General features: G+C 49.9%; 6 protein-coding genes across 18 annotated transcripts in view; 5 read left to right on the forward strand and 1 right to left on the reverse strand.

Annotated features, from left to right (window-relative positions):
- ATOSB (atos homolog B) overlaps positions 1–6,782 on the forward strand; it is an 11,618-nt gene extending 4,836 nt beyond the window's left edge. For 2 of the 4 annotated variants that reach the window (XM_007111582.4, XM_007111583.4), the window contains exons 2-9: positions 2,600–2,743; positions 2,995–3,964; positions 4,124–4,182; positions 4,374–4,479; positions 4,605–4,763; positions 5,099–5,167; positions 5,251–5,426; positions 5,544–6,780. In XM_007111582.4, coding sequence (XP_007111644.1) covers positions 3,071–3,964; positions 4,124–4,182; positions 4,374–4,479; positions 4,605–4,763; positions 5,099–5,167; positions 5,251–5,426; positions 5,544–5,697 — 1,617 coding nt within the window. In that variant the 5' untranslated portion in view covers positions 2,600–2,743; positions 2,995–3,070 and the 3' untranslated portion in view covers positions 5,698–6,780. Of the gene's footprint in view, positions 1–2,584; positions 2,744–2,994; positions 3,965–4,123; positions 4,183–4,373; positions 4,480–4,604; positions 4,764–5,098; positions 5,168–5,250; positions 5,427–5,543 lie in introns of those variants that run through there. The other 2 variants (XR_003681218.2, XM_055087112.1) reach the window with 2 other exon arrangements.
- A 713-nt stretch (positions 6,783–7,495) lies between these two features.
- On the forward strand, positions 7,496–11,069 carry STOML2 (stomatin like 2). Its single transcript, XM_007111584.3, has 10 exons — positions 7,496–7,889; positions 8,129–8,266; positions 8,737–8,836; positions 8,954–9,012; positions 9,104–9,205; positions 9,351–9,485; positions 9,645–9,789; positions 9,909–9,988; positions 10,235–10,363; positions 10,790–11,069. Exons 1-10 carry the CDS (start codon positions 7,845–7,847, stop codon positions 10,925–10,927), a joined length of 1,071 nt encoding a protein of 356 aa, XP_007111646.1. The 5' UTR covers positions 7,496–7,844; the 3' UTR covers positions 10,928–11,069.
- A 3,706-nt stretch (positions 11,070–14,775) lies between these two features.
- On the forward strand, positions 14,776–23,261 carry PIGO (phosphatidylinositol glycan anchor biosynthesis class O). Of its 8 annotated transcripts, none has more exons than XM_007111585.4 (11): positions 14,776–14,853; positions 15,600–16,140; positions 16,745–16,888; positions 17,078–17,201; positions 17,847–18,018; positions 18,218–18,397; positions 18,646–20,170; positions 20,742–20,945; positions 21,163–21,377; positions 21,989–22,059; positions 22,213–23,261. In XM_007111585.4, the coding sequence occupies exons 2-11, from the start codon at positions 15,630–15,632 to the stop codon at positions 22,472–22,474; spliced, it is 3,408 nt and encodes a 1,135-aa protein (XP_007111647.1). In that variant the 5' UTR covers positions 14,776–14,853; positions 15,600–15,629; the 3' UTR covers positions 22,475–23,261. The 8 variants fall into 8 exon arrangements, with proteins under 8 accessions (XP_007111647.1, XP_007111648.1, XP_007111651.1 ...); XM_007111586.4 differs by having other exon boundaries at positions 14,783–14,853; positions 15,629–16,140; XM_007111589.4 differs by lacking the exon at positions 14,776–14,853 and having other exon boundaries at positions 14,994–16,140; positions 16,745–16,861.
- Positions 23,262–23,387: 126 nt separating this feature from the next.
- FANCG (FA complementation group G) lies at positions 23,388–30,113 on the forward strand. Of its 3 annotated transcripts, XM_028493845.2 has the most exons (15): positions 23,397–24,224; positions 24,353–24,473; positions 24,669–24,759; positions 25,455–25,586; positions 25,818–26,020; positions 26,527–26,662; positions 26,840–26,970; positions 27,071–27,217; positions 27,352–27,503; positions 27,873–27,939; positions 28,194–28,483; positions 28,635–28,681; positions 28,858–29,013; positions 29,475–29,598; positions 29,728–30,113. In XM_028493845.2, exons 2-15 carry the CDS (start codon positions 24,378–24,380, stop codon positions 29,834–29,836), a joined length of 1,881 nt encoding a protein of 626 aa, XP_028349646.1. In that variant the 5' UTR covers positions 23,397–24,224; positions 24,353–24,377; the 3' UTR covers positions 29,837–30,113. The 3 variants fall into 3 exon arrangements, 1 of the variants encoding a protein (XP_028349646.1); XR_448021.3 differs by having other exon boundaries at positions 23,389–24,473; positions 29,507–29,598; XR_008618210.1 differs by lacking the exon at positions 29,728–30,113 and having other exon boundaries at positions 23,388–24,473; positions 28,911–29,013; positions 29,475–29,596.
- Positions 30,114–31,299: 1,186 nt separating this feature from the next.
- On the forward strand, positions 31,300–45,117 carry VCP (valosin containing protein). Its single transcript, XM_007111594.4, has 17 exons — positions 31,300–31,610; positions 34,851–34,962; positions 35,148–35,320; positions 36,420–36,562; positions 37,131–37,261; positions 37,982–38,113; positions 39,066–39,168; positions 39,821–39,954; positions 40,033–40,168; positions 40,527–40,639; positions 41,048–41,212; positions 41,302–41,424; positions 41,685–41,897; positions 42,095–42,403; positions 42,684–42,839; positions 44,151–44,305; positions 44,455–45,117. The coding sequence occupies exons 1-17, from the start codon at positions 31,594–31,596 to the stop codon at positions 44,558–44,560; spliced, it is 2,421 nt and encodes an 806-aa protein (XP_007111656.1). The 5' UTR covers positions 31,300–31,593; the 3' UTR covers positions 44,561–45,117.
- A 3,319-nt stretch (positions 45,118–48,436) lies between these two features.
- SPATA31G1 (SPATA31 subfamily G member 1) lies at positions 48,437–61,691 on the reverse strand. Its single transcript, XM_028493851.2, has 2 exons — positions 54,043–61,691; positions 48,437–53,369 (listed from the first exon to the last, which is right to left on the reverse strand). The coding sequence occupies exons 1-2, from the start codon at positions 54,271–54,273 to the stop codon at positions 50,067–50,069; spliced, it is 3,534 nt and encodes a 1,177-aa protein (XP_028349652.1). The 5' UTR covers positions 54,274–61,691; the 3' UTR covers positions 48,437–50,066.
- Between the last annotated feature and the right edge of the window lie 5,071 nt (positions 61,692–66,762).

A 66,762-nucleotide genomic window follows, 5' to 3' on the forward strand; every position in this document is an offset into this window, starting at 1 on the left:
TTCCTCTCCACGGAGGGTGGAGGGCTCTAGGCCAGAGAGAGGCAAGGAGTTGGTGAGAGGGCAGAGGTTAACCGTCCTACCCACAGTAGTGGTCCATGGGAACAGCCCCCGTAGCTAGTGTAGACGTGTTTAGGGACAAAATGTAGAGCAGCTGGCAGCAGTTCCTTCTGAACGGCGTGAAGGTGAAAAGCACATGGAGAGGAATTTTTCCTGCCACCTTCCTTGATCAGGGTAGAAATGGATATCTTTAATACTGAAGGGGAGAGTGAGCCTGGCAGCTCAACACCCACCTACCCCACCTCCCAGGCCTAGCAGGTGTCTGAGGGTACAGACCCCGTGGTGTTCTGGGACTTGTTGTTTTTGCTGGCCTTGCTCCCTTGGCATGTTGGGAGCTGTAGTCCTTGCCAGCCACAGCCTGGCACAGCTGTTTGACGCCAGCTGCTGCCCACCCCCTGCAGAGAGTGAGATTTGGCCTACCTTGCCCCTCCCCCACCAAGTCCTGCCCCATGAGTCAGCTTGAAGCCATGGTCTAGAGCCAGACTGGCTGGGTGGCAGGAAAGTGAGTCTTAGAGATTTTCATTGACAGAGCAGGAACTGAGAGGGCTCTGGGGTAATGAGCAGATGCCAGCCATGCTGGGGTCAAGTAGGGCATCTTGTCATCACCTGGCTTCCCCAGGGCAAGGGCTCAAGAGGTCAACTGGGATGATGGGATGACTTAGGGGTGGGAGTGCTAAGGAAAAGGCCCTTCCTGAATCTGTATAGCATGGGTAGAGGAAAGGAGGGAAGAGATGAGTACAGGTCGTACCCTCTGACAATGCTGCCATTGGCGTTCTGCCCTTTCCAGACGCCCCACCCACCACAGGGAACCAGAATTTTCTTAGGGCTTCCAGTTCTAATGAGAACTTGGCGAAATAGGATAGTGTAGGATAGTGCAGTGATGGGAACTTGGTGTAGGAGAGTTTTTCAGTCCCTGGATTGAAAGCTCCCCTTTCTCCCTGCGTCCCACCCCCATCTTTGTTGTTGCTGATTCTCCCTATACAATTAATCTCCCTGCTTCTCTCATATTCTGGGAGTTTTTCTTTGCACTGTCAGGACTGCTGCCCAGATCTCTGGGACTTGCATTTTACTTTTTTGAGCCGTGCTATGTGCTTACCCCTGTGCTTGGAGTTGGGCAGAGGAGTGAAGTACAAACCTATCCTCAAGAACCCTATGGTTGGGCTTCCCTGGTGGCGCAGTGGTTGAGAGTCCACCTGTCGATGCAGGGGATACGGGTTCGTGCCCTGGTCCGAGAAGATCCCACATGCCGCGGAGCGGCTAGGCACGTGAGCCATGGCCGCTGAGCCTGTGTGTCCGGAGCCTGTGCTCCGCAACAGCAGAGGCCACAACAGTGAGAGGCCCGCGTACCGCAAAAAAAAAAAAAAAAAAAAAAAAAAAAAGAACCCTATGGTCAGTCTACGAGATGTCTTACCCACAGGAGCAAACAAAACTGTCACTGGGTTACAGGAGATAGTGGTACTGCTATAGGTGAGGTCTCAGAAGAGACAGACATTTATGGTCCAGGGTGGCCGGAGTAGGCTTTATGGAGAGGATGGCATTTGGCCTAGCCAAGGAAGGTTAAGACTCCAATAGGCATAAGGGAACATTCCTTGAATGAGAAAGGGTTTTGTGGATAGCAGGCAGCACAGGCTACTGACCAAAGGATAAGCTTGATCCTGGGGGCAATGTTTTCTCCCATGAAGGAAGATGGCCTTCAACTGGACATCCCCTTACCCAATATGGACTCCTGAGGGTGGACTAGTCAGTGAAGACCATCTTGTACCCTGACAGAAAAGCAGTGGTTTTGGTTTTTGGGTGTTGGATGTGTTGGGGAGGAGTGGCGAGGTACTCCAGCTCTCTGACTGTCACTGTCTTATCACTAGTTTGCAGGGCCTAGGTAGGGGGAGGGGTAGGCCCTGGAAAGTGCCTTCTAGCAGTGCTTCCTCCCCCACCCCGCCCCCTCTAGACTTGTTTTTGGTTAGATTTGTTGCTTCCTGTTAAAGGGACAGACTGCTGGGGGCAATTGGGAGTTTAATGCTGAAGGGCCCACTTTGAGCTGACCTGAGGTTTGTACTTCTAAGGAGGCTGATGGGGATGTAAGTTTCTGTAAGACCTCTGCCGTTAGGGTTATGGGGTGGCACTTGTCCCTTTAGAGATAGGCATGTGGGAAGGAGTTGTGCAACTCAGTGGCCTTGACTAGGAGAGTTGAATTCTTGCTTTGGCCACCTCTCAGTTGGCATGGTCTCTTGGATCTTGGGGTATCTCATCCCCCCTCATTCAGGGCAGGAGTCCCCCAGCTGGTGGCCCTGATAAGTAGTTATCCTGCCTCAATTTACTTGTCACATCCTTATTACAATGAGCTAAGACCTGCCTCTCTGTGACTCCTTGTATAGCCCAGTTCTGCCCTCTGGGCCCTGGATTCCAAGACTGCCCCTTCTGTTTCTGAAGGGCTCCTCATACTGGAGGAGGACGTCCTGGGGTATACTCTATTAGCTGACAGTTGGAGAGCAGCCTTACTGCTGGCTCCAGAGATCCTGGCTTATGTCTGTCTTTCTCTCCGCAGGGTCCAGCTGAGCCTAGGAGCTGCACGGAATGGTGGCAGTCACCTCGCCAGTGCAGCAGGCATGGACGAGACTGCAAGCTAGGAGAGCAAGGCATCAGTCAGGAAGAGGGAACACACAGCTAGGCTTAAGGCCTCTTCATCGGGGTGAGTGCCAGGGAGAGGGAGGGGGAGCAGGTACAGTTAGAAACCTGAGCTAAATGTGTCACCTTCTCGGAAGTTCTGAGAGTGGCCTTTATATTCCATTAGTCCATCTGAAGGTATTAGATTGGGATACCTTCGCCCCCAGGAACCTCACAAGCTCACCTCTTCAGTCCAGGGGAGGATCTGAAATTCACCTAGGAGGGAGGTGACTCACTGATTGCCCTGACCATCTTTTCTTCTCTTCTCTTCCACAGATGTCCCCAGGCCCCCCAGCCCAGGCCCAGCATAAAGGCTCTGGGGGGGGTCCCCCCTGACCCAAGGGGGGGCTTCATGCGCCACGTGCAGGCGGAGCCGTCTCCATCCTCAGAGCCAGAGGCTGGCCCTTCACAGCCTGCAGTCAGGCAAGGGGCCCTCCAGGGTGGCCTGCTCATGGGCTACAGCCCGGCAGGGGGGGCAACATCCCCCGGGGTCTACCAGGTATCCATCTTTTCCCCTCCAGCTGGTGCCTCCGAGCCTCATAGGGCCCTGAAACGGCCAGCCCCACCCACTGAGGGTCCCCGGGAGCTGAAGAGAGGCCCTGGGCTGGGGGCCAGAGAGGGACTACCCCCTGAAGAACCACCTACTCTGGGGCTATTGGGCCCAGAGGGACTGGGGCTGGGGCTGGGCGTGGCCAGCCAACATTTCTGCCATCATGGCCTCTGTGTTGTGGAACAGAGAGGTAGCTCCACCTCATCTTGGACTTCAGGGGCCCAGAGTCCCCCCTGGCCCCCATCAAATGCTTCCTGCAGTACTTTGCACACCAGAGACTGGGCTTCCCCACATCCTGGGGGACAGGGGTCCCTGGGGGAGTCCCCAGGGCCAGCCCCTCCGGGCCAGCTGCACACACTTGACACTGATTTGCACAGTCTTGCACAAATAGGGGGTAAGAGCCTAGTGGCTGGGGTGGGCAATGGGGGCAGCCCCTGGCCTAGGGAGTCCCCTGGCACTGCCAATGGGCACAGCCCCGAGCACACACCCCCTGGCCCTGGACCTCCAGGCCCCTGCCCCACCAAGCGAAGGCTGCTTCCAGCTGGAGAAGCCCCGGATGTCAGCTCTGAGGATGAGGGGCCAGCCCCTCGGAGGCGCCGGGGAACCCTGGGCCACCCTCCTGCTGCCAACAGTTCTGATGCCAAAGCCACACCCTTCTGGAGCCACCTGCTGCCTGGGCCCAAGGAGCCTGTGCTGGTAAGCCAGGAGAGGAAGTGGTCTGCTCTTAAATGGACATCTGTGTGGGGAAAGGTGATGGGCTTGGGAGGATGTTCCTATGAGAGCTTGTGATGAGCCCCTGCTCCAAACATACCTGGCCTCCACCCAATCTCTGTCCCTAATCTTTCCTCTCCATAGGACCCAACAGACTGCAGTCCCATGGGGCGGAGGCTGAAAGGTGCCTGTCGCCTGAAGCTGTAAGTGACCAGCTTCTCCCTCTGCCCCTACCTGAAAATGGGGCAGATGTCTGTAATTCTTTTTCCAACCCCAGGGTGGGGGACCTCAGGGAAGGAGCCCTAGGTAGTAGCAAATGGTGGGGCCCAAGGACAGTAGCAAGCGTAGCAGAATACCTCAAGCCAACCCACCTGTGTGTCCCCTCCCCTACCAGGAGCTCCCTTCGAAGCCTCCGGAAGGGGCCAGGCCTGCTGAGCCCCCCCAGTGCCTCCCCTGTTCCTACCCCCGCCGTCAGCCGTACCCTGTTGGGCAACTTTGAGGTAGTTCCCTTTGGGTTCCTTGATTGGTGGATCTTGCGGGAAGGGATGGTGGTGTGTGTGGCTTGGATGGGTAAGGAAAACAGCTAGCATCTGTCTCACAATATGTTTTCCCACCCCATCCCCAGGAATCATTGCTGCGAGGACGCTTCGCACCATCTGGCCACATTGAGGGCTTCACAGCAGAGATTGGAGCTAGTGGATCCTACTGCCCTCAGCATGTCACGCTGCCTGTCACTGTCACCTTCTTTGATGTTTCTGAGCAAAATGCCCCGGCTCCCTTCCTGGTACGACCTGACCTCAACCCAAAGTTAGCTCATGAGGGGCATGAGGGGTTGGGGGCAGGGGGTATTCTTTTTTTTTTTTTTTTTTTTTTTTAACTGACAAAGAAAAAGACTTTATTGGGAAGGGCACCCTGGGCGGAGACCAGCAGAGTAAGGGAACCCAGGAGAACTGCTCTGGAAGTAGTCTTTAGATGTTCTCGCCTAAGAGTCAGAGCCAGGTGGGGCGAACTCTAGTGTAGGGCAGGGGCCAGGTCCCAGAATGAGAGATTGTGGAGATGGCTGAGTGTTCAGGGATCTCCCAGACCCTACCTTGGCTAATGGCTCCGTGGCCTTCCCAGGGCGTCGTGGACCTGAACCCCCTGGGGAGGAAGGGTTACAGCGTGCCCAAGGTGGGCACCATCCAAGTGGTAAGTTTTCCCTGAGGGGGAGTGGGAGTGGGGACAGGAAAACATCCCCTAGACCCTACCAACCTTGCCCTTCCTGTCCCCAGACCTTATTTAACCCCAACCAGACTGTGGTGAAGATGTTCCTCGTGACCTTTGACTTCTCGGACATGCCTGCTGCCCACATGACCTTCCTGCGTCATCGCCTCTTTTTGGTGCCTGTGGGTGAGGAGGGAAACGCTAGCCCCACCCGCCGCCTCCTCTGCTACTTGTTGCACCTCAGGTGAGGACAGGGCCCTGGGTATCCTTTCCACAACCCAGGCATGTCCTCCCTGAATAGCATCTCTCCTTGCTTGTCTACAGTCTGGGGTCTTACTTTGATCATCTTGTCCTCCCCCAGGTTCCGGAGCTCCCGCTCAGGCCGCTTAAGCCTGCATGGAGACATCCGCCTGCTTTTTTCCCGCCGGAGCCTGGAACTGGACACAGGGCTCCCCTACGAACTGCAGGCTGTGACTGAGGCCCCTCACAATCCACGTTATTCACCTTTGCCCTGATTGTCAGTGCCCTGAACGAACCCAAGTGGGCCAAGGACCTGCCCATCCTGCTCCATCCTGGACAGAGCAAACACGTGGAGAGGTGCGAGAGACCCTTCAGGCTTGAATTAAAGCCCTCACCACGCTCATGCCCAAATTGATTATTTGGGTGTTTAAAGCTTCTGATCTTACCACACTCTGCCCTACTCTGGGTACTCCACGTGCCTGCCCCCTCCCTTGGATTTCCCAGGCCAGCTGTGGTAGTGGGGAGGAACTGGAGCTACCCTGAGGTTGTCCTAAGTTCCCAGGCAAGTCATGCCAGCGTTGCCTCCCTGTCCTGGGCAGGGACCACTTATTATTTTATTTATTTTAATTTATAATTTATTCAAATTGGATTGCCTTGGTAACGTCCCAAACCTGATAATTGGCATTGCCCCTCCTCCTTTCCCACTCTCAGATATTGCTCCAACCTCAGGAGTTGAAGAGGCTGATATGGGGGCTGTAGGAGAACTGCTCTCCCTCAGCTGAGAGCAGAGAAGTATCCCGGAAAGACTGAGTCACCAGCCAAAGACTCAGCTTCCCCTGTCCTTCCTTATTCCTTTCACTTCCCCGACCCTCTCACCTCTCTCTGAAGGCCAACTTGTGTGTGTGTGTCTGTGTGTGTGAGTGTCTGTGTGTGTGTCTGTGTACGTGTATGTGTGTGAGAGAGAGAGCATGCGTGCAGGTACATACACACACAGGGGTCAACCACCCCTCATCTAGGACTTCAGACTCTGGTTGTCCCTCTCCTTCTGCCTGTGTCTCCTTGCTTTGGGGTCCTGACTGAGGAAGGTGTTCAGGGGACAGAGTCAGGGCCAAGGACTGGGGTGCCTCCTCTCACCTGGCCAGACTCTGACCCACCTACCTCAGTTGGAGTGAGGGGCACCCCTCAAACTCAGTCATGTAGTTATCAACTACCCCATTCCCCACTCTAGACTCTGACCCAGACTTAGCCCTGATACCTGGGGCTGGGCTGAGGGGAACAAGCATTTGCTAAAACTTGAAAAAAAACAAAAACAAAAAACAGGAAAAAATTGTACCTGGTACTTTTTTTAAAAAAAAGAAAGAAAGAAAGAATAAATTCTTGTTTGAAACTTGAACTAAGCCTTACTTTTTCTGTTCGGGAGAGCATGGGAATGGGGATGGAGAGCCTAACTAGAGCTGGGACTCTGCCCTTTCCCGGAAAAAGGCCTGAGGCAGGGAAGTCTTACGGGAGGCCCCCATGATTCTTAGGGTCTGGTCTTGCCCCTTTCACATAATGGGGTGGTGCGGTGGGGAAGGTTCTGCTGTAAAAGCTTAACTCTGAATGCGGATCTGGATTCTTACACTGGTTCTGTTGATGATTTTAGCTCCTCTGAGCTTCAGTGCTCTGATGTGTAAAATGAGGGTGACTGTGCAAGTCTCCTAATGGATGTGACAGAGCATCGGAGATGTGTGCAGGATGACATGCTCCAGAGAAGGCTGAATGTTGGGGCTGTGTGCTGGACTCTGTATGCGAGGGAACCTGGCCTGATAGACCCTGACGGGGTAGAGGAAGAAAAAGCTATGATGCCTTGGAAAAAGAGGGGAGGGGGAAACCTCAGTCCAATCACCCACCGGGCAATGTTAGGCCCAGTCACCATGGTAACGGGAATGGGGGCAGTCCCCAGTGGGAGGGCTGGGTACAGCACAGCAGGACTACCAGACAATGTCACTATGGCAACCACGGCAATGAGTCAGCTCCAATCGCTAGTCGCTATGGTGAAAGATGGGAGCGATTATACGCTCAGAAGGGTAAACTGAGTCTCCAGTGGGGATAAAGAATTCTGTGGGAAGCTTTTCTGGGACACCTGCACGCGAAAAGTAGCCCCCATTTGGCCACCGTGTTCGGGATCTTGGGCTTGAGCAGCGAGAACAAGAACAAGCTCCAGCCTTGAGCCTTCTGTAGAAAGTCTGCGTCTCCCAGCGAGCAACTTGATGCACGCTTCTGCCGAGTAACGCTGATTGGCTGAGTGTGGAAGGGGGAAGGGAAGGCCCGAACTACATCCGGGGGAGTGGAAATACGGGAGGAAAGGCTCAGGTCTGGGCATCTAGAGCGACCGCTCCGCTCCGCGTCTCGTTGGTTCCGGAGGCTGCTGTGGCAGTGGGAAATGCTGGCGCGCGCGGTGCGGGGGTCTGGGGCCCTTTTGCTGAGAGTGAGTGCAAGTCATCCTTTTCTAAGGGTCGGGCTAGAGATCACCTGGGTTTTCAACTGGGAAGGGGCCAGATTCTAAGTGTGGGGAGAGTACTAGGATCGGAGGTTATGGTACTCGCCTGAGTTCCTTTCCGAGAACCCTTTAGGGTCGCGGTTTAGGGACATGCCTCCGGGACAGGCACCGAGAGGGGCGGGGTGCCCGGCCGACTGGGTCTCTGCTAATCCTCGTCTTCCCTTTAGGGCTCCGGGCAGGCTTCTGGCCGTGCTGCGCGCCGCGCCTCCTCTGGATTGCCCCGAAACACGGTGGTGCTGTTTGTGCCGCAGCAGGAGGCTTGGGTGGTGGAGCGAATGGGCCGATTCCACCGCATCCTGGAGCCTGTGAGAACCTCTTCTGCCCACCCCGGGCCAGCCTGAATCCCAATTCCCTCACGACATGGGGGAATGGGGTGAGACCTCGTTGGGGCCTGCCTTCACCTTTGGCTTCTGACACCCCAGGCCAAACCTGGCAGGGCCCAGACTGCTGACGGTCATACCCATCTTACCACCTTTTCCCATTGCGCTAGCATCCCACAGGCCCCACGTTAGGAATCTCTTCTATTAATCCTCTCAGCTCCACCTGTCTGCATGGAAAAGGCTACCCTGCTGGCTCCTATCTCCTTGACTGTCCCTTCCAATCAGAGATCCAGCCTTATATTCCTATCCGTACATACTTACGTACCAGTGACACCCCAAGCCTTCTGTTTTTCTGGGCAGAATCTATGTTGATTCCCTACCCACTCCAGGCCTAGCTTCGATCTCAACCCTACAGCCCCCCCATCCTTCTGAAGACCTGTGACTCCTCTTCCCAGGGCTTGAATATCCTCATCCCTGTGTTAGACCGGATCCGATATGTGCAGAGTCTCAAGGAAATTGTCATCAACGTGCCTGAGCAGTCTGCCGTGACTCTTGGTGAGGGGTGCGGGGTGACATGGGTGCTCTGAGGCCATTAGGATGTGGTGGCAGGAGAAAGAGCTGATTGGGACCTGGAGGCCTGACCTCCTTTCTCTCCTGCTCCTGCACCTACAGACAATGTAACTCTGCAAATCGATGGAGTCCTTTACCTGCGCATCATGGACCCTTACAAGGTATCTGCCCTCTGCTTTATTCAGCTCCTGAGTTGCTGTCCTCACTAAAATTCTGCACGCAAGCTACTGACACTATCCATGCCCCTTTCAGGCAAGCTATGGCGTGGAGGACCCTGAGTATGCTGTCACCCAGCTAGCTCAGACAACCATGAGATCAGAGCTCGGCAAACTATCTCTGGACAAAGTCTTCCGGGTAAGGGAATCTGAGCCAGAGTTAGGGTTTGAAGACACATACCTGGCACTCTCAGTCCTTTCTGGGGATCAGTTCCGGGACCTTCTCGGTTTAGCCCCCTGAAGGTTGGGTTGAGGCCATGGAGCTTACACCGCTTTTCCACCAGGAGCGGGAGTCCCTGAATGCTAACATCGTGGATGCTATCAACCAGGCTGCCGACTGCTGGGGCATCCGCTGCCTCCGTTATGAGATCAAGGATATCCATGTGCCACCCCGGGTGAAAGAGTCCATGCAGATGCAGGTGGGGGCCAGAGAGGGATGGGGAAGAGTACTTCAGGATGCTCCAGTTGCATAGGGACCTGGACTCCCTTCCCTGTTGTGATGGGTACAATTGCAGGTCTGTGTAAGAGTTTACTTTTACTGTGGTTTCTTGTTGATGGGGCTTGCTGGGGGCTTCTAGGTGGAGGCAGAGCGGCGGAAACGGGCCACAGTTCTAGAGTCTGAGGGGACTCGAGAGTCGGCCATCAACGTGGCAGAGGGGAAGAAGCAGGCACAGATCCTGGCCTCTGAGGCAGAAAAGGCTGAACAAATAAATCAGGCAGCAGGTCAGCAGAGGGTAGAGGCTGAGTGATGAACAGGGTATGGATCTTTGAGGCTTGGTACTGGGACAGGAGCTTTGGGGTACCCTGACCTCATAGGTCAAGCTCTGTCTCTTTTCTTCCAGGAGAGGCCAGTGCAGTTCTGGCCAAGGCCAAGGCTAAAGCTGAAGCTATTCGCATCCTGGCTGCAGCTCTGACACAACATGTGAGAGACCCCCTAGGTGGGATTGGGGATCAGGAATTGGCAGTAGAAGAGGTTCTCTTATCTACCCTTGGGAGAAATTCCTGCCTTTTTGGTTCCATTGAGCCATATTACATGATCTCTTGTATTGTGATCTGCATATCCTCTTTCTAGGAACCTGATTTCTCTCCACCTCCTTTCCTCCCCCCCACCCCCCCACCCCCCATCCAAGTCTGCGATCTCTGATTTTTATCTTTCCTGTGGCCACAGAATGGAGATGCAGCAGCCTCACTGACTGTGGCTGAGCAGTATGTCAGCGCATTCTCTAAACTGGCCAAGGACTCCAACACTATCCTGCTGCCCTCCAACCCTGGCGACGTCACCAGTATGGTGGCTCAGGTTAGAGCACCCTGAGGACCCAGCATAGAGCACCAATGCCAGAGACTGAGACACTACCGCCACCACCATCACTTTCCCCATCGAGTCCTCTAGAGTGCCCTGAGACCTACACCTTTCTTCATCCCCTGAACGAGACACCCCCACTCATCCCTAGCAATAGGGAACCTCTTGAGACATCTTTTTTTTTTTTCCTTTTTTTTTTTAATTTGCAGATGCCTATGTTAGTATTTTGAGGGTGACTCTGCTCTGGTAGTTTGTAACATTCCTAGAACCGACTCCAAAGCTTTTAAGACTGAGGCTTGAGAGAGAGAAAGGAAAAACAAGCTTACTGGCCCTGGCTCTACCTTCTTCCTTTGAGCCGTTGGTGGGTTGGGCTATGCCTTCTGCCATGTGTCATCTTGGCTCTCTCTGTGTCCCTCTCCTCAGGCCATGGGTGTATATGGGGCCCTCACCAAAGCCCCGGTGCCAGGAGCCCAGGACTCAGTCTCCAGCAGGAGCAGCAGAGATGTCCAGAGCACAGATGCAAGTCTTGATGAGGAACTTGATCGAGTCAAGCTGAGTTAATGGAGCTGGGCTTGGTCAGGGAGGCTGGGGACAGGGAAGCAGCACTCCCAGATTCTGGCTCTAGCCTCCCTGCCAAGATTTTTGTTATTATTTTTTATTTGAACTTTAATCATGTAATAAACTCACCAATGGCAAACCAAAACTGTCCTCTTTGATTGGGGAATGAAGTTGGGAGAGTCCCCGATGTTCTCCTTGGATGACCACTGCCACCTCCAGTCCTGTCAGGTCTTGGAAACTGATTCCTCCATGAGCAAGATTAAATGTCGTGTAAAGTGAAATCATCCTGCCTGTCTTCATGAGAAGCTGTGGGATACAGTGGAAGGATTAAACCACATGTCTACTGAACTGCCAGCTGGGGAGTGTAGTCCCCCCTCTTGCTAAGTGTAGGGCTGTGAATTTGAGCAGGTGTTGGGGTTTTTTTTAATGGGAAAGAGGACTGTCCTGGTAGAGTAATGCTCAAAGGGCCCTCAGGGACTGAGGACACTCATTCGTTCATTCAGAAACATTCAATGCTCAGCCATAAGAAGGAACGAAATTGGGTCATTTGTAGAGATGTGGATGGACCTAGAGACTGTCATACAGTAAGTCAGAAAGAAAAACAAATACAGTATATTAACGCATATATGTGGAACTTAGAAAAATGGTACAGATGAACCAGTTTGCAGGGCAGAAATAGAGACAGATGTAGAGAACAAACGTATGGACACCAAGGGGGGAAAGTGGCGGGGGGCAGGCAGTGGTGTGATGCATTGGAAGATTGGGATTGACATGTATACACCAATATGTATAAAATGGATAACTAATTATAACCTGCTGTGTAAAAAAATTAATTAATTAAATTTAAAAAAACATTCAATGATGTCTACCATGTGCCAAGCTCAGTGTTACAGAAGAACCCAAATCCTATGGTCCTTGTTTTCACAGGAAACAGCTACAAAGTGATAAGTGCTGAGGTGGAGGAAAGTTCTGGCTGAGGGATCCTTGGGGGAGGAGCATGTCACTTTGTGGGCAGCAAGGTTACCAACTCGGACATTGGGCTCAGGCTGGAAAAATCAATGCTTTCATCAGGCTATGGTTGGGGACTGGAATATGCAAAGGCCCATGGCTCCAGATAAGTTGGAGTATTCAACGTTGTTCTCTGTGGCTGATGGGTGGGGTGTTAGGGGGTGTGACTATGTGGCAGGGGCCAAATCTCAGGGAGATAGGTCCTGAAAGAGTTTGGACTTTATCTGGGGAGCAGGGGGCATGAAGAGTTTTTCCCCTTCCCATGAAGAATTTTAAGAAGATTAAGGTAATCACATCAGAGTTTCAGATGGAGCTGTCCTGCCGCCATGTGGTCAGGGGATTTGAAGGAGAGATGGGAGGCTGGAAGGACAGTAAGAAGGCTACTTCAGTGGTCCTGGAGAGGGTGGTGAGGCCTGAACATAGGTAAGGGGCTTTGGGGATGAAGGTGGAGGGATATTTCAACATATTTCTGAATTAGAATTTATTCATTTATCCATTTAATAATTTTATTGAATCCCAACTATATGCCAGGCACCGAGGATATAGTAATAAAGAAAACAAAATTCCCTACTCTCAATCAGCTTACATTCTACTTGGAAGGGACAAATCATTAATAAGATGTATAGTATTTCAGATGCTGATGAGTTGTACTACAGAGGGAAGTAAAGAAAGGAAGGGAGATGGAGAACTTGAGAGGAGGGTCTGTAACATTAAGTAGAGGGTTACAGGAAGCCTCACTGATGGTACATTTAAGCTTAGATATGGAGGTGAGGAGGGGAAGGCCCATTTGGGCATCTGGGAGTAAAGCTGACAGGAGTTGGAAATGCAAAGGTCCTGAGGCAGAGCGTGACTGCCTTGTAATGTGAAGAGCAAAGCAACTAGAGTGGATGGAACTGAGTTAAGGAAACAAGTGACAGCTAGATGAATCAAAGAAGGAAGTGGGGAGTCAGTGTGTAGATTTGTAGGTCCATGTAGAACCACTACAAGAATTTAGGCTTTACTCTGAGATGAGAAACCATTGGAGAGGTTTTTTGTTTTGTTTTAAATGGTAGCTTTTCTGAGATATAATTCACATACAATGTGATTCACCTGCTTAAAGTGTAAATTCAATAATTTGTAGCATATTCACAGAATTGGGCAACCATCACAATTTAGAACATTTTCATCACTGTTCCCCATCCCCACCCCGTCACAAAACCCCTGTACCCATTAGTAGTCACTCTTCTCTCCCCTCAACCCTAGACAACCACTAATTTACTTTCTGTATCTGTAGATTTACATATTCATGTAAATGGAATAATACATGCTATTTTGTGATTGGCTTCTTTCACTTATCATGTTTTTTTTGTTTTTTTGTTTTTAATATTTATTTATTTGGCTGTACCAGGTCTTAGTTGTGGCACCCGGGCTCTTCGTTGCCGCATACGGGCTCTTCGTTGCCGCGTGCGGGATCTTCATTGCAGCATGCAGGATCTTTAGTTGCAGCATGTGGGATCTAGTTCCCTGACCAGGGTTCGAACCTGGGCCCCCTGCATCGGGAGCATGGAATCTTAGCCACTGAACCACTATGGAAGTCCCCTAGTGAGCATGTTTTTAAGTTTCATTCATGTAGTTGCATGTAACCACTTGTAGTACGTCATCCCTTTTTTTATTGGCCAAACAATATTCTATTGTATAGATATAGCATATTTTGTTCATCCATTTATCAGTGAAGGCCACTTGGGTTGTTTCCACCTTTTGGCTATTATGATAATGCTACTATGAACCTTCATGTGCAAGTTTTTGTGTGGCCACAGGTTTTTCTCTTGGGTATATACCTAGGAGTGGAATTGCTGGGTCATATGGTAACTCTACATTTAACCTTTGGAAGAATTGCCAGACTTCTTTTCAAAAGCTGCTGCACCATTTTTCAGTTCCAACAGCAGTTTATGAGGGTTCACATTTCTTCACACCCACATCAATACTTGTTATTTATCTTTTTTATTATAGCCATCCTCCTGTGTTTAAAATGGTATCTCCAGCATTTTCGCTGATGACTAATAATGTTGAGCATCTTCTCATGTGTTAATTGCTCATTCATATATTTTCTTCGGGACTTCCCTGGTGGCACAGTGGTTAAGAATCTGCCTGCCAATGCAGGGGGCACGGGTTCGAACCCTGGTCCGGGAAGATCCCACATGGATCTTCCCGCGAAGATCCTTCAACTACTGAAGCCTGCGTGCTTAGAGCCCGTGCTCCGCAACAAGAGAAGCCACTGCAAAGAGAAGCCTGCACACCGCAACGAAAAGTGGCCCCCGCTCGCCGCAGCTAAAGAAAGCCCGCGCACAGCAACAAAGACCAACGCAGCCAAAAATTAAAAAAAAAAAAATAAGGCCTTCTTTGGAGAAATGTCTATTCAGATCCTTTGCCCATTAAAAAAAATTTTTTTTAATTAAAATATTGTTGATTTACAATGTTGTGCCTCTTTGACCATTTTTGAATTGGATTGTCTTATTACTGAGTTGTAAGATTCATCCTTGGAAAGGATGAATAATAAAATCTATCAATTGGAGTCAGTTTGGCAAAAAGGGGGAAATAAATACTATCCCTATTTTACAGATGAGGCAATGCCCAATAATGACAGTGAGTGGCAGGGTTAGGATTCAAGCTAAGTTTGGTTCCAGAGGCTTAGATCTTAGTCTTAACCAAGAATGGACAGTGGCTCCCTGAACTCTTCTAGTTTAGTGCCTTGCCCCCAATTCCAAATTACTATACTCTCCCATCAAACTCCGTCTCTGGCCAGCCTTGCGTTCCTTGCCGAACTTCCTCGGAGATGCCAGCAGATGGCGATCGGGACCACCGAGGGTCGCTCTAGCCGGCGCACGCACCTCTGCGGTGCCAGGCCGCAGGCGCCGACGCTGCACTTCCGGGCGCCATTCAAGGTGAGCCAGGGTCTCCCCAATTCCCTTTGCGCTCTCTTTTGCCCGAAGTTAGGGGCCCTTCCACCCCACTCAGAGCTCGCAGTCTAGCGGGCCCCGTACCCAGGTCAGGGTGCCCAGCCGGAGGCCGGGTAGCCACCTGAGGAGGCAGAGCCATCCGGACGTCTGGGTCCCAGCGAGGCCCAGCTGCCTCAAGACCTTGCACCTCTGCCCTGCTGCGCCGGGGAGGTCGCGCTTCTGGTCTCCTGGCGATCCTGGCTGTCCGGAAGCGGAGTAGGACTCCTTCCCTTCGTCCCCTGGGTCCCCGCCAGGCGGCGCCATCAGCCTGGCCGGGATTCCCCTGCGGTTGCGAGCCCTGGCCACTCCAGGGGAGTTGAAATTGGCGAGGAGAGAGGAGAAACGGGCTGTCAGAAAGCAGTCTACCGCTTGGAATAAGTTTCCCTCGTGGGCTGTGTTTACCATCATTAGGATCTCCTGGCGTACAAATTCCTATGCTCCACCCCCGAAGATCCTGATTCAGGGGCTCTGGGGTGGCGCCTGGAAATCACCATTTTAAAACAGCTGCTCCAGGTTGATGCCCATAGTCTGCGCACCTCACCTTCAGAAACTCTGGTATAACTGGTGGAGAGGAACATTGCATTGGGTTGGCTATGGGACTGTTTATCCTCAGGAAGGCTTCCAAGAGGAAGTGGTTCTAGCTGGGCTTTGTATTGAGAGACTAGACTATCTGCTGGTTCTTTGCCTCACAGTTATGAATTCCCTCCCCCGCCACCACCAGGATGCGGAAGATCTCAGTGCTGCTCTTCCTGGCCTGGGTGGGCTTCCTCTTCTACGCCGGCATTGCTCTCTTCACCAGTGGCTTCCTGCTCACCCGTTTGGAGCTCACCAACCATAGCAGCTGCCAAGAGCCCCCAGGCCCTGGGTCCCTGCCATGGGGGAGCCGAGGGGAGCCTGGGGCCTGCTGGATGGCTTCCCGATTCTCCCGGCTTGTGTTGGTGCTGATAGACGCCCTGCGATTTGACTTTGCCCAGCCCCAGCTCTCACATGTTTCTGGGGAGCCTCCCATCTCCCTGCCCTTCCTGGGCAAACTGGGTTTCTTGCAGAGGATCCTGGAAATTCAGCCCCACCATGCCAGGCTCTACCAGTCCAAGGTTGACCCCCCGACCACCACCATGCAGCGCCTCAAGGCCCTCACCACCGGCTCACTGCCTACCTTTATTGATGCTGGCAGTAATTTTGCCAGCTACGCCATAGCAGAAGACAATCTCATTAAGCAGCTTACCAGTACAGGTTAGTCGGGCCTCTTTGGTGGCCAGGAGTACCTTGGCGAATTTCTTTAGACGTCAGAGAGCCAGAACTTTGGGTGCCCAGCTGCGTGCTTGGCTAGGAGTACAGGAAGGAGAAAGAGACCCTGGCTCTGTATGCAAGGAGCTCAGGTCCGGGCTTTGTCCTTCTGGCGTTTCTAATCTGCATGGGGTATTGGTTTTACTTTGGGTGAGCTCTCAGTAAAGGGGCCGGGGAGAGACGAAAAGAAGATGTGGGTCTGGTATTTTCAAAAGCGTGGAGAAGAGAGCAGAGGGTCCAGGCCCTGTCCACTCACTGACTGGGAAAAAGCAATATGTACCCAGGAAAAATAGAGCAGCAGAGGCAGCCAGGGGCTGAGGGCTAGCAGAGCTTTTTATAGGAATAAGTAGTAAAAGGTCTGGGTGGAGTATGGTTACCAGGGAAAGCTTCCTGGCAGAAAATTTTAGGCCTTGAAGGATAAAGAGTTGTTGGATGGAACTGCTGTGCCTTAGAGTGCATGGTTGGGATTTCTGATAGATCTTTAAAAGGCCTCTCCTCTTCCCCCTCTCCTGACTCCTGCTCAGGCTGTGACCCACTCATGTCCCTGCAGGAAGGCGTGTGGTCTTCATGGGAGATGAAACCTGGAACGATCTTTTTCCTGGAGCTTTCTCCCAAGCTTTCTTTTTCCCGTCCTTCGATGTTAGAGATCTACACACAGTGGACAATGGTATCCTGGAACACCTCTACCCAATCAGTGAGCACGGGGCCAGAGGCAGGCCTGACTAAGACTGGGAGCTGGGGAGGGCTATGTCAGTCCACAAATTCTGAACCTCCCATGGATGCAGTGACCTGGGCTTGTGCCCCTGGACATAGGAGCATCAGAGCCTGGCTGGGGTTGAGGAGTGGGCCTTAGTCCCCTGTGCTCAGGTTCTCTCCTTCACAGTGGACAGTGGTGAATGGGATGTGCTGATTACTCACTTCCTGGGTGTGGATCACTGTGGCCACAAGCATGGCCCTCATCATCCTGAAATGGCCAAGAAACTTAGCCAAATGGACCAAGTGATCCAGTGAGTGTGGGATATTGGCTGGGGGAGTGGGTTTATGTCTGAGAATCTCATAATATATGGTCCCAAGAGAAAAAAATCTTTATTTGGAGCTCATACTTGCCTGAATTCTGTCTTCTCTAGGCCTTTTTCTGAAGCTAGGGTTTGTTCTGAGTAACTTAGCATGTGATTTGGGGCAGTAGGGTTATGACCGAAGAGGTGTTTTTTTTGCCAGGGGTCTAGGCCCTACTAGTGGAAGTTATGGCTGGGGGTGAATGGGCCCCTGAGAAAAATCTTTTTTAAATTAATTAATTTATTTATTTTTGGCTGCGTTGGGTCTTCGTTGCTGCGCGTGGGCTTTCTCTAGTTGAGAGCAGGGGCTACTCTTTGTTGTGGTGTGCGGGCTTCTCATGGCGGTGGCTTCTCTTGTTGCAGAGCATGGGTTCTAGGCACGCGGGCTCAGTAGTTGTGGCTTGCGGGCTCTAGAGCGCAGGTTCAGCAGCCATGGCTCACGGGCTGAGTTGCTCCGCGGCATGTGGGATCTTCCTGGACCGGGGCTCGAACCCGACTTCCCTGCATTGGCAGGCGGGTTCTTAACCACTGCACCACCAGGGAAGTCCCTGAGAACAATCTTTATCCTTACCTCCTGACACATTTCTTGGCCCCCAGGGGACTCGTGGAGCGTCTGGAGAATGACACACTGCTGGTAGTGACAGGGGACCATGGGATGACCACGAGTGGGAACCATGGAGGGGACAGTGAGCTGGAGACCTCAGCTGCACTTTTTCTGTATAGTCCCACAGCCCTCTTCCCCAGCGCCCCACCAGAGGTGAGGCCTGAGGTGTGCTTTGTGTGGTTTCCCACTATTCAATCCACATCATAATCGTAGCATCCCTGTGGATCCCTCCATTTTAAGCCCCCAAATTCATAACCCTGGGCATCCCCCATTCTTATTTCCTACCTAGGCCCCTATGTCTTCCATCCTAAACGCTGACCTCAGCTCTTCGTTGAACCCATTGACCCCTGTCCTTGTTCTCTAGGAGCCAGAGGTAATTCCTCAAATCAGCCTTGTGCCTACGCTGGCCCTGCTGTTGGGCCTGCCCATCCCATTTGGGAACATCGGGGAGGTGATAGCTGAGGTGTTCTCAGAGGTCGAAGACTCCCAGCCTCACTCTGCTACTCTGGCCCAAGCCTCAGCTCTCCATCTCAATGCCCAGCAGGTAGGTAATGGGCTGGGCTTCCAGCTGACAGAGTTAGGTTGAGCATGGGAGAAGCATAATGACCCACTCTGTTGTCCTTTGTTCAGTCTTAATATCACATTCCATAGCCAAGTACTCCCTCTCTCCCTGTCCTGGACAGAGTTTGGGTCCCTGATTTCTAGGTACCCCATATGGTAATACCTGTTCTTGCCTGTGTCCCAGTTCACGTCTCTGAGCTTTTCCCCTTGGTCTCTGATCTTTTCTGCCAGGTGTCCCGATTTCTTCACACCTACTCAACTGCTGCTCAGGACCTCCAAGTTAAGGAGCTTCATCGACTGCAGAACCTCTTCTCCAAGGCTTCTGCTGACTACCAGCGGCTTCTGCAGAGCCCCCAGGGGGCTGAGGCAGCACTACAGACTGTGATTACTGAGCTGCAGCAGTTCCTGCGGGGAGTTCGGGCCATGTGCATTGAGTCTTGGGCTCGTTTTTCTCTGGTCCGCATGGCAGGGGGTGCTGCTCTCTTGGCTGCTACCTGCTTTCTTTGCCTATTGGTATCCCAGTGGGCAACATCCCCAGGCTTCTATTTCCGCCCTCTCCTAATACCCATGGCCTGGGGTTTGACTGGGGCCGTAGTGTGTGCTGGACTCCTGGCAACTACTGGGCTGAAGCTGGATTCAGTGGTTCTAGGGGCCATGGCTGCAGTGGGCTCACTTCTGCCTTTTCTCTGGAGAGCCTGGGCTGGCTGGGGAGCTAAGAGGCCCCTGGCAGCCCTGCTTCCCATGCCTGGGCCTGTCCTGTTACTCCTGCTCATTCGCTTTGCTGGTTTCTTCTCTGATAGCTTCGTTATAGCCGAGGCCAGGGCCGCCCCCTTCCTTTTGATCTCACTTATCTTGCTCCTGGTTGCCCAGCTTCACTGGGAGGGCAAGCTGCTGCCACCTAAGCTACTCACAATACCTCGCCTTGGCTTTCTGACCCCAGCAGGCCCCCCACGTCACAATGGCACGCATGCCCTGGGGCTTGGAGTTGGGTTGCTTTTATGTATAAGGCTAGCTGGGCTTTTTCATCGTTGCCCTGAAGAGACGCCTGCTTGCAGCTCCTCTCCCTGGCTGAGTCCCCTGGCATCCATGGTGGGTGGTCGAGCCAAGAATGTGTGGTATGGAGCTTGTGTGGGGGCGCTGGCAGCCCTGTTAGCTGCTGTGCGCCTGTGGCTTCGCCGCTATGGTAATCTCAAGAGCCCTGAGCCCCCTGTGCTCTTTGTGCGCTGGGGGCTGCCGCTGATGGGACTAGGCACTGCCGCCTACTGGGCCTTGGCATCAGGGGCGGATGAAGCACCCCCACGTCTCCGGGCCCTGGTTGCCGGGGCATCAGTTATGTTACCTAGGGCTGTGGCCGGGTTGGCTGCTTCAGGGCTCATGCTGCTGCTCTGGAGGCCTGTGACGGTGCTGGTGAAAGCTGCAGCGGGTGCTCCACGGACCAGGACTGTCCTCACTCCCTTCTCAGGCCCCCCCACTTCTCAGGCTGACCTGGATTATGTGGTTCCTCAAATCTACCGACACATGCAGGAGGAGTTCCGGGGCCGGCTAGAGAGGACCAAACCTCAGGGCCCCCTGACGGTGGCCGCCTATCAGTTGGGGAGTGTCTACTCAGCTGCTATGGTCACGGCCCTCACCCTCTTGGCCTTTCCACTTCTGCTGTTGCATGCAGAGCGCATTAGCCTTGTGTTCCTGCTTCTGTTTCTGCAGAGCTTCCTTCTCCTGCATCTGCTTGCTGCTGGGATACCCATCACCACCCCTGGTAAATACATATCTCAGCCCTGATGCATCCACGGACAGTAGTGATGTGAATTCAGCCCCTCTTATTTTCAGGGAGGTGTTGCTCCTCAGGTTCTTCACCTTGATACAGGGTCTCACGCCCCAGCAGTTGAGAGGGTCTTCCTGATGTCCTGCCTCTTATCTGCTGTAGCCAAGCTAATTGATCCCTCCCATTGGCTTTCAGGGCCAGCAGGGTTCGTGGAGGAGGGAGACAAACAGTACTCCAAGACTCAATTCTTATGGAAATGATGCATCCTCGTGAGCGCATTTCCTGATTCTCCAGTGATGAGAGTGGTGAATTACGAGTATATTCACCACTCATAGTGAGCTGTGTGTATATGAGAGAAAGAGGTTGACCACAGATTAGAGCAGTGGGGCTTTGTGCCACGGAAGGAATTAGAATAACAGAGTGTTGACTATTAGAAGCTTGGAGTGATGGGCATGCTCGTGTGTAAGAGACAGCACTGAGGTAGTAGGTGTATATGATCTTGGGGCAGTGGGCTGTGGGTTAGGGAGTGGGACGTGACTGTAAAGAGGCATATCTCTTCCCCCAGGTCCTTTTACTGTGCCTTGGCAGGCAGTCTCTGCTTGGGCCTTCATGGCAACACAGACCTTCTATTCCACGGGTCACCAGCCCGTCTTTCCAGCTATCCATTGGCATGCTGCCTTCGTGGGAGTCCCAGAGGGTCATGACTTTACCTGGCTGTCTGCTTTGCTGGTGGGAACCAACACCTTTGCCTCCCATATCCTCTTTGCAGGTACCTCCTCATTCCTCCCTTGCTTCCATTGTTTACTCTGGCTTCGTGGAAGGAAAGGAAACCCCAGGATTTGAGTGGGGAAATGTGATTTTGTTAGATCTTTGGCACCCCTTGGTCTTTGCTAATTGGAGGCTGAGCCAACTAGGGTAGTTGGGGGCTAGGGTGGCCTGGTCCCTGGGTCCTCCATTGATTCTAGCCCTGCCTTCCTCTGAGGCAGTAGGTTGCCCATTGCTCCTGCTCTGGCCCTTTCTCTGTGAGAGTCAAGGGACCCGGAAGAGGCGGCAGCCCCCAGGGAATGAAGCTGAGGCCAGAGTCAGGCCTGAGGAGGAGGAGGAGCCACTGATGGAGATGCGGCTCCGGGATGCGCCTCACCACTTTAATGCAGCGCTGCTGCAGCTGGGCCTCAAGTACCTCTTTGTCCTTGGTATTCAGGTGGGTGCAGGGGAGAGATCATGGAGTTAGTGATCTTTTCTCATGCATGTACTTCACATTCTTTCACACTTTGCCAAAACCCTAGGAGAGAGCCTTGACTGAGGTATAGATAAGTGAAGTGATTGCCCAAAGGCCAGTGGCCTCAAATGGCAGTATTAAGACTTGAACCTGGGTCTCCTTCATCCTAGTCTTGGATTGTTTCCTCTCTACAAGCTAGATCTGGACCTGATGGTTGCATCTGGGGATTACTCCATTAGTGGACAGACTGGAAAAGCTGAGGTGATGGCCAGGATTCTTTCCCAATCTGTGATCATTGATCTTCCTTTCCTTCAGAGGCAGAAGGTGTGACTCTGACATTCCCTTCACCCTGGGAGGCAGAGCCAGAGTGTCAGCGGCACAGATGAATAGTGCTTGCCCAAGGTCACACTGCAAGTCGTGGTTGGGTCAGGAAAAGAATTAGGTCTCCTAACTCCTAGCCCAGGGTTTTTTTCCACTGACACACACTACTTTCCTTCCCCTTCCATTCTTCACAGGGACCTGCAGCAATTCTCTATTTGACCTGCTTCCTCCTCCCCTTCCTTAATAACTTGACCCCTCCTCTCTTCCCTTAGATTTTGGCCTGTGCCTTGGCAGCCTCCGTCCTCCGCAGGCATCTCATGGTCTGGAAGGTGTTTGCCCCCAAGTGAGTGGATTTGCTTGAGAAGTATTGGTGTGGGGGAGGGTAAAGCTTGGAGCAAACAGTGAACATCCAGAGTGGACAAGGTTTTGCCTCAGCAGGGAAAAGGCTCTAGACCTCCTATCTGTGTCCTTTGAGATTCTCCACCTTTCTTTGCAGGTTCATTTTTGAGGCCATGGGCTTCATTGTGAGCAGCGTGGGACTTTGCCTGGGCATAGCTTTGGTGATGCGAGTGGATGGTGCTGTGAGCTCCTGGTTCAGGCAGTTAGTTCTGGCCCAGCAGAAAGCTGGAGAACAGTCTAGCCTGGTCTATACGGGTGCTGGATCATCTGCAAGAGAGGCTCAGTCACACCTCTTACCACCATGCAGCCAGGATCTACTGGCATCTGGGACTTCATTATTTTATAATTCAAAATCATAGTGGAGCCTAATCCGTAACTCCTGCTTTGGATACATCTGAGGGACTGAGGGGCTGCCTCCGAAGTGGAATAAAATAATGATGTAAATATGTGTGTCTGAGGTGTGGGGAGCCCCCACTGTCCTGTAGGGGATATGAGGAGGGTCAGTCTCCCTTCATCCAGGCACAGATGGGATCAGCCGTCTTATGGAGACCTGGTCACATCTGAGAACCTCTGGGAGGTGGTTGGAGTTGTCTGAATTCACTTCTCCCAACTCTTCCCAAATCACTACTGTTATTCCACCTGCCATTTTCCTTTGCCATGGAACATATTTTATTAATTTCTTTTGCTTTGGCTGGTAACAGAGATGGCTGAAAAGACAGGCCCAGGCATCATGGAGCACACAGACTTTCACTGTCTAAAGCCCCAATAGTGCTGTATCTCCTCCTCCTCAACTGTGTCTTTTCACTTCAGAACACCCTTTGCCTTTCACGTCTGTGGTGGCTTCCCTGGTTTCCCAACCTATGCTGCCTTTTATCAGACCTACTCACCCATCTAACACACCTTGTCCCATTGATTATTCCTGACTTGAAGCCAAAATTGTATGAATCTAATGCTCCTCACACGTCTCCTGTGCCCTCCATCCACCTCACTACTCCTGTGTCACGTTGAAGTGCTGGCATGAAATCCTCATGGAAACATCCATCAAAGAAGTGGGGAAGAGGTTCTGAGAAGGGTCAGGACTGGGGTTTGAGGTTTGAGGGTGCCCAGGACAGGAAGAGATGAGACCACTGAAAGATGACGTATATGATTTGCAAATAATTTCTCCCACTTTGTGACTTTTGAGTTTTCTTTTATTTCTTTTTTTATTGAGGTATAATTGACATCTTTGAATTTTCTTTTTTTCCCAGTTTATTGAGATATAATTGACATACATTACTGGATAAGTTTAAGGTGTCCAGCATAACAGTTTGACATATCTTTGAATTTTCTTGATGGTGTCTTTGTAGCACAAGAGTTTTTAATTTTAATGAAGTCCAATTTATCCATTTTGAGTTGACTTTATAGATGGCAAGCGTCGCAGCTTGTTTCTTCTTTGCGTACGGATCTCCAATTCTCCTACCTCCGTATGTTGAAAGGACTGGGCAGGTATATTTGCGCAGGGCAGGCTGCACAGGCACAGGGCTGCGCTGCCAGCTAGTCGGACTGCATGTGGTTGAGCAGACTGTGGTGAGCGTGTTGGTGCTCCATGGTGAGCAGAGATAGGATGGGCCGATTACCGAGGGCCTCGGTCTCAGGTCAGTTCTTTTCAAAAAGACACTTTTCAAAAAGACAATTCTGGGGCTGGACCTTTCGTGGCGGCTCCTGGCGGTACTACAACTCCCAGCGAGCATCGCGCGGGCCAGCCCTCCGCGGCGGGGTAAATCTCCGGCCGACCTGGATGTGTGGCGGCGAGGGAAGGGCTGAGCCGCGGGTTCCGGGTTTTTGAGGTCGACTTAAGGCTTTGGCCTCTGCGAGGGCTGAGCAACGGAACGGCGAGCCGTATGACCTACCCACTCAGGCACGCCCCCGGCCTCTGGCCCGCCTCTGCCTTCCTCTCCGGTCTGGCCCCGACTCGTTTCTTCTTCCAGTTTCCCGCGGGGAGTAACCCTTGAAGACGACCAACCGCAGCCGAGCATTTTGCCGGCCGGGCCAATCAGAGGAGCGGGTGGAAGAGGCGGAGGTAGAAGCCCCGCCAGGCCGCCAGCGGGGTGTACGTTTCTCCCGGAAAGGGTAGGCCTCCCCGGCTGGAACCCCGAGGGGAGCAAAGGAGCCTTAGCGGGGTGCGGAAGTGCACGGGCCTCTCCGCTCTCAGTGGGGCGTCGGAGGGGCCAGGCTTACCCTTCAGCGGCCCCCTTCAGGTGTCTGGGCCCAGTCTCGGCCGCCATGGCTCACAGGACCCCTCCGGGCTCTTCAGCCTCACATGCCAGCTGCCTGGACCTGTGGAGGGAAAAGAATGACCAACTAGTTCAACAGACCAAGGTAACGCGGTTGCTGGGACCCTCGCTTTGCAACCCCAAAATACCAGGAAAGGGGTTTGCAGTGGATTTACCCTGGCCGATGGGGAGGGGCTGAGCGTGACCTCCCCTAAAGAGCCAGAAAGGGCTGGAGAATGACATCCCTTGCCACAGCTGCAAGGGGAGAGGGAAGGACTGTACCCCACCCCATATTTGTTAGGTTGCTCAGGACTCGGGTCTGTCTCCGAGGCGACAGCAGTTGGCTCAAGATGCACTGGAAGGGCTCCGGGGACTCCTCCATAGTCTGCAGGGTAAGTAACGCCCTCCCCAGGATGGTCACTCCCCTCCTCCACAGCCAGAGACCAGTTCCCCTTCTGCATTTCTGGGATCGAGGAGATTACTCAGGGGGTAAGGGGTTCTGTTTAAGGCACAGACAGGACTGGAATGGAATCGTCTTTATACAGGTGAATCTCTCTCCTTACTCTCTCACACACACGCAGACACAGTCGCATTTGAAGAAGTGGTCTCCAGGATGGTCTATTTGGAAAACCTTCTGCCCTTTCCAAATTCTCTGTCCAAAGGGTGGATTCTTTTTCTTTTTTCTTTTTTTTGGCTGCGTTGGGTCTTTGTTGCTACGTGTGGGCCCTCTCCAGTTGCAGCGAGTGGGGGCCACTCTTGGTTGTGATGCGCGGGCCCCTCATTGAGGTGGCTTCTCTTGTTGCGGAGCACGGGCTCTAGGTGCGCGGGCTTCAGTAGTTGTGGCTCGCGGGCTCTAGAGCGCAGGCTCAGTAGTTGTGGCGCACGGGCTTAGATGCTCCGCAGCATGTGGGATCCTCCGGGACCAGGGCTCGAACCCGTGTCCCCTACATTGGCAGGCGGATTCTTAACCACTGCGCCACCAGGGAAGTCTCCAAAGGGTGGGTTCTTTATTGAGGCCATTTTGGTTGGGGTGGGGTGATCTCTTTCACCTGAGAGTGGCCTGTGAGACCAGCATTTCTTGCTCCAGGGCTCCCTGCGGCTGTTTCTGTTCTCCCCTTGGAACTGACTGTCATCTGCAATTTCATTACCCTGAGGGCAAGCCTGGCCCAGGGTTTCACTGAGGACCTGGCACAGGATATCCAGCAGGGCCTAGAGAGAGGTGAGGGCCAGAGATTGCCTTCCATGCCCCTGCCAGCCTCAGGCTGGGCTAAAGTTCTTGCAAGGGGGATAGGAGGAGCAACATAATCTGTCACCTCCACGGAGATGCCCTTCTCTGATCCTCCATGTGCTCCTCGGACCAGGAGCACCTTTGTGACCTTTGGGCTCCTGCAGAGAAGAAAAGCCAGAGATGAGGTCCCACCTCAGCTGTATGTGTGTGTGTACTCTACAGTGCTGGAGACCCAGGAGCAGCTGAAGGCCAGGCTGGAACATGGGCTCAGGGGGCTGTGGGACTCCGTCCTCCGTGTTTCCTCCCTTCTGCCGGAGCTGCTCCCTGCTCTTCACCACCTTGCTGGCCTGCAGGCTGCCCTTTGGCTGAGCACTGACCGTCTTGGGGACCTGACCTTGCTGCTGCAGAACCTGAATGTTAGCCAGGTAATTCAGGTAGTGATCTGGACCTAAGGGTCTCTTTTCTCCTCCCACCCTTCCTAGCTGCAGTATCATCATTATGTGTTGGAAAGGCTGCTGGGTTGGTGTTCAGCAGACCCAGGTTCTCTCAGGGACTCTTAGGTGACCTTGCTCTGGTTTGTTCCTCATTGGAGGGATTCTCTTGGGAGCTTGATTATCTTGAGTAGAATTAGAGCTCTCAGGACCTTGTTGAAGTCACCTCCCAGTCTCAGTCTTTTCATCAGTAACCCAAACATGGTCATTGCCCTGTGTCCTCGTGGGCTTGTCCTGAGTGAGGAGACTCATTAAAATAGATAATCTCTGCCCCAGGTTTTTCGTCCTCCCTTTATCCTTGCTGCACAGCTATTGATTTCTTAGAATTGAGGGAACAAGAATCAGGAGGATCCTTAAGTTCAAAGTCCAGCCAGGGTGGACTGAGATAGGTGAAGGGGTAGTTACAGGCTTGGAACCTCTGATCATCCTTCTTTCCCCAGAGCAGGGCCTCTGAGGATCTGCTGCTGCTCCTGAAAACTTGGAAGCCCCCAGCTGAGGAGTCAGATGCTCCATTGACCCTGCAGGATGCCCAGGACTTGAGGGGTGTCCTTCTGACAGCATTTGCTTATCGCCAAGGCCAGCTAGCAATCTGACTTGTCCCTTCCTCCCCACTCCCTGTCTTAAGGGGTCCTCTGGGCTCATGTCTTCTCTATCCTCTACCCTTCAGCTCAGTAGATCTTATCTGTGCTCTTCTTCCCCATCATGCCCCCTGCCCTATTGGCCTCTCTAAGCTCACACCCTGGTTGCCCACAGGCCTCCAGGAGCTGATCACAGGGAACCTGCCCAGGGCACTGAGCAGCCTGCATGAAGCGGCCTCAGGTCTGTGCCCACGGCCTGTGTTGGTCCAGGTGTACACAGCCCTGGGGACCTGTCTTCGTAAGATGGTAAAGACAGTCCTAGGGTGGGTTGGGGAAACCAGGGGTGTTAGGAGCAGCTTTCTGCTTTGTGAGGGTAGCTGAGGCTTGTGTCCTCTCACCCCTCTAGGGCAGTCCACAGAGAGCTCTGCTGTACTTGGTTGCAGCCCTGAAAGGGGAATCAACCTGGGGTCCCCCGCTTCTGGAGGCCTCCAGGCTGTATCGGCAACTGGAGAACACGGCAGCAGAGATTGAGTGTCTGGAGCTGCTGGTTGAGGTAAGGAACTGTGTCGGGCAAAGATACGGGGACTGCTGAGATGCTTGTGTTGGGGTAACTAGTCAAGGTATAAGTAGAAGGAAGTATGGTTCCCAGAGATTATAGATATAAGTTCTTCTTTTTGTTCTCTCTAGGCCTTGAGTGTCGCTCATATCCCTGAAGCCCCACAGCTTCTCATTGAGGTAGAGTTACTACTCCCACGACCTGACCCAGCCTCACCCCTTCACTGTGGCACACAGAGCCAGGCCAAGTACCTGCTAGCAAGCCGATGCCTACAGACGGGAAGGTGAGGTTCACCTTGCTCACCTGAGCTCCTCTTCCCACTTCTGACACCTCCCCTGTGCTGTGACTCTGCTTTTGTTCTTACGAGTTGGGGGGATGGACAAGTCAGGGGCAGGACATGGGTCTCCACTCTCAGCTTCCTGCCTTGCTCCTGGACCTGAACTGAGGATTCTTTACCCAGACACTAACCTCCTGTATCTTGAAAACTCTAAAGTCTTCTCCCAAATCCAGTCTGTAAGTAGTAGAGATCCATACTGAGCCAGTGTTGGAGTCCCCAAACCTCGCCCTCCCCACACCCCAGTGTCCTTAGCTAAAAGCCCTTGGAGTGCCCTGCTGTGGTCTAAGGTGAGGCTCATGGGTTATGACTCTTCAGGGCAGAGAATGCTGCAGAACATTACCTGGACCTGCTGGCCCTGTTGCTGGATGGCTCGGAGCCAAAGGTGGGTATGTCGTGGTTCTCTGCAATGGGGTGGGAGGGTTGGAGTCTCCTTTGGAGTAGAGCAGGAGTGCTTTTTTCTGACTTTTCCTCTGCTGTTCTTTCCAATCTGGGGCACCAGACTGGGAAGGTTCCCAGAGCAAGGGGGATCCGGGCAGCAAGCAATGGGTGGTCTCTGCATGATACCAGAGCCTGGTGAAGAGGTTGGGGGTGGTGGCTCATGTCTCTTCAAGACACTGCATTCTCCTCCCACCCCAGTTCTCCCCACCCCCATGCCCCCCAGGGCCCTGTGTGCCTGAGGTGTTCTTGGAGGCAGCAGCAGCGCTGATTCAGGCAGGCCGAGCCCAGGATGCTTTGACCGTGTGTGAGGAGCTTCTTAGCCGCATGTCATCCCTGCTTCCCAAGAGGCCCCGGCTGTGGGGACATGCCAGAAGAGGAACCAAAGAGTTACCACACTGCTCACCCTGGGTCTCTGCCACCTATCTGCTTCAGGGCCAAGCTTGGGTGCAACTGGGGGCCCAAAAGGAGGCAATTAGTGAATTTAGCCGGTGAGCCCAGGAAGCCAACCAGGACCCTCCGGGAAATGTGGAGGGATAATTTTCTAATTGGGACCTGAGTTGGTGAGCTCCATTCTTATCTACTCACCCTAGAGTTTCTGAGGTTGACTCTTCTTTACCCCTGCTCTGTGTCCCACTTCAGGTGCCTTGAGCTGCTCTTCCAGGCCACACCCAAGGATAAAGAACAAGGTGATCTAGACTCTCAGTTTTCCTCTGTGGTGGTGGTGGCTTCCTTTCCATGTGTCCTAGCCCACCAGGAGATTTAAGAGAAAGGGACTCCAAACACAAGAGATAGAGAGGGGACTTGAGGTGTTGGTGACAGTGTGGCTGGGAATACATGTCTTGACTTTGGGAGTGGTCCCCAGGGCCTGCTTCCAGCTGTGAGCAGGGGTGTACATCTGATGTGGCACTACAACAGCTTCGGGCAGCCGCCCTGATTAGTCGTGGACTGGAATGGGTGGCCAGTGGCCAGGATACCAAAGCCCTACAGGACTTCCTTCTCAGTGTGCAGGTGTGCCCAGGTATGTACATGTGCAAGACATCAGCTATGCACAGATGCGTAAGGACAGAGAGGGCCGTGGGGGAGGTACTTGGGGATTAGTGTAAGAGTGATGTTCCTTGATAGGAGGGGTGAATGGGGTTGTGCCTGTGTATATATATAGGGATATATCCAGGTGTGTAGACATATGCAAGACATATACAAGTGTGTATGAAGGCCTCTCAGGAGTTCTCTAGGCTTCCCAGTGTCTTCAGACACAGAGACCATAACTGTGCTGAGAATGTGTTGGGCAGGAGCAGGGTCAGCTGAGCCCTTTGTCCTGGGCAGGCAGTACCCAGGGATAGGCATGGTTGGCAGTGATGTACCCCTGGTACCATGTAGGCAAGACACTTCCCTGCTCTAGGCCTTAGTTTTCCCTTTTATAAAATGATGCTTAAGTCTGTGTCAAGTTCTAAGGCTCTCTACTCTGGGGTGGGGCTACAGGTAATCAAGACGCTTCCTTTCACCTGCTTCAGACTCTGAGGAGGCTGGATCGGAGGGATGAGGCCACTGCTCTCTGGCGGGGGCTGGAGGCCCAAACTGGGTTGCCACAGGAGAATGCTGCATGGTGAGGTTGAGAGGCAGCTGGCGTCCTGGAGTCCTGGGGCCTATTGGGAGTGGTGGTGAATGAAAGGGAGGGAATGGCTGTGTAGTCTTCTGCCTGTCCTTCCTTAGACATCACCCTTTTTGCTTTCAGGTCTCTCCCCCTGTACCTGGAAACCTGTTTGGGCTGGATCCATCCCCCTGACCGTGAAACCCTTCTTGAGGAATTTCGGACGTCTCTGTTGGAGACTTGTGACCTGTAGCTGCCACGTTTCAAAGAACCTGAGCTGGGGCCTCAGTGGGCCATCTGTGGGGAGGGCTTTCTGCTATACCGTCCTTGGGGAACATGGCTGGAGCTGACCATTCCAATATAAGTCTGGCATTGGAGAGGCTGGTGGTAGTTCTCCAAAATTTGGTCTGGTTACTGCAGTTCTGGTTCCAGAAGAAGCCCCCCTTCCACCAACAAGGCATTGACTTTGCTCATAGCACCTTTTTTCCTGTTTCCCTTTTCATGTGTTGAGTAAAATTTCATGTCTATCTCTTGTCTGCCTACTACATACACTTGAGTGGGAAGACAAAGCTGTCTGATTCAGTTGAGGGCTGGTTGTCTATGATATCTTCTCCCAACATCATCTACCTTATGAGCCTCAGGAGAAAGGGCTACAAGAATCCTTACTCAGGTGGCAGTGCCTTTAGTCCTTGTTGCGTAAAAGCAAAACCCCAAAGCCCAGGATCCTTTGTGAGGTGACAGAATGAATGGAGTTAGGTCTGGAAGGTGGTGCCCTCGGGAGAAGGGCAAGTGTCTGATTCTTAGAGCAGAGAGACAAGCAGACCTCTGAGTCTCTCAGAATGACTCCCCACCACCTCCCTCATCCCAGATTTGGATTTCCACTGTCTCAGTCAAATGTGTCTGTGTGGATAGGGGGTGAAGGGTGAATTCAGTCAACAGGCCCCCAAAGCTGCCTATTGAATATAGTCAGGGATAGCTGGCATTTTGGGCCCGAGGACTTCAAGTCTCATTCTACAGTTTTCTTGCTGTTTCGGGCTCTGTTGAATCCGCTCTGTGTTCTGTAGTTGCCTATTGACTCCTCTCTGGACTTGACTGCCCTCCCTCGTTTAGCCATAAATATTAATACCTGGTGATAAGCGGAAGCATGTATCTCCAAGCCCTGAGGAACTGTAAAGCCTATGGGATTAGGATTACCAAAGGGTGCAATGACAATAAGGTAGGGTGGATTAAGAGCTGGGGTGCTAGTCAGAGTCCAGAATACAGATGGCTGGAGCCAGCGTATTGAAGGAGCAAGGAGAGGGGTTAGGGTGGAGACTCAGGTTTTGGAAGAAGATGGGTGTGTAGGTTATCACTACAACAGGACTAGACTAATACAAGGGTTCAATCCATTGTGCCAGGTTTTTCTAGCAGGATAAGCTCAGGAGCCAATGAACTGGAGCCAAGTGGGAGAGTCGCCTCCCAGGGATAAAGCCTCTCCTTTCGCCAGTCGATCTGGCCCTCTTCCTTTCGTTGATTGGTCGAGAATCCCAATCCGTCGAGGAAGCGTAGCGTTGCGGCCAATTGCCGTGGCGTTACTAGGCGTGTTGCATCCCTGAGGCGGGAGCCGGGCAGCAAGCGAATTTCCTGATTGGCTCCGGTCCGCGGGTTGCTGGGGAGAGGCGCGGAGAGGCGGGCGGGAGTCCCCAGGGCAGGCGCTGATTGGCTGAGGTGAGAGCACCTCTCCTTCCGATGATTCGGCTCTTCTCGGCTCAGTCTTAGCGAAGCGTCTGCAGCCGTCGTTTGGGTTGTTGCTGCCGCTGCCCCCTCGCGGATCAGGCGTCAGCGTCTCCCGCCCGCCCGCCCACCGCCCCGGTGCCGCTGGGAGGAAGCGAGAGGGAGGCCGTCTGCGGGTTTGTCGCTCCGCTCGTCCCCCGCCCGGGAGACCCAAGCCCCGGCCCAGTCGGTCGCCTGCCACCCCTTGTAGCCGTTACCCACGGGCCGCCACAGCCGCCGCCGGGAGAGGCGCGCGCCATGGCCTCCGGAGCTGAGTGAGTGTGTGCGCGCGCCCGTCCGCCCGCCGCGGGTGCGCGCACCGGCAGACCCGCTGCGCTGGGTAGGCCCGGCCGGGCCTGGCTGTGGGCGCGTCTAGGAGGTGGAGACAGGGAAGGAGGGAGAGGAGAGGAGAGGAGAGGAAGGGGGCGAATGAGGAGTCGCGGACCCATCTGGGCCCGGCTGCGCCCCCGCGCGCCCCCTAGGCGGGGCTTGCGTTGGGCCTGGGTCGGGGCCTGGGCCAGATCGTGCTGTGTCATGCAGGCCCGGGCCGGCATGACTGGCTCCTCTGGGCGCCCGTCCCGGCCTAGTGAGGTCTGCGGGCCCACACTGCTGGCGCGGCGCCCCGGGGCCTGCGGGCGCCCACCTGCGATCCGGTCTGCCACCCGCTCTAGGCCTTTGGTCCCCAGAGAGTGCAGGCCCCGCGGGCCCAACGCCCTAACTGCGCCCGGTGGGCGTGGACTTTGGGCCACGTGAAGGCCTTAGGAGCCCGGAGACCGAGGCGGAGGCCGGAGCAGGGGAAGGCCTGGCGAGCTCAGGGAAGCTCACGACGTCCACTTTTAGAGCCGGCTCGGCCTGGCTTGTGGTTGGCATCGTCTACGACCTGAGTGGTGAGAGGCTGTTGGGGAGAGGCGGGCCCAGCCTTTCGCATCTGGCCACCTTCATACTTTAGGCCTGTTGTTATTCATACGAGAAGGCTTTAGTCAGTTTTTCTTGATGTTGTGAAACGAGGTTCATTAGGTTCTTGCTAAAATTCAAACTTCAGTTCGTATTTTGTGAGCCTTTCTAGATTTCAGCCTTTGAGGTGTGAGAGTTAGAGTTAGTTGCCTTAACTAGTCAAACACACACGTTCTTTTAACCTAAGCAGTTATGTTGAGAAATCCTGGGCCCTCTGCTCAGGAAAGCATCAGATAAAACGTGGCCACCTCTACCTATTTTAGAAATAAGAGCTTTAGATACTGGTGGGGGGGGGGGCGGGGAGAAGACACCCTCATCCTATGGAAACCCTTTTATGCAAATCACCTTCCTGACTTGAGAGTTTAGTTTTTTTTGAGATGTGTTCCTTTTTCTCAAGTTTCTGAATTGAGATGAAGTATTATTCAGGTGCCTATTTAAAAGGACTGCTTAATAAAGAATTAAAGTAGTCTCTTAGTCTTTAGTTTCCAAGACTAAAAGTCCAAAATTCTTGGAACCTGGCTTCATAGTCAGTTTCTGATCTCTAGGTCATTCTTGATGATTTACCTGAACTCTGTCCAAGTCCCCTGTGGCCCATTGGGGTTCTGGAAAGGGCCTGACTCATGCATAAGACCAACGGGATGTCCCCAAAGAGCCTCCGGGACTGCTCTTGGCCCATGATCAAACTATGATCAAACTGAATTCCCGCATTTAGAGATTACTTCCTTTGATCTCAGTAGATAGATGTGGAATTAAAGGTCCTTACTTTAAGGGAAGAGCATCTCACTCATCTCCAGTGCTGGGGTCAGGAATGGTAGGCAGACTGGAGGTTTTCCTAGGATGCAGCTTTGGGGTTAAAATACAAACTGATGACTAGAGGCATCTGGCATTTTGTTTTTCTCTAGCCCTGGTCCTATACATCAAACGGGAAGATGGGCAGCCCTTGAAGGGTATTTTAATGCATAGGGGAGAGGGAGAATGGATGGATTTAAATTGCCCTCAACTTTCATATTGACCATGCTTGCTTTCTAGGGTGTTGATAAGCATTGGAAGAGTATGCAGCATTGTGACCACCACTTTGGGGTTGGGGGAGGCAAATTTAAACCTAAGGAAACTCCATTCTTGGAAACTAGTTTAAAGGGAATGAATAAAGATGCAGCCTATGTGAGAGGGTCAGCAGAAAACTTGCAACTTTTTTAGATGAATGGGATTTGTATTTCTTTTGAGTGTATCAGGACCAAAAGATGTAAAAAATCCCGTAACTCCCTAGCTGGTATTCTAGAGCATAGGCATCTTTTTTCTTGCAAGTTGTGAAGGTATTTCCAATAGGAATACTTTTTTGTCTTCTTTTGTTGACAGATGCTTAGAACGATGCCTGACGTATTTTTTATGTATATGTATACATACACACACACACACACAACACACACACACACACACACACACGTGAATGTTGAGTGAAGAAATAATCCATGGAAAAGGTTCCTTTTTATTTATTTCTTGGCTTCTTCCGTTGTCTGGCCCTCTTATTTTGATTAATGCTCATGTTTTCCTGAGCCTTACTAAGAGGAGGTAGCTCTTCAGAGGGAGAGCCCACTGAGTCTAGTTAGTGAAGGCTGGAGATGAGCTAAGTGAGAAATTGGTGTCGGATGAATGATCTTAGCTTTTAGGAAATGGTAGAAACTATTTAGATAGTTCAGACTCAGGCAACCTTGATTTGGGTGAGAGGAATTTGGATTTGCCCCATGTCTCAGCATTTCTTGATTTTAACTTTTTGAACCAACCCCATGGAGTTGTATGTCTTTGCAGAGGTTTCTGAGATTCCTTTTGAGCTTGAGCTTCTTTCTGATGAAGGTTCCAGATCTGTTAGTGTTTTGTGTGTGTGTGTGTTTTTTTTTTTTCCAAATATGATCGTCTTTGCTTTGCATTCCTGTGGTACATAGAATGCTCTGGCGTTCAGCAGGTTTTAGCCAGTAAGAAGGGTAATTCTAATGATTCTTCATTGTTCCCAGGCTTGCTCTGTGGGGCTTGGGGCCTCCCTGAGCCCTATGGGAGATTGCCTTGCTTACTTCCTTCTGCAAGAAGGTTAGCAGGGAAAGAGCTTATGCTGTGTTCTGCAGTGCTAATCATTCTGACTGTTGATACCATATTCCAGGCGTTGTATTGAACTTGTATTCATTATCTTGCTTAAGACAGTAATCCTCTGAGATGGGTGCTACTATAGTCCCCAGTTTACAGAAGAGGACATCAACCTCCAGAGAGGTTAAATAACATGCCCAAGATCACAGTTAAGTGGCAGGGTTGGGATTCAGACCCAACAGGTCTGACTACAGAACTCCTTCTCTTACTCACTATTCTATACTGTCTGAGACTATTTTCATTTCTCTAAATACTGCTCAGTCTCCACTTTTATTTTGTTTTCTTAGTTTCCTGACCCTGGGGCAAGATCACCTGGGGCCTTACAGCTAGGATACCAGTACTCAGAATACCAAGAGTTGCTGGTAGAAACTGGTGGGGCCCTTGTTAGAATATGTTTTGGAACTGACTTCATTTTCTCTTTCTAGTTCAAAAGGTGATGATTTATCAACAGCCATTCTTAAACAGAAGAACCGTCCCAATCGGTTAATTGTTGATGAAGCCATCAATGAGGACAACAGTGTGGTATCCTTGTCCCAGGTAAGTTGGGTACACAGTCCAATCTTTGCTTGTTGCACTTAACCTGAGGGCTTTTCCCAGGTTTCTTTTCTCATTTTTCTTGCAGTGACCACAGATAGAGTGGGGTTTACTGGGAATCCCAACCTCCAGGGCTGCTGCTTACCCCCTGGCCCAGTGACCCAAAGGCCTTAACCTTCTTTCCTCAGCCCAAGATGGATGAGCTGCAGTTGTTCCGAGGTGACACAGTGTTGCTGAAAGGAAAGAAGAGGCGGGAAGCTGTGTGCATTGTGCTTTCTGATGACACATGTTCTGATGAGAAGATTCGAATGAATAGAGTTGTTCGGAATAACCTTCGCGTACACCTGGGGGATGTCATCAGGTGTGTGTGGGGTTCTTGGCCCCTCAGGGATGGGAGGCCAGAGACAGCCTGCATTACAGGCAGTACCCCCACCAAGGCCTTGGCAGCTGCAGAGATTGGGAGCTTGCAGGCCATGGGAAGACTTATGTTTCTAGGTTGTCTTTAGGTTTTGGTTCTGCCTCTGGGACTTCAAAACCTGCCTTTGCATGACCCTTGGGACAAGTTGGCATTTCTGTGACTTTCTTGGTACCTTTATATTTTTCTACCAGCGGTATAACTTATCACACCTTAGACCCTGGTTTAGGATGCCATTTGAGTGTTTGTATCTGCCAAGTAACCTTACAGCTGGGTTGCATTAATGGCTTTTGTTGGGGCTGGAATGAGATGGGAGTATGGGCTACGAGGTGGTCTTGTAGCAGGTTTGTATAAACATCCAAGTTAATCTAGGAGAGAGGCATAGTTTGAACCACACCTAGGCTAGCCACCAGTCTGAGTGATTTTAGACTTAACTTTAGGCAAGAGGCTTCCCCATCTTGGAGTCATCTCTAGCCACTGCTACCCAACCATCTGTCACTTGGCCAGGAGCATCTCAGGCTTCTGATTCTTTTCCATGGATTCTAGGTTTCATGTAGCCTTCTTCCTGGAGGTGCTTAGTCACTTTCTCAAGGTGCTCTGACCACCTGACTGAGATTATTTTTTTCACTTCTATTTCTCTGACTCTGACACTTGTCAGACTAAGGTCTCCCTTTGTAACATTGGGTTACCAATACTGACCAGAATGGGTCATCCTTGGATATCTCTCACTGCAGACCTTCCCTCTTGGGTCTTTGTGAGGGTTCCAGATGTGTAGGTCTTCCTTTTGGCTCACTGATTGGGAGTGGGCCACCCCAGCATCTTTTCTAGAGGCTCCCCCTACTACCCCACCCTGCGTGTGACCTGTTCTGCTTGGTTGTTGCTTTGCCCTCACTCCCACCCTACCCTCTTGCCTCTCTTCACCTAAAGCCATTCCCTGCCTTTTCTCTTTTGCTTGCCATCGGCTCTCTATGCCAGGCCCTTTTGGACACCCAGTGCTTGGGGCTGCAGTTTGGTTGGTAATGTGGAGTCTGCTTGTCATCCTCAGCATCCAGCCATGCCCTGATGTGAAGTACGGCAAACGTATCCATGTACTACCCATCGATGACACGGTGGAAGGCATCACTGGCAATCTCTTCGAGGTTTACCTTAAGCCGTACTTCCTGGAAGCATATCGACCCATCCGGAAAGGTGAGAAATAATTCTAGGGACTGAACTTAAGGGTGGTTGTTTGTAGGGATACCCAGGAGTAAACCTTGGGATATCTTTGTCTCATTCTCATATGTATGTCTATACACACACATTCTGTACACATGCTCATGTGTACTCTCTCCTTCCCCCGTTCCTTCCACTCCCCCATTTTCCTATTCCCACTCCTTGCTCCAGTAGAGTAAGCTGTCTTCTCTTTTATCTTTGAAGGAAGAGGTGGGCCATTTTGGCTGTCCAAAGTGTACTCAATATTTAGCACAGTTCTCCCATTGGTGGTTGTCGTGAAAGCCCGGGTTATCTATATCCCAGAAGTCAAAAATCCTTAAGGGCGTCTTTCTGACACGTCAGGTTTTGTTCACTGTCTTGAGTGGCAGAGGGACTCTTCACAGCTCACTTTCTCTTTTTGCCTAATGCTTAACAGATGTGATGGGAAGGAGAAAGGGCAATATCCAGTGAACTTGGCATTCTAGATCCCAGGTTCTGATGAGGAATTCTCACTTGGTCTGGTAATAGATACCTCTAACTGCTCTTGTGCTGATTGCTCTCACAGGAGACATTTTCCTTGTCCGGGGTGGAATGCGTGCCGTAGAGTTCAAAGTAGTGGAGACAGATCCCAGTCCTTACTGTATTGTTGCTCCAGACACAGTGATTCACTGTGAAGGGGAGCCTATCAAACGAGAGGTGAGTTCTCTCCCTGATCCCGGTACCCTACTTTGTGATTCCTTAGTGGGACAGTTGTGTGGTAGTGCCAAAGAATATCCAGACTTGATAGCTAAGCTTCTTCCCAGAGGTGGAAAACCTAGCTATTCATCTCTGGGCCTAGGTGTTTCTTGGAAGTATCTGATACCAATAATTTTTAAAACCTAGATTGAACCTAAAAGGTCTAAGTGGTTGGAGTAATTTTTGAGGAAGTGGTGCTGATGCTGGCATCTAGACCCCTGTGCATTTCCCACAGTTTCTAGCTTCAGGTCTTAGGGGAGCCCATCCCAGTAAGACTAAGGACAGTGTGATAGGGAAAGGCTATGCTAGAAATCTTTGCCTTGGCATAAATAAATAATTAAGTAAGTAAATAATTAAAATAAAACAAAAGCAAAAATTGGGAATTCCCTGACGGTCCAGTGGTTAGGACTCTGCACTCTCACTGCTCAGGGTGCAGGTTCGATTCCTGGTCAGGGAACTTAAGATCCCACAAGCTGCACGGCACGGCCAAATAAATAAAAATAAAACTAAACAAAAGAAATCTTTTCCTTGGGATTTTTAGGGCTGTTCTTTGAGGCATGATCCCCTTAGAGGAGAATCTTCTCATACAGCAGATTTCTCTTTATCAGATTTGGAGAAACTCAACTTTTGCTGATAGTAGTATTCCTGCCTTCTCCTTTTCTTTGTCTCTTCCATATTCAGGATGAGGAAGAGTCTTTGAATGAAGTGGGCTATGATGACATTGGTGGCTGCAGGAAGCAGCTAGCTCAGATAAAGGAGATGGTGGAGCTGCCCCTGAGGCATCCTGCTCTCTTTAAGGCAATTGGTGTGAAGGTGAGCATCCTGGGCTCTGTAGGATATAGTCTAGGGTGGTGATTAACAGGTACTTGCTGTCTAATTCTAGGATGTCTTCATACATGTGTTTCATCATTGCCTTGGATTAGAGAGGAAGTGCTGTATTTGAGTTTATAGAGGGCTCTAAATTCATTCATGCTACTAATGGTCTAGAACAGAGTGGGCCAGTTAAGTTCTCTGTTGCATTTTTTTTTTTTTCTTAATTACAACCCTTCGAAAGGTAAAAACCATTTTCATCTAATGGGCCCTGTAAATAAAATCTCACCATAGTTTGCCAACCTGTCTAGAACAGTGCTGCCCAGTAGAAGTAGAAGTTAAGGAAATTTGCAGAGTGTGAAGGATCCTGAGTCCAAAATATTTGCGAACTGCTGGTCTGAAATGTAACATCCCAATCATTCCCGTATCATGGGACACCCTGAAGATGAAAGACAACTTCAAAGAGGAATACTTGTGGTAGTTGGTAAGGGAAGGCATTCCAACATGATAATAAATCCTGGAGGGTTGGGATTACTGGAGTTGAGTGAGCCTCTGGCCAACACTCTTAAATGTCTAAGCTAGTCCTTGGTTCTTGTCTGTCTAAATTCAGGCCCTTGGCCTAATGGCCTCTTGCTTTTCCTAGTCCCAGGATCTTCAGACTCAGTCACACTAAGAGTCTCTTAATGTGGTTTCTCTGCTCTTTGTCTCCTATGCATTCATAAGTATTGTCAGCTTTCTAACAGTATTTTCTCTGCTGCTAAGAGGAATGAGTATGGTCTGAAGTAAACTGTCTTCCTAGCAGCTGCTGCTTGAGGGCTCACTCTTACTGGTGTCAGAGTTGAGCTCTGATTCTCACCCTCTCTAGATGGAGCCCTTGTCAAGCCATTTTAGGGTGGCTGGGGTTGGGAGAAGGCGGGAGTCTGAACCTAATCACACCTTCTGTACTGGTTCTCAGCCTCCTCGGGGAATCCTGCTCTATGGACCTCCAGGGACTGGAAAGACCCTGATTGCTCGAGCTGTGGCGAATGAGACTGGCGCCTTCTTCTTTTTGATCAATGGTAGGAGCCTTGGTTCACTTTGTGTTAGGCTGGACTCAACTCTGAGCTGAGCGTGACCCAGTCTCATGAGCTGGAGAACTCATGGACATGTTCATTTGTGTACCTGTCCTCGTGTATACTTCAGTATCTTTATTCTAAAGTACATTGCAGACAGATAAGCAACAAGGGGATGGTATTCTACTCTGGTGCTGCCTGATCTGTCCCCACCTTGAGAAAGATTGTGGACAGGCTGAAGACATTTAAGAGGAGTAAGTTAGAATGAGAACTCAAAATGTCTATGCTTACTTATTTGAGAGGGTTTGGGGGAAGGCTGGCTGAGATCAGCTCTCTCTTTGAGAATGATATTTAGCTGGTAGAGGTCCAACTGGTGTGCTGCTTCTGCTCTGGCCAGAGGTCCCATAGCATCTGCTGTGATCATTTCGTACTTCCAGCTCAACTGTTAGATAAGTGTATTGAGCTCCTTGACTTTTTATCCTGGCTTGGTGGCTACCCTGGGATAATGGTTGGTAGGGGCTGTGAGAAAGTAAGTAGAAGTTATTACCACATTCTCATCTAGGACCTGTCTCTGGACTGGGCGAACAAGATAGCTGATTTCTTTTGAGATTGAGAAAGGATATAGTTTTGTCATTGTATCCATTCTATATGCTTTCAGGTCCTGAGATCATGAGCAAGTTGGCTGGTGAGTCTGAGAGCAACCTTCGTAAAGCCTTTGAAGAGGCTGAGAAGAATGCTCCTGCTATTATTTTCATTGATGAGTTGGATGCCATTGCTCCCAAAAGAGAGAAAGTAGGAACTTACCCGAGGGGATAGTGGGGTGTTGAAAGGTCCTGACTTCACTTCTGACCAGACATTCTGTTCTGACAGACCCATGGGGAGGTGGAACGGCGTATCGTGTCACAGTTGTTGACCCTAATGGATGGCCTAAAGCAGAGAGCCCATGTCATTGTTATGGCGGCAACCAATAGACCCAACAGCATTGACCCAGCCCTACGACGATTTGGTAAGGACCCCAAATTTCGTTTTTTGCTGTCCTTGCTCTTAGGGAGATTGTGGCTCTACTGGCCTTAATCCCATTGATCCCACATCTGTCCTTCATCTAAGTCACCTAATCCTGAGGATTTCTTGAAGCTCTTTGCAGTGTTAGGGCCCAGGGTTCCTTTCCCTTATTCCATGCCATGTCTAGGGTGACCACCCGTCTCGGTTTGCCTGAGACCGAGGGATTTCCCAGGATATGGGGCTTTCAGTGCTAACTCCAGGACATTCCTGGGCAAACTGGGATGGTTGGTCACCTTAAGCCTGCCCTTTCTTCCCTCTGCACCAGAAATGATTCCTGTCTATGTTTACGCACTGTCTCACAGGTCGCTTTGACAGGGAGGTAGATATTGGAATCCCTGATGCTACAGGACGCTTGGAAATTCTTCAGATCCACACCAAGAACATGAAGCTGGCAGATGATGTGGACCTTGAACAGGTGGAGTGATGATGAGGGCTGGCCAGAAGTTAGGATATCTGTTTCCAGGCAGTTGAAGAGAACTGACTAGGGACATAGGCTTCAGATGTGAGGCAATTGATTTTGATTCTTGTGCAGGGGAAGGGAAGTGATCTCAGATTGAATCCAGGAAATTAGGGTTGGCATGTTTCTCGGTTGACACTGAATTAGAGTAAACCAGAATTTGGAGGGCAGCTTTATTTCCAGGCCCCAAGTCCAGGCTTGAATACTTAAAACCCAGCCGATGAAAGGGCCACTAGTATGTGTTCAGGGAAATGGAAGGACCCAGAGGTAGAAGTCAGGGGAAAGGGCCAGGATTTTGTTGTCTCCGAGCTTCCTAAGGCAGCTAGGTCTCAGAGACAGCATAGTAAGTAGATCTTCTCTCTGCAGGTAGCCAATGAAACTCATGGGCATGTGGGCGCTGACTTAGCAGCCCTGTGCTCGGAGGCTGCTCTGCAAGCCATCCGCAAGAAGATGGACCTCATTGACCTGGAGGACGAGACCATCGATGCTGAGGTCATGAACTCCCTGGCAGTTACTATGGATGACTTCCGAGTAAGGGCCTCTCTCATATCTCAGGTACACACACATGCACTTTGATCTCCCCTGGCAAGTCTCATCCCCAGTTTTTCTTCCCTTTTTAGTGGGCCCTGAGCCAGAGCAACCCATCAGCACTGCGGGAAACTGTGGTAGAGGTACCACAGGTGACCTGGGAGGACATTGGGGGCCTGGAGGATGTCAAACGTGAGCTTCAGGAGCTGGTCCAGGTAGGGTGCTTGGTCCAGGGTGAGTCACTGCCTCAGTACATTGTAATTGAGCTGGGTGATATTAGGGTGTTGTCAAATTCATTGCAGAAATTGTGAGCATAATTCAGGAACCTGCTATTCTCTGGTTGGAGGCACTAAGGAGCCTGCTTTTAGGGAACCTAGGTCTTCACCATGGGATGGTGTGGGAGGATGCTTCTGTTTGGTTAGGTTTCTTTCAAACTATGGAGGTATCCCTGAGCCCTCTTTGCTTTTCCTCCTAGTATCCTGTGGAACACCCAGACAAATTCCTCAAGTTTGGTATGACACCTTCCAAGGGAGTACTGTTCTATGGACCTCCTGGTTGTGGGAAAACCTTGCTGGCCAAAGCCATTGCTAATGAGTGCCAGGCCAACTTCATCTCCATCAAGGGTCCTGAGCTGCTCACCATGTGGTTTGGGGAGTCTGAGGCCAACGTCAGAGAAATCTTTGACAAGGTGAGCTATAGGTGGCTGGGCTATCAATTCACTTGCTTGGGGACAAGTTAAGGGTGGAGGCTGTTCTTTGGGAGAGTTAAAACCATCTCATTCTGGCAGCTCAGCTAGGGCAGTGAAGGTCACTTTATCTTCCGTTCCTTCTCAGATCTGAGAGATCCAATTGTGCTAATGCTTGAGTCCATCTGTCCCTCACACAGGCTCGCCAAGCTGCCCCCTGTGTACTGTTCTTCGATGAGCTGGATTCGATTGCCAAGGCCCGTGGTGGCAACATTGGAGATGGTGGTGGGGCTGCTGACCGAGTCATCAACCAGATCCTGACAGAAATGGATGGCATGTCCACAAAAAAAAATGTGTTTATCATTGGCGCTACCAACCGGCCTGACATCATTGATCCTGCCATTCTGCGACCTGGCCGCCTTGATCAGCTCATCTACATCCCACTTCCTGATGAGAAGTCCCGTGTTGCCATTCTCAAGGCCAACCTGCGCAAGTCCCCAGTTGCCAAGGCAGGTGCAAGGTCTTGGGGTCATGGGGACTTCTGTGAATCTGCAGGCTGTGTGGAGTGGTGTTTGGTTCCTGGACAAGATTCCGTTGGGGATTCCTGGGGTTATGGTTGAAAAGGGAATATGGAAGATTTGAGGGTATTAGAGTAATCTAGAATAAGGAATAAAACAGGGTGGCAGAAGATGGGACAAACTGGAATTGGGAGTGCTTGGATGGTCAAAGATCAATGTATCACAGGGAAGGAGAGACTAAATGCTAAGATAGATATGTTGCTTCTTTTAGGATGTGGATTTGGAGTTTCTGGCTAAGATGACTAATGGCTTCTCTGGAGCTGACTTGACAGAGATTTGCCAGCGTGCTTGCAAGCTGGCCATCCGTGAATCGATCGAGAGTGAGATCAGGCGAGAACGGGAGAGGCAGACCAACCCATCAGCCATGGTGAGTCTGCATCCTTTCCCCAGATGTTCCAGTTGTGGGGACCAGGGGACAGTCTCCACAATGCCCTAGAGTTAAAGAGTATAAGGTTTTGGAAAGATCACCTGACTGAGATGTTTAGCAGGGTGTCAAAGAGAAAATGCTGAGCTTATAACCCCTTCAATCAGGAATTATAAAGGCTGAGAAGGGATCAGCAGAGAAACAAATAGAGCAGGGCTAAGAACCTAGGGTCTGTGGACCTATCCCTGGTGTTCCATGGACCCCTTGAATTAAATGCACAATTTGGTGGGGTGTGTGTGTAAGGTCAATAAAGATAGGGACTCTATATCATCTTGCTTGTTTCCCATTGTATCATGCCACAGTGTTAGAGACTGACTTCGTGAATAAATAAATAAATGGCTTTCTTTACCTTTTAGAGGGGGCCTGTGACATCTCTCCTCCCTCTCATCAAAGCTTATAAACTACTGATACACTGATCTGAGGGCAGTCTCATAAATCATAGCAATTGAGTGGCTTCTCAGTAGAAGAGATAGGGTGTGAGCCTGGGCTGTGAAGAGAGAGTAGAATTTGGGTAAAGGAAATAAGTCACCCAAATAACCTGCTTGAGAAGTAGGATTACAGGAACTGGGAAAACCTGGGTAGAATTGAAGAGATCATATGTTGCTGGAAGTGAGGCCAGTAGGTAAGGTGTAATCAAGATGTGGTAAGCACTGAGAGCCATTGACATTTTCTTTTTAAAACTTTAGGGTTTTGAGGTATAATTTACATATTATAAAATTCGCCCTTTTTAGGTGTGCTCTTTCTGTACTTTTTGACAAAATATATAAGTTCTATAACTGCTACCACAGTTGAGATAGACAAATTTCCATCATCCCCAAAAGTTCCCTTGTGCCACTTTTTAAATTTTTTGGCCGTGCCTTGCAGCATGCGGAGTCTTAGTTCTCCAACCAGGGGTCGAACCCCTGCAGTGGAAGCGCGGAGTCTCAACCAGTGGACTGCCAGGGGAGTCCCTCTCATACCACTTTAATCAGCTTCTTTTTCCCACCCTAAGCCCTTGGTAACCACTGATATGAATTCTGTCCCTACAGTTTTACCTTTTCCAGAATGCATTGCCAGGTTTTTAAGCAGGGCATTGACTCGGTTTTAGGAAGATTGGCCTGGCAACCTATTCAGGAGAGGCCCAACTTATTGGAGAGGCCCAATCCTCTAAGCCTCTGCCATAAGCTACTGCAGTAATGGGGTCAGGAAGGCCAGGGAAGGAATGCAGGCTGAGCCTTAACTAGCCCCGGTGGTCTGTGTTTACCTATCCTGCAGGAGGTAGAAGAGGATGATCCAGTGCCTGAGATCCGCCGAGATCACTTTGAGGAAGCCATGCGCTTTGCCCGCCGTTCTGTCAGTGATAATGACATCAGGAAGTATGAGATGTTTGCTCAGACCCTTCAACAGAGTCGGGGCTTTGGCAGCTTCAGGTAACTAGGTTTCAGTGGGCAGTGCTTAATTTGTCTTGGGGGACTCTACAGCCAAGGTAGTTGGAACCCTAAGGGGGTAGAATGGGTAGTTGTGAAAATCCTACACAAGCCCTGCCCTAACCCTCTTTTTTGCCTCTGCTCTTGTGCAGATTCCCTTCAGGAAACCAAGGTGGAGCTGGCCCCAGTCAGGGCAGTGGCGCTGGCACAGGTGGCAGTGTGTACACGGAAGATAACGACGATGACCTGTATGGCTAAGTGGTGGTGGCCAGCGCACAGTGAGCTGGCCTGGCTGGACCTTGTTCCCTGAGGGTGGGGGCGCTCGCCCAGGAGGGACCGGGGTGCGCCCATGGCCTGCTCTGCTCCTCGGTCTGAACAGTTCAGCCGCAGTCAGATTCTGGACCGGGGCTTGCTGTTGCAAAAAAATACAAAACAAAAGCGATAAAATAAAAGCGATTTTCCATTTGGGAGGCGGAGAGTGAATTACCATCAAGGAATTGGGCCTTGGGCCCATGCCGTTTCTGTTGTAGTTTGGGGCAGTGCAGGGGACCTCTGTGGGTGTGAACAAAGGCATTCTCGCCATTCCCCACGGTAAAGCATCTGCACTTCACTCAATGCTGCCCAAGCCCTCCCTTCTTCCCCCTACCCAACCTGGGCAGGAGGGTGAAGGGCTACAGTTGCTGGGTGTTTATATAGAGAGTAGGTTGATTCTTATTTTACATGCTTTTGAGTTAATGTTGGAAAACTAATCACAAGCAGTTTCTAAACCAAAATGACATGTTGTAAAAGGACAATAAACGTTGGGTCAAAATGGAGCCTGAGTCCTGGCCCCTGTGCCTGCGTCTTTTCCTGGGAAGGGCCTTGGGCTACTCCTCACTGCCAAGGCACTCTTCCAAATGTGAAATTCTAGAAGTAAGATTGCACCCTCTTCCCCTACTGATTAACATTGGTATACTGCTGCCTCGCCCAGTGTCTGCAGTATCACTGGGTAGGACTGCAGTGGAGGGGGAGCAGCCTGATGGAGCTCCAGATGTGGTGAATGTGGGATCTTCTACCTGTATTTGATGTGGATGGCAAGATTAGGCCTGCAGAGTCCCCTTTTCCTGACCAAGGCTGGATTGGGGTGCCCTCCAAAAATCTTAAAGTTGTAGAAAGATACAGTCTCTGTCTGGAGATGGATGTTCTCTTGATGCATCTAAAAATTTCATATATTCATGTTCTGGTTGAGGATCAGTTACAGTTATGTTCACCTTTATGTAATTTGTATTATGAAAACATAGCTTTTTTTCTAATATAAAATTCTAGTATTGGATGTGTTTCTTTCTAAACGAAACATCGTCCCCTGCTTCTCGTTTTTCAGATGATTGCTTGCATAGTTTTGTCCAGGTATAGAGTATCCTCTTCGTTCAGCAAGTACTAACGTAATCACTTAGTGCTTCTGGAATCAGTACCTCGATGCCTTATTGAAGAAGGAGTATGGTGCAGAGAAAATAATCCACTGAGTCAAATTAGTCATTCTAGTACTTATACCAGCTTCTGGTTTGATCTACATAGGTAGGTAAACTACAAGGACTCAAGATAGTTACACTGGCTGATTAACCTGGGGCATCTTGAACTCATGTGCTGTGAAGTAGATATTCTTGCACTTTTGTGATTTGCATTGACTGTCCCTTGTGACACTTCCTCCACTGGATCCTGTCTTTGGTCCTCCTTTGGTTTTCCTACCATTTTAGGTATCCTGACGGCTTAGCTTTCAGTCTTCCTACTCTGGACATTGTCACTCTGTCTCATCCCTGTGGCAGCCTAACCTCAGTAAGAGCAAAGACAAGGTCTTTTGTGGTAAAGACATTTGGTACCTCTGCATCAAGCTATGGGAACAGAACAGAAGGCAAGATCCCACAAAATAGGTAGAGGTACTGGTTGATATGTGATAAAAATTTGTGTTGGAATGATTGCTTTGCACTCACTTATAACACGAAGTGTGTCTATAGGGAAGATGGTTGGAGCTTTTTAGGTTCTTTAGGAAAAAAACAAGAGCAGACTTGTGAGAGGCCTGGTTTTGCTTTTCGCACTTGTGCTTATAGCAGTGTAGCGTCACACAAGGCACGGAGCTCTTCTGGGGCCTCGAGATTTCTTAGTCTGATAAAATGATTGACAGTGCTTCGTAAACTGTAGAAAGCAGTGTGAGGGACTGCTTATTGTCAAAATGCATCTGCAGAAGCCTGCATACTTAAACCAAGAGGCAAATCGTATAGGCAGTTCATCTTTTTCCCCACAGGGTTCCCAGAAAGAAATAGGAATGTGATCTTACTATAGCCAATCTTCCCATAGGTTAAGTGCTGTGATTAGAAGATGGGGTTCTAACCAAGAATATGGCATCAAATTAGATCATGGAGGACCAACAGTTCACCACAGAGGCAAAAGCAAAGATGTAACTATAAATCTAACATCTTGAAATATATTGGGGTCCAAGACACTGATCCTGCAAGTAGCCCTGAGAGTAGTGGTTACGTAATGCCCAGGAGGAACACAGGGCTGCCAGTCATTAGTTAGACTGAACTGAGCAAATGTTAAATGGTTTGTTAATCTTGCCCAGCCCTATAACCTACTGCGGGCTTAAAAAGACTTAAGAATATAGGACTTGGATGTTTCATAGCTATTCAGAGTTGCATAGACTCATTAAATGGCCCTATGTCAAGTGGAAATTCAGAATTGCATTGTCTTTGAGACTATGAGATTATTTTTCTGGGGGTGGATAGGTGGGGAAGAAGGAAAGTACCTTCAGTTCCACTCCTGGCCAGCAGGTGGTAAGTTGGGCTCAGACCCTATAGACAGTTAGGGCTAAATAAAACTTTGGAACAGAATAGTAACAGTGAGAGGAGGCAGAGGGAAGCGTGTACCTTCTGACTGTTTTTCTCAACCAACTATACAGAGTAGAGCGAATGTTATAGATTGGGAAGAGCACTGGTTTGGGAGTGGGGACTTGACCTCACAGGACCTCACTGTCTTTGAAGGGCTTGATAGCCATAATATCAGGAAAGCAGTGCTATCAACAAGACATAAATTGTTATGGGGCTGCAAGGAAGGGGAAACTGTACCAAGATAGGAGAATCTGAGAAGGCTGTGGAGGCTGTCTCAGCTGGGGGTTAAAGGAAGGTGGGAGGCTTGACATAGGGTCAGAGCATGCTTAAGAAGCATCAGGTTGACAGCAAGGGAGTGAATTCTGAGACGCCAAACCACATTGTGAAGAACCTCAAATGCCAGGTGTGAACTTTATTCTAAAGATCTTGTGGGTCCTCTGGGGGTTTAGGCAGGAAAGTAACCGTCAGATTTCAGGGCTAGAGAAAAAAAATTCTTTTTTTTGTGTGGCAAAATAACAAAATTCATGCAGAAATTTCCAAGTGTACAGTACAGTATTGTCAACCACATGTGCATTGTTGTGTATAGACAATGCACTTTTTTTCATTGACAGTTCACTTTTTTTTTTTTTTTTGCCTCACAGTGCGGCTTGTGGGATCTTAGTTCTCTGACCAGGGATTGAACCCAGGCCCCCGCAGTGAAAGCACTGAATCCTATCCGCTGGACTGCCAGGGAGTTTCCAACAATTCACTTTTTTTTTTTTTTGCGGTACGCGGGCCTCTCACTGTTGCGGCCTCTCCCGTTGCGGAGCACAGGCTCCGGACGCGCAGGCTCAGCGACCATGGCTCACGGGCCCAGCCGCTCCACGGCACGTGGGATCCTCCCGGACCGGGGCACGAACCCATGTCCCCTGCATCGGCAGGCGGACTCTCAACCACTGCGCCATCAGGGAAGCCCCAACAATTCACTTTTTAAAAAACTTGTATTTTTGGGAAGCTCCTGGTGGCCCAGTGGTTAGGACTTGGTGCTTTCACTGCCGTGGGCTCGGGTTCAATCCCTGATTGGGGAACTAAGATCTGTAATGCAGCCAAAAATTATATAATATTCCCAATAACCAGAGATAATCTTTTTTTTTTTTCTTTTTTAGATTGGGGTGTGAGGGTAAAGGAGGAGTCAGGAGCAGGCTTCTGGCTTCAGTACTGGGGTGGATGTTGTACACCCCTTCAATAGGAATTCGCACATTGGAGGACAAGGTTAAAGGGAAAATGAGTAAGTTTTAGACAGGTTGTATATGAGACGATACTAGTAGGTGGTTAGATAGGTGGATCCTGAAGCCTAGAGATGGTTAAGAAATGACCCATGTTTTGAAATATGGCGCTTAATGGAATGGGTTCAAGACATTATGTTTTTAGTGGTATTGGTAAAATTGGATATCTTTTTGGGGGGTTGGGGGAGTTAGATTCTCTCCTCATACTATACTCAAAAATAGATTAACAATCTAAACATAACATCTATGGGAATTCCCTGGTGATCCAGTGGTTAGTGCTCTGCCCTTCCACTGCAGGGGGCACGGGTTCAATCCCTGGTTGGGGAGCTAAAATCCCACATGCTGCACGGCACGGCCAAAAATAAATAAACAAACATCCATGAGGGTGCTAGAAGAAAGTGTTTTAGAATCCATAAGGGAACACGTTGGTAGATTTAAACTTTGGCATGGTAAAATCGCTTTAAAATTAGAAAATAAGCTACAGATTGGGAGAAATTATTTGCAGCATATGTAACAGGTTGAGTTGATATCTGTGACAGACAGGATAATGCCATTCCCAAACTCCCCCACCAATGCCCACATACTAATCCTTGGCACCTGTGAATATATTGTGCTACATGGCAAAAGGGAATTAAAGTTGCGGATGGAATTAAGGTTGCTAGCCAACTTACTTTAAGATAGGAAGAGTATCTTGGATTATTGAGGTGGGTCCAATGTAATTAAAAGTGTCCGGAAAAGTGGGAGAGGGAGGAAAAAGTGATGTGATATGAGAAGAACGTGACTTGCCTTTGCTAGCTTTGAAGATGGAGGAGGAGGGCTAATAGCCAAGGAATGTGGGCAGCTTCTAGAAGCTGGGAAAGACCAGGAATGAATCCTACCCAGTGCGGCCCTGCCAACCTCTTGATTTTAGCCCTGTGAGACATATATCAGACTTCTAATAAAATTAATTTATGTTGTTTTGTGATAATTTGTTATGGCAGCAGTAGAAAAGTAATAAAATACCCAGCAAACAGTGCAGTAGAAAAATGGGTATACTATATGAACAGGCAATTATAGAAGAAATCCAGCGATCGCTAAACATATGAAAAGGGACTTGTTTTTGTGGCCTTGGGGATGCATGAGCTAAACTAGAGAGAGAAAAGAGCAGAGGGCTGACAAGAATTGGCTAGAAACATACGTGGGGAACTTGTGTATCAAGTGTGTGAAGAAGGGGACCATACCCAGGACCAAGAGCAGCTGCCTAGACCCAGACCAGTTGTGCTCGTGTGAATGGATATATTTTTCTTCTGTTGACTTGCTGTGAAGTTTTTTTTCAAGGGCAGCATTGGTCTGTGCTCCCCTGGCCTTAACAGCTTCACCCTGTAGAGGACTCCAGGTTGTAGACTCCAGGTTGATCATCTGTGAACAGCCTGAAATGAAAGTTAAGCCTATAGAATCCTGAGCTCTCTACTTCTGGGACCTGATCCTGAGGAGATACAGCTGCAGCAGAGCAGGGAACCGTCATTCCCAGTACACCAGACTCCAAAAAAGACATGAGTGGGATGTCTAGTTCAGCTAGTTTATTAGGATTTCCTTTGTGTCTCCACCCCCCAACTGGTTTGGCTTCAGGTCTTGGAGTACTTATATTGGGTGCCAGTACTACCAGCCTTTTCTCTGCTGACTGGATTTGGTGGGCAGGGGTCCATGGGTACCCAGAAATTTGGCTAACATCCTTTGGAGACCCCTGGTAAGGGGAGCCTGAGGTGTGGGGGAAGAAAGACACTTCTGGGCCCAAGGGCAGTGCTTACAGTGCCAAGGGGCCAGGATGTCACCAGTTCCCAGCCTTGCCCCTCTCTGATCTTGGGAACCTGAAGCCTTGGAGTGAGGCTGCGGGGAGAGAGCAGTGTGTCGAGAGCTCTGGTCCCTGTGCTGAGATCTTTGCGAAAGTCTGCTTACAGGGACCTCTGCTACTTTGGCCTGGGCTAGGTGGCTTTTCCCTGTTGTTATTGACCCCAATTTTGCATCCCCTTCTCCGTGGTCTCCTTCTTTGGGTTTCCTGGGGCTCTCTCTCATTTTGGCTGAAGATAGGGCTGAAGCCTTGTCCTGTCTCTTGCCTGAGGCTGGAACCTCAGGGTATGAGGGCTCTTCCAGGCCTGGGCAGTGAACACATGACCCCTGGGATGAGATCTGGGACACCATCTTTGCATTCATTCTTTGCTCTTTCTGAGACCCTTGTTCTGCCCTTCCAGACTTCCATAGCTGAGGTTGGATAGAGGAGTGGGAGTGATAACAATGGGGGACCTGGACAGGCTGAGTTACTGTGCTCTGAGGTTTGGGGGGATGACAGCTTGAAGAGTTGGGGCATAGACTGAGGGGATGAATCTGCTGTGGTGGGCAAGAAGAGAGTCTCCGGGTGGCTTGAGTTGTGGAGCTCAGGGCAGGGGAGCTGCCAAATGATTGACTTGGGCCAAGAGATCTGGAAGCAGGGCTCTGCTTTAGTTTCTTCAGCCTGAGTTCCAACTCTTTACTCCAGTGCCAGGCCTGGATCTCAGAGTGGGTGGGCACCTTTGGGATAGCCTCACCCTGGGAGGATGGAGTCTCTGCCTTAGCCCCTGGGAACAGCTCTTCCTTGGGTAGGCCAGGCTGGTTGGACTTAATCTTCAGAGCTTCAGCTTGGGTGGGAGGCCAGGGTATTGGCTGGAGGGTATCCACTGCTGGAAGGCTGGAGTCCTGGGGGATCCCTCTTTGTTGCACATTCCTCCACACAAACTCAAGGTCAATGTGTGGATCTGGTAGAGGAGCAGAGAGTGACCTGGGGGTTGGGGCTGGGAGTTCAATGGTCCAGCAGTTCTCTCTCTGCTCCACTGTTTCCCCCTCAGGTTTACAATTGCATTGGTCTCCAATAGGCTCACTTGTGTGAGACTTTGACATAGAGTTTGGGCATGGGCTGGGACCCCACAATGGGGACACAGGAACACAACAGGTTTCTTTCTGCTCCATGTCCCCCCCAGTAGGCTCAGAGTCAGACTGGACTCCCAAGGGGTTGGCTCCACGTGGGTCTTGGGGTAAGCTGCAAGCCGGGAGTTCAGAGGCCCAGGAGTTCTTTCTCCTTTCTATGTCCCCACATGTAGCTTCAGAATCAAACAGGACCCCCGTAGGGCTAGCTCTGAGGGAATCCAGTACAAGAACTGCGGGTGGGCTGAAGGCCAGAGATGGTGATTCAAAAGCCCAGGAATTCCGGGAATGATCAGTGTCCTTCCATGCAGTTTCTGACCCAGTGAGCCCTCCCACAGGATTGATTCTGTGAGGTTCTAGAATAGGAGCTAGAGATGGGCTGTGGCCAGGGCCTGGAGATTCTGAGGTCCAGAGGTTGTCTGTCTGCCTCATGGCCTCCCACAAAGCTTTGGACTCAGACAAGACTGCCTGGGCACACGTTCCCAGGGACTCCAGCAGAGAGGCTGAGGGAAGGCTGGGAGATGAAACTGGGTCTGCAGAGACCCAAAGATTTTCTCTACTCTGCGTGCCCTTCCACGGAGTCTCAGATCCTGATGGGACACATGCAGGCATGGTTCCATGGAGTCCTGGGTCGACGTCCAAGGCTGGGGGCTCAAAGGCCCAAAGGTTTGTTGAATTTTCTCTGCATCTCCACTGGGGCTCATATCCAGATGGATTTCCCAGGGGACTGCCTCCCTGGAGTTCTGGCAGGGGATGTGGGGGAGGGCAGGGGGCTGGCGTTGGGGGCTGAAAGGCTTGAGTACTCTCTTTATGTCCTGTGGTTCCCCACTGAGTCTCATATACAGGTGGAACTTCCAGGGTACTGGTTCCTTGAGGCTCTGTCACGGGGGCTACAGATTGGCAAGGGACTGAGGTCGGAGACTCAGAGATCTGAGGATTCTCTCTTTGCCTTGTGGTTTCCCAGAGGGCCTCAGGTCCAGAGAGGCCTCCTATAGGGCTGACTCCCTGGCATTCTGGCAGAGAAGCTGGGGTTAGGCTGGGAGCTGGCGCTGCTGGCTCAGGGGTTTTGGGGTCCTCATTTTGCCCCATGGTCCTCCATGGGGCCTCAGACCTAGTTAGGGCTCCCGGAAGGCTAGCGGGATTTTCTGCTAGGGAGGCACAGAGTGAGTCTGGAATGTGTTGTTGGAGGCCAGGATCCCATGGCACCTTCCACCAGACCTCAGATGAATGGAAGAGTTTGGAGGACCTGGTTCTTTGGAGGTTAGGCTGTGGGTGCAGGGCTTGATCCTCAGAGACCCAAGGGACCTCTCTCTGCTGTGTAAGCCACTGTGTATTTGCCTCAGTGCCAGATAGGACTCTCTTATGGTCCATGGGAAAGGATTTAAGATGGAGGGGAAGTGATGGGACAGGAGGGGAAGATGGGGAGGAAAGTTGCTGAGGGTCAGAGGCTATTCCTTCCAGATCTTCTGTAGTATGGACTTCATGTGTAGGAAGTGGGGTTGGGGAGCAATACTGGGGAAGCAGCAATACTGGGGTTCTAGGCAGAAAGGCAAACTTGTTAAAGAAGACAGAAGGACTGACAGACAACTTCAGGGGAGAGAGGCCACCTGAGCTCAGGAAGATGGCCTCCAAAGACTCACTGTGCAGAGAGGGAAGACCCCAGAAGAGCTGGCTTTTTCTCTGCTGTAGGTGGCTCCCTGATTCTGTCTTGTGCCTCACAGGCAGGTTGGTCAAGATCTGAAAGGTGGGGAAGGATCTGGAAGGGTTTGGGGTCTGCGTGAGTACTTGCTCTAGTGTCCCTGTGGCCTTGTGGAGGCCCTCAGAATCACAGGATGGCTGGGATGGGGCTGTGGTGGCTTGTTCTCCAATAGGAGCTTCTTTGGGAAGAGAACATGGCTTCAGTGGATCCAGAGATACCTCCTCTTCCTCCTCCTCCTCTTCTTCCTCCCCTGACTTCTGCTTCCACAGGCGATCAAGGAAAGCCACGCGGTACAGAAGTGGTAGGCCCTGGGGAGTGGAGAAAGATACAATCAGGCATGAAGCCTTTTTCAGAGACACAAGATGTACCGTTAAGCCCTCAGTCTTTTTTTTTTTTTTTTTTTTTTTTTGGGGTACGGGGCCCTCTCACTGTTGTGGCCTCTCCCATTGCGGAGCACAGGCTCCAGACGTGTAGGATCAGCGGCCATGGCTCACGCGCCCAGCCGCTCCGCGGCATGTGGGGTCCTCCCGGACCGGGGCACCAACCCCTGTCCCCTGCATCGGCAGGCGGACTCAACGGCATGTGGGATCTTCCCGGACCGGGGCACGAACCCGTGTCCCCTGCATCAGCAGGCGGACTCTCAACCACTGCGCCACCAGGGAAGCCCAAGCCCTCAGTCTTTGTTCTACACCCAGAGTGAACAGTTACTCACTGGGGCCCACATCTGTGGACAATAGTCACTTACCCATCTGGTGTTAATGGCCATTACCCAACTACATTTGGAGATCGGCATTCCCTTACATAACCCCACATCTAGGGTCAACGATCATTCAACTGGCTTGAAATCTAGTGTTAACGGTCACTCACCCAGCCTCACATTTAAGGCTTATAGTCACTCTTTTGAGCCCACATCGATGTCAATGATTCCTCACCTGAACTCATGTGGTGAGTCTTACTCAGCTGCACACCTATGTCACCCACCTTGCCTTGCATCTTGTCCCCAGAGTACCAGGGCTGAAGCTGTCGCCGTCTCCCAAGCTGCCACCACCTCTGGATCTGCCAAACCACGAACAAGAATAGTATTACCAGGTTCCCTGGACTCAGAAGGCAGTTGCTGCCACAGTGTCTGCAGGCCAGGGCATGGGTCAACTGGCCCCAGAGAAGCCCTGTGTTCCCCTCAGCCCCAAGCAGGCCCTCTGGCAGCCATTCCATTTTCCTCAGCCTAGTGGCAGTTTACCCTGAGGTCATCACTGCATCACAGAACAAAGAACTCCCATCCCCCACATACCTAACAGCAGTCTCTGTGAATTTAGGGCCCCAAAATTGCGCCCACCAGACAACTCATACTTTATTCAGTGAAAGCTTAGTGATCCCCTTTTGTCTTTTTTTTTTAATCTATTTTAAAACTCTTTAAATTTATTTATTTATTTAATTTTATTTTTGGCTGTGTTAGGTCTTCGTCTCTGCGCAAGGGCTTTCTCTAGTTGCGGCAAGTGGGGGCCACTCTTCATCGCGGTGCACGGGCCTCTCACTATCGCGGCCTCTCTTGTTGCGGAGCACAGGCTCCAGACGCGCAGGCTCAGTAGCTGTGGCTCACGGGCTCAGTTGCTCCGCAGCATGTGGGCTCTTCCCAGACCAGGGCTCGAACCCATGTCCCCTGCATTGGCAGGCAGATTCTCAACCACTGCGCCACCAGGGAAGCCCTCCCCTTTTGTCTTGATTACCAAGGTCAGAATTATCTTCAGGCATTGTGGTTGAGGACATGGATTCTAGCATCAAACTACCTTATTCAAATCCTAGCTCTGCCACTTCCTACCTGTGAAATCTCAAACTACTTTATCTTTCAGTGCCTCAGTTATCTCATCTGTAAAATGGGGATAATATTATTACTTACCACATAGGGTTGTTTTGAGGGTTAAATGAAAACATTTATATGCTTAGAGTAGTACATAATATATGCTATGTTAAAATATTATTTCTTTTGTTGCCATAAATGATCAATAACCAATCTATAACAAGAATAGAATAGAGGAGAGTTTTATTTGAGCCCACTGAAGACTGTAGCCCAGGAGACAGCCTCTCAGATAGCTCTGAGGAACTGCTCCCAAGAAGCCTGGTTTCCAGCCCAGCTTTATATCTTGTCAGAACAAAGGACATCAAACATGACAGGGGTACATTCCTTCAACGTTTCAAAAAAGACAGATTAGCTTGTACACAGCAAGTCAGTATGACCTTGGTGCCTGGGAAGGGAGCCTTATCGTCAAAGGAGTACTAGCATTGACATCCCAGGAAGTAAGGCATTTATCTCTAATTTCATAACAGATATTCTTTGCTTCTGGACAATGCACCCTTTTCTTTAATGGTTAAAGCAGATGTGCAATGTATGTTTGATAGACCACAAGACAGGCTTGTAGTTAGTATAAAGTTCAAGTCAAATCATATATAAGCCAGAATGACTTCCCTACATCTCAGTATACAAAAATTTCTTCCATCACTTTTAAGGCTCCTGATTGTATGCCTCATTCCATCTTTAATAGATGGAGTCTGTTTCCTCTTTTACATCTCATGTCTTTAGGTTGCCCAAGACCTTTTTCACAAATATTCATATTAAGGATGACAAATCAAACGTGCTTGACCCTTTTTTTTTAATTTGCCCCTCTTTTCCCTAAAACCACCACTCTGTTTCATGTCAACTCCTCTTTTTAGGGTCAAACTTCAATATCTGCCTTTGCAGTACAATTCACTGCCTCTCTTCTCACCCTATCCCCCATCAACTGCCAGCTTAGTCTGGTAGAAAGAGCGCTGAGCTGAAGTTGAGGAGACTTGGATTTTCTAGCTCTGTCACTGTTTGGCCATGTAATCTTGGGCAAGAAAGTTTTCTCCATTGGCACCATGATTTGGACTAGATTTATTCATTAAGTCATTCAGAGAATATTTATTAAGTGATTACTATGGATCAGGTATTGCGCTCAGTCTTGAGGAGGCAGAAGTAAGACAGGGTCTCTGTGCTAAAGTAGGTCCCATTTCAGTGAGGGAAACAGTCAAATAATAGACAATTAAAATAGAGATAAGTACAGGGTATTAAGGGGGGTGGAGGACATCTAACCACCTTGGGGAAGGGGGTTGCTTGTCAGGGAGTGCTTCCCAGAAGAGATGACCAGTGCTTGGTTTGAGGAATCAAGAAAATGAGAGTGTAGGGAAGAGAGGACAATCCAAGCAGTAGAAACAGCCTGTGTAAAGGTGGTGGGTCAGAGAAAGCATGTCCCATTAGGGAAATTGAAGGTGTTTCAGTGCAGCTGTAGTATTAGTTGGGGGTTGGGGAAGCAGTAGGATAGACAAGATCACAAAGGGCCCTGAATACCAGACTAAGAAGTTGGAAATTTATCCTGAAGGTGATGGGAAATAATTGAAAATTTTTGAGCAGGGAAGAGGCAAGATCAAGTTTGTGTCTTGGAAAGAACACTCTGGCTATATTGAGGGCAAAGAGATTGGAGGCAAGAGATTGGTTAGGGAAACTTTGCTTTAGTTTAGGCAAAATGAAAGATGAGGCCTGAACCAAGGCAGTGATGGTGGGAATGGAGAATAACAGGTTCAAGTAGAATTCTAAAGTTATAATTGATTAGACTTAGTTACCAGTGGGATAGGGTGGAGTAGGGAGGGAGCTGAGAATAACTCTAGGGATTCTGACTTGGGGAACTGGGTGTGTATGTTAGTGACATTTTACTGAGGTAAGTAACACAAACCTGGTAACCAATTTAGGGTGAGGGGACAATGTGTTTCATTTTAGACATTTGCATTTGAGGTTCCTGTGACAAGGAAATGTCAGGCAGGAGGCAGATAGATACATGTATCTGAAGCTTGGGAAGGTAGTCTGTGGGGGAGATATAAATTTGACAGCTACCAGTATATATGTAGCAGCTGAACCATAAAACGGCTTAAAGGTACATACTGATATATAACATTTGGCCCAGACAATGTGGCCAGCAGTTTTTTGTTTTGTTTTTTAAACTTGAATGGTCAACATTATAAGATTAGTAGATTGTACATAATAATATTTTTGGCTTAAAATCTGGCAACATAGGGCTGTCATTCCCACAAAGTAAAGACCATTTATTTATTTATTAATAAATTTATTTATTTAATTTATTTATTTTTGGCCACGTTGGGTCTTCGTTGCTGTGTGTGGGCTTTCTCTAGTTGCAGCGAGTGGGGGCTACTCTTCGTTGCAGTGCGCAGGCTTCTCATTGCTGTGGCTTCTCTTGTTGCAGAGCATGGGCCCTAGGCGCAGGCTCAGTAGTTGTGGTACATGGGCTTAGTTGCTCCGCAGCATGTGGGATCTTCCCAGACCAGGGATCGAAGCTGTGTCCCCTGCATTGGCAGGTGGATTCTTAAACACTACGCTACCAGGGAAACCCAGTAAAGACCATTTAGAGCTAAGTAGCAGGTGCTCCCTTAGTGGCCGTGTGCTTTCCAGTTCACCATGTTCTCTTTGTTAAAGCCGAGGCTAAGGGCTAGTTGCTCTTTATTATTGTGCCTATGATTTTGTTGTTTTCTTACACTTGTCTATTTTTAGTCATTTGCATTACCTGCCTGGTATCTGAGTTTCCTACCTCTGGATGAATAAAGTAAGTTGAGTTCTGATAGGAAATAGAGAAGGCAATCCTGAATTCTGTGCTAGCTAATTTACACTTATGGCAGGATAATCTACCAAGTTGCTCTCTGCTACTCATTGCCAAAAGAGACACTCAGTAGGATAAAAAGGTAACTTTGCTCTCCTCTCTTCCAGGAATTCTAGGTTTCCTGTCTCATGGAATAGTTAATGGATTTTGAGTTTTCTAGTTCCAAACTAAAGTTGCAATACACCTGTTCTACAACCTTATCCAGGCTCTTGTGTGGGAGGAGAATTTAATTTAGCTGGGTGCTGTTCAGAAGGAGAAGATGGAGGAGATCCTGGGTGGAAAGAAGAGGAGTTGCCCAAGGATAGCAGTGGGTTCAGGGACTTGAGAAAAGAGATGTTGCAATAGGCTCCCTAAGTGACAGAAGTCAATTAGGAGGCAGCAGGACTTCTGATGGGGAGAGCTGATTTAATAGTTAGGGCACTAAACATCTAGTACATAGTCTTGGGAACTGCACCAAAAGATGCTGATATATATACTTGGTAGAGATGCTGTGGAGCCATTTGCCTTTGAATGGACGGTATGAGTTTAGATAATGCACATCCCAGTGGCAACCATGACAGGATCAAGACCCAAGTTTCTTTCCTAAGTGGTTTTTTTTTTTTGGTCAATGTATATCACATTAAAGAGGGGAAGGGATTCCCTGGTGGCGCAGTGGTTGCGCGTCCGCCTGCCGATGCAGGGGAACCGGGTTCGCGCCCCGGTCTGGGAAGGTCCCACATGCCGCGGAGCGGCTGGGCCCGTGAGCCATGGCCGCTGGGCCTGCGCGTCCGGAGCCTGTGCTCCGCAACGGGAGAGGCCACAGCAGAGGGAGGCCCGCATACCACAAAAAAAAAAAAAAAAAAAAAAAAAAAAGAGGGGAAAAGCCTCCTTCCCCAACCCAAATCATGATTAATATTAGATGTCTTCCAACCCTGGTAAATGAGAGTTTCGAACCAGGTTTCATTTAATTTAGAAAAATTAAGTAATGTGATGTTTCTTGGGTTTCAGTGTGGTGGAACAAACTTATACTCTAACATTTATTATCTCATTGAATCTTTACAACTCTTTGAAGTAGGTATTGTTATATTCTTTCACATAGGGGAAACTGAGACACAAAGAAATTAACATATGTTAACTATTATCATTTTTATTATATCTATATATCAATAGATATGTAGATATCCCAGCAGGCAGAGTTAGGGATTGAGAACCCCTTGTATTGTGAGGAATCATTTGTATGTGACAGAAATTAAAATCCAGGGACTTCCCTGGTGGTCCAGTTGGTAAGACTCCATGCTCCCAATGCAGGGGGCCCAGATTCGATCCCTTATGGGGAGCTAGATCTTGCATGCATGCCGCAACTAAGAGTTCGCATGCCACAACTAAAAAGATCCTGCATGCTGCAACTAAAGATCCTGTGTGCCACAACTAAGACCCGGTGCAGCCAAAATAAATAAATAAATAAATATTTTTAAAAAAAGAAATTAAAATCCAATTTAATCCAAATTAAAATCTGGTATAAACAAATGGGAATGTATTGACTCATATCTGAACAATCCAGGGGTAGAGTTGGCTTCAGGCAATTGGATTGATGCAGGGATTCAATTTGATGTCATTGGGATTCAGTTTTCATTTCTTTTTTTTTCTTTTTTTTTTAAAGATTATTTATTTTTAAATATTAATTTATTTATCTATTTACTTAGGCTGTGGCAGGTCTTAGCACACGGGATCTTCGTTGCAGCATGCGGAATCTTTCTTTGCGGCATGCGAACTCTTAGTTGGGGCATGCGTGTGGGATCTAGTTCCCTGACCAGGGATCGAATCTGGGCCCCCTGCCTTGGGAGCGCAGAGTCTTTTTTTTTTTTTTTTTAAAGTAATATCTTTCTTTAAAAAATTAATTAATTAATTAATTTTTGGCTGCGTTGGGTCTTTGTTGCTGCGCGCGGGTTTTCTCTAGTTGTGGCGAGCGGGGGGTACTCTTCGTTGCGGTGCGTGGGCTTCTCATTGCGGTGGCTTCTCTTGCTGTGTAGCATGGGCTCTAGGCACGTGGGCCTCAGTAGTTGTGGCATGTGGGCTCAGTCGTTGTGGCGCATGGGCTTAGTTGCTCTGCGGCATGTGGGATCTTCCTGGACCAGGGCTCGAACCTGTGTCCCCTGCATTGGCAGGCAGATTCTTAACCACTGCACCATCAGGGAAGTCCCTGGGAGCGCATAGTCTTAGCCACTGGACCACCAAGGAAGTCCCTGACTCTGTCTTCTGTGCTGACTTTATTTTTAGGTATTGTGTGGTAGCAAGTTCAAGTGAAGCTGAAAATGTGGTGTTGCTATGACAATATTGTGCTTATGGGTTCCAGCTGGTCATGCATACATCATTGAACTACTCACTGAACTGTACACAGGGGAATAGGATGCTTCTTCTGGCAGGTCTGAGTCACATACACATCCTTGGAGTAAGGATATGGAGGGAAGAACACTATCTGCACATGGCCTGAGACCGAAGAAGTGGGGGTCTGGTTGTTACTCCAGAAAACATAGACATCCTGTTTCCAGAAAGGTGTATGCATGCTGGTATCAAAACAAAATAATAGAGATGTCCATTATAGCTCTAACTAGCCCATTCTGTTTTCTGGGCCCAGAGCCATGCCAGATCTTTTGGGATCTGAGGCTTAAGTTAAAATGTGAATTTTAACTTAAGCCTCAGATCCTATGAAGGTTGGTGAAGGGGCTGGGTGGGGCCTAGGCCAGAGATCTTGAAGGAGGGAAATCTATGGGAAACCCGAACATCTGTGTGGATAACCTATTAAATGACCTAGACTCTCAATTCCTAGACCTTTTCATCTCAGAGTCCTTTACCTCTGCTTCAATCCAGCTATGGCCATATCTGAAGCATCATCATCAGGAACCACTCTGCCTTCTGTCTTGCATCACCCTCTGATTTCAACCTCCAGACTTGTCCTAAAATGCCAACTCTTCAACCTTGTCAGGAGTCTAGCCCATTGCTCTTTCCACTTTTTTCCCTCTTGCCTTTATTTCCTCCCTCTCCAAGATAGACTTCATGGTTCATCACCTAATCAACATCTATCAATTCATTCTCCTTTCATCATTTCCACCTGGCAAAATCCCAACTCTGCCTCTGCCAGAACTGCCCTCTAGGAAGGCAGAGGTCAGCATTATTGGATAAAATCACACTTATAGGTAAGTTGGTGGCCACCATAAACTTACGGTCTACAACTAATGGGCAACTCCATCATCACCTGAAATACATTTATTTATGCATTCCATTTATTAAGTGCCTGCTATGCACTAGGCACTTTTCTAAGTGTTTGGGATACATGGGTGATCAAAACAGGCAAGGCTTCCTGGGAATTCCCTGGTGGTCCAGTGGTTAGTTACATCATTTATTCCTTAGTAAACTCTCCCATCCTACTCAAAATAAATTCAAACCTTCTTTACTTTCCTCAACTTCTCTTTCTCCTGGCCCCTAGCAGATATGGCAGACCTCTACTTTTCAGAGGAACCAGGAGCCATCCAATAGGAACTTTTCATCATCAAAAACCACTGCCTCCGATTTCCTTTCTTCCTGCTAGAGTGAAAGGTGTGTTCCTCTGTGAGACCTTCCTTGACCCTCCCAAGCTAGGACGGGTGCCCTTATCTTCCCCTCCCCCACCGGCACTTTCCACACTAGATTGTAACTTGCGTCTTAATTATCTGGTCTACCAAGTTCACCGCTTTAACCCAAGCATCTGGCGCTTAGTATCTGGTTGGAGCTCAGTACTCTCAGGGTGAACACATGAAAGGGCGAGATTTCTGGCAGGGGGCCTGCTGCGGGGCGGGGCCTGCGCCGGGGAGGGCGCGGGGGGCGGGGCGGGGGCAGCCTCAGGGCTGTCCCCTCAGGCTTCTTGGAGGCCGCCTCCAGGCGACACCTCAGGACGCGGAAGTAAGCATCCTAGAGACCAGAGCTCACAGCCAAGATTCGGGTGAGGCTTTTCGGACGCCCCAGCGCCGGTTCCGCAGCAGGACTCCCTCATCCGTGGGGCCTCTGGATGGGGCGGCTGCGCCCAGGTCCCGCCGCGGAGCCCGCCAGCGTCCACGCACGGCCGTGGCTTCGGCTTCCTAAGCTACCCCACTGGTTTTTCTCCCTTTCCCTCCGCCTCACCTCTCCCCTTCCCTGACCGCTCTTCCCTCTCCCCCCTTTCCCCTTCCCACCTCCTCCAGAGGGATGCCGAGTAAAGGGCTTGGCCAGCAGCCCAGCTCCAGCGGCCGAGGGGGCTCGGCACGCTCTGGTCCCCTGCCCCTGAGAGGCCCAGTGTCCTGAAAATGTCAGGACTGGTCAGGACAGTGAGACCTGACGGAACCGCCCCTCCGGGAGGGGCCAGCGTCCTCAGGAGGGTGGTGCTCACCGTCCGGGAGGAGTTGTTTCAAGCGGGATGACTGCATCGGGGAGGCCGCGGGGCTGGGGTAGTGGGAGAGGAGGGCGGAGCCGGGCGCGGAGCCGAGCGCGGCCCGTTAGCCCGGCTGTGGGCGGGCCGAGGTGAGACCGAGTCCTGAGGGCCGGCGGGACAGGCTTCTACAGGGCAGGAAGATCCCAGGCCACTGCTCTCACATCTCAGGTGCCGGTCCTTTGCTGCATTTATTGGGGGCTTACTACGTGTCAGGTCCTGTATTTGATAGGAACTCTAGCTATGTCCCGCTAGAGGTAAGAGGAAATGTTACTTTTTAAAAAACAGTTTTTCCCATTATGTTAGTATTCTATACCAAATTTAGAATATATAAAAAAGTAGAAGGAAGAATCCCATAAACTTTCAATCTCAAAATAATTTCCATAGCATCTTGACGTAGTTCTTTCCAGACTTGGCTATTCACATTTTTACAGTGTTTAAATAAATGTAAGTTTTCATAAGGTAACAAAGCTGTTAATATTTTTTATTTTATTTTCTAAAAATAAATTTATTTATTTTAGGCTGCGTTGGGTCTTCGTTGCTCCACGCAGGCTTTCTCTAGTTGCCGCGAACGGGGGCTACTCTTGTTGTGGTGCGCGGGCTTCCCATTGCGGTGGCTTCTCTCCGTGCGAAGCACAGGCTTTAGGTGCGCAGGCTTCAGTAGTTCTGAACGCAGGCTGAGTAGTTGTGGCTCACAGGCTCTAGAGCGAAGGCTCAGTAGTTGTGGCGCACGGGCTTAGTTGCTCCGTGGCATGTGGCATCTTTCCGGACCAGGGATCGAACCTGTGTCCCCTGCACTGGCAGGAGGATTTTTTTTTTTTTTTTTTTGTGGTACGCGGGCCTCTCACCGTTGTGGCCTCTCCCGTTGTGGGGCACAGGCTCCGGACGCGCAGGCCCAGCGGCCATGGCTCACGGGCCCAGCCGCTCCACGGCATGTGGGATCTTCCCGGACCGGGGCACGAACCCATGTCCCCCGCATCCGCAGGCGGATTCTCAACCACTGGGCCACCAGGGAAGCCCTATTTTATTTACTTTTTAACTTATTTATTTAGCTGTCCCGGGCCTAAGTTGCGCCATGCAGGATCTAGTTCCCTGACCAGGGATCAAACCGGGGCCCACAGTGGTGTCCTAACCACTGGACCACCAGGGGATTCCCCTAAACATCGTATTTGGTAACTGTATTATTCTCTGAAGTAGATTCTGTGAAGTAGTGAATTAGCCACTCATGTGGTTAATTATTTCAGCACTGACTTCTATGAGCTTCAGTCTCATCGATTCCAGTTGCTTGCTAAACATCCCTAAGCTCGATTTCCCACAGGTACCCAGGCCTAACATCTTTATAACTTAGGTCATTTTCTTCTTCTGTCCCAACCTCTTCTTCCTGTTGTATTTCCCAAAGCAATTAGTATCAGCTAATCACCCAGGCAAGAAACACAGGAACCATTCTCCACTGCTCCCTCTTCATCTTTCCTATTAGTTGTCAGTCACCAACTTTTGCTAATTATATCTGCTATTTCTCAAATCTCTTTCTGCCCCATCCTTACTGTCACCCTAGTAGTTCAGGCCCTCCTCATTTCTCCCATAAACTGTGCAGTAGCTTCCTAGGTGATCTCCATTCCTCCAGCTTTATCCATCTTAAATCCTTTCCATTCACTACTGCCAAAGTAATCTACCTAAAACAAAAATGATCATGACACTTGCCTCCTTAAAATCCTTCAGTGAGCCATACTTTCTGCATGTATAGAGAACCCTCCACATGCAGTTCTTTCTCTACTCTACTCCTTTAGCTTCTCTAGTCATTACCTGCTGGTGTTTATTATTCTAGTAATAGAAGAATGCCTCTAGTTTCCCCTGAGCCCCCCATGCTGTTCATTGCTTCTATATCTTTTTGCTCATCAGTATTTTGATTTCTCTGTCTGGAATGGCCTCACCACTTTTTTCTACCTGGCTAATTCTGCATTGGAAGCATGGAGTCTTAACCATTGGACCACCAGGGAAGTCCCCAACCTGGCTAATTCTTAATTGTCCTTCTATCCCAATTCAGGCATCATCTCAGAACATTTACCCTGAACGTCTGGTTTGGGCTAAATGTCCCTTTTTCCTGCTCTACATAGTGAAACTGAGTGGGGCCCTGTGGAGCTTCCGGGCATGGAGGCCTTTTTGTCCCCCATTTCTTGTAGGCAAGACTCCAGCCTCCATGACATTCCCTGAGTTCCAAAGGGCAGATTCGAACAGTTGCTAATCAAGGAAGGAACAGCCACAAAACCACCTGAGGCAAGATTAAAGGGATTAGAGAAACTCATTAAGATTAGGAGACTTGAGACCCTCCACACACCCTCATCTTGTCAGCAACCCCACCCTTGGAGCCGACAAGACCCAGTGTTGTAGCCATTTTGAAACTTTGCAGAAGAAGAATGCAAGACTGTTACTGCCTTGATCCTTATGGCATACCTGCGACCACAGAGCTCCAACTATAAGACCTCTCCCTATTCCCCAGGGAGGGGGGCACTGTTCTTGAGGCGCTAGCCTGCTGTGTTCCCCTCTCTGCCTGGCAAAGAATAAAGCCACCTTTTCTTTCTCCTCAAAACTCTGTCTCCATATCTCGTATCTCATTTCGGCATTGGTGTACAGGAAGCCAATATTTTGGCATCAATAGTGATTATCTCTGTCTTTTCATTTAAAACATCCTTCAAAACCCTTTAAATCTATTACTTTGTGTATAATGGCTTTCTTTTTAAAAATTAATTAATTAATTATATTTATTTTTGGCTGCATTGGGTCTTCGTTGCTGGGTGCAGGCTTCCTCTAGTTGCAGAGAGCAGGGGCTATTCTTCATTGCGGTGCATGGGCTTCTCATTGTGGTGGCTTCTCTTGTTGCAGAGCACGGACTCTAGGCACATGGGCTTCAGTTGTGGCACGTGGGCTCAGTAGTTGTGGCTTGCAGGCTTAGTTGCTCCATGGCATGTGGGATCTTCCTGGACCAGGGATCGAATCCGTGTCCCCTGCATTGGCAGGCAGATTCTTAACCACTGTGCCACCAGGGAAATCCCTATAATGACTTCCTTATAATTTCAATAGCAGCAGTCTGAGCATGTCTTATTTTTTAGTTTGTAGTCTTCCTAGACTCTTGCTTATGGAGGTCTGTTTCCTTGTATGTTTGATATATTTTAATAGGAGCTCATTTGGTTATACTTTTAAACTTTGTGAATCCTGAAGGGCCTGGATTGAGATGATTTGTCTTGGTTTCTCCTGGGCGCTAAGGTACTTGACCAACCTGGAATTATTTGTTTTTTTCTTGGATTGACTATGTTTATTTCTCAGACTATGAGTATGGTGTAAATTCACATCCCAGGTCTTCATGAAACTAGGGCTATGGTTATAAATTATTAGGGAAAATTTAGTATTAATGTTGTTAGTGTTTCCACTCAGTTTTGCTAATTCTATTTCTCAAATCTGTCTCTTCTCCCAATTTGATGCTGAAAACTTGGCCTCTGTGCACTGGTGCTGAATCGAATTGAATCTCAGAGACTGAGTTTTGGGTGAAGTAGAAAAAAATAGCTTTATTTCTTTGCCAGGCAAAGGGGGACACAGCAGGCTCATGTCCTCAAAAACTGTGTGTCCCGACCTGGGGTGTGGTGGGGGACACCTGGTGAGGAGTTTTATAGCAGTGGTTCAGGGGTGGGGTTGCTGATAAAGATAAGTGTTCAAGGCCTGCATTCCTTTATTCTGGCCTCAGGTGGTCTCTTGATGAGCTTCTGTGGTTCTCAGGGTTATCAAACTGTGACCTTCTCTCTGGAATGAAGAATGCTTCATCAAGTAGTTAACATCTTCCATTTGTTGGGGGTTTTAGTTCTGCAGAAGAGCTCAAAGATATTGTTATGTGTATCCCTTGAGGCGAGGATGAACCAGGACCCTGTCCCAAGGCTGCACTGTTGTTTCTTGACTGCTCCTTCCTTGTCTCTGCATCCCCTCCCTTCCCTGATTAGCAGCTGTTTGAACCTGTCCTTTGGAACTAAGGGAAGGTCATGGAGACTGAAGCCTATTTCCTACAAACAAGAAATGGGGGACACAGAAAGACTTCCATGCCCAGGAGCCCCACAGGGTCCTGCTTGGTTTCACATTCTTAGTGTCACCAGGGACAAATTGGTTTTTTATGGCTCTTGTTTCCAGCATGAAGATTTTTTTTTTTGTTCACGTGTTCACAATATAGCCCTTTTGGTTGCCTGGCTTTATGTGCAGTTCTCAGATTCAGCTCCCCTACATTGTCAAGTCTAAATACTATGCCTTGGTGGGGCTGATAACCAGCAAACTTTAGGTTTCTGGGTTGGGCATATTTTTAGGGCAGCCCTAGTGTCTATGTTGGCTTTCCATCTAATTTTGGCTCTAGAATTTCTTTCTTCCTCCTTTCCTCACCTCTTTCCCTCTTTCCCTTCCCCTCTCTTTTTTTCCCTTTCTCTCTTCCTCTCTCCCTCCCTCCCTCCCTGTCTCCTTTCTTTCTTTCTCTCTTTCTTGCCTTCTCTTTTTCTCTTTCTTTCCCTTTCTTTCTCTCTCTCTGTCCCTCTCTTTCTTTCTCTCTCTCTCTCCTTCCTTCTTTCCCTCCTTCCT

The sequence above is a fragment of the Physeter macrocephalus genome, chromosome 9, assembly GCF_002837175.3.
Source record: "Physeter macrocephalus isolate SW-GA chromosome 9, ASM283717v5, whole genome shotgun sequence".
In the NCBI taxonomy this organism is placed as follows: Eukaryota; Metazoa; Chordata; class Mammalia; order Artiodactyla; family Physeteridae; genus Physeter; species Physeter macrocephalus.

Bases quoted from the DNA above. Each gene is read 5' to 3' on its own strand.
- VCP (XM_007111594.4), top strand. The intron at 38,114-39,065 runs GTGAGCATCCTG...ACTGGTTCTCAG, and splicing joins TTAAGGCAATTGGTGTGAAG to CCTCCTCGGGGAATCCTGCT. The intron at 40,169-40,526 runs GTAAGGACCCCA...ACTGTCTCACAG, and splicing joins CCCAGCCCTACGACGATTTG to GTCGCTTTGACAGGGAGGTA.
- FANCG (XM_028493845.2), top strand. From the start codon at position 24,378: ATGGCTCACAGGACCCCTCCGGGCTCTTCAGCCTCACATGCCAGCTGC. The intron at 24,474-24,668 runs GTAACGCGGTTG...CATATTTGTTAG, and splicing joins AACTAGTTCAACAGACCAAG to GTTGCTCAGGACTCGGGTCT. The intron at 25,587-25,817 runs GTGAGGGCCAGA...TGTACTCTACAG, and splicing joins CCAGCAGGGCCTAGAGAGAG to TGCTGGAGACCCAGGAGCAG.
- SPATA31G1 (XM_028493851.2), bottom strand. From the start codon at position 54,273: ATGGAATGGCTGCCAGAGGGCCTGCTTGGGGCTGAGGGGAACACAGGG. The intron at 53,370-54,042 runs GTGGGTGACATA...TCCACTCCCCAG, and splicing joins GGGACAAGATGCAAGGCAAG to GGCCTACCACTTCTGTACCG.
- PIGO (XM_007111585.4), top strand. From the start codon at position 15,630: ATGCGGAAGATCTCAGTGCTGCTCTTCCTGGCCTGGGTGGGCTTCCTC. The intron at 17,202-17,846 runs GTGAGTGTGGGA...CTTGGCCCCCAG, and splicing joins CAAATGGACCAAGTGATCCA to GGGACTCGTGGAGCGTCTGG. The intron at 21,378-21,988 runs GTGGGTGCAGGG...CTCTTCCCTTAG, and splicing joins TCTTTGTCCTTGGTATTCAG to ATTTTGGCCTGTGCCTTGGC.
- STOML2 (XM_007111584.3), top strand. From the start codon at position 7,845: ATGCTGGCGCGCGCGGTGCGGGGGTCTGGGGCCCTTTTGCTGAGA. The intron at 8,267-8,736 runs GTGAGAACCTCT...TCCTCTTCCCAG, and splicing joins TCCACCGCATCCTGGAGCCT to GGCTTGAATATCCTCATCCC. The intron at 9,486-9,644 runs GTGGGGGCCAGA...GGGGGCTTCTAG, and splicing joins AAGAGTCCATGCAGATGCAG to GTGGAGGCAGAGCGGCGGAA.